This window comes from Papio anubis, chromosome 15 (genome assembly GCF_008728515.1).
Source record: "Papio anubis isolate 15944 chromosome 15, Panubis1.0, whole genome shotgun sequence".
NCBI lineage: Eukaryota > Metazoa > Chordata > Mammalia > Primates > Cercopithecidae > Papio > Papio anubis.
Window position 1 is genome coordinate 2,114,488 of NC_044990.1, and position 72,089 is coordinate 2,186,576.

The following is a 72,089-nucleotide window of genomic DNA, read 5'->3' on the forward strand; positions in this document are numbered from 1 at the left end:
GCTGGTGGGTGATCCCCACCCCAGGGGCCTGAGCCCGGCCTGGGCGGTGATGCTGGTTGTCCCCACAGCCCCGTGACCCCATTCCTGAGCTAGGTTTTTCCAGCCTTATGACTTTGCCTATAGCAGAAAGGGCTAAGAATTAGCAGAAGCGTTCCGGTTTCCTTTTTATCACAGTCTGCAAGGGGTGTAGGGAGTGGGTGGTGGCACTGGTAGCAGATGGTGAGACGAAGAGGGAAAGAGTGGCCAGAGTCCAGTAACATGCGTGACCCCCCTGTGCCTGACATGCAGTGGGTTTTGGACAGATGTGAAGACAGGGTATCTGCCTCTATGTTCAACAGCATTAATGCCAGCCTGCACAGGACACCTGGCAAATCTATATCGAGATTCACACTCAGGTTGAGAAGTCAAATGTAAATGACTTACAAGATGTCTGAAGTTTTAAGTGCGCCACTCACACCAGGCTCCACACCGGGACAAACGTGAGTCCTGCCCAGGCCATTTTCTGCTTCTCCCAAGCTGATTCCCCTAACAGCTCAGTAAAGTTTGGTGGCTGCATGTGACCTACACAAATAGAGTCATCATTTAAGGTCTCTGTTAGAATGTTATCTCCTGCTGCCTCCACACTTGGTTGCTTTTTACTTCTTCTTTAAAACTCATGACTGGGCGATGTCTGCAGCCCTGGAGCTTGGTTTCCTCCTGTAAGCGCTTGTCTTTGTCCACACCATGGCCAGGCTTTCCCACTCACCTGCACTTTCTGCAGCCTGAGCACGCTAGGCCAGCATAGCTGTTAGGACTCAATTAATGGGAATAAATGGGTATTTAAAAAACTAATGTCGTTGCTCTTTGCATCTGAACCATCTGCTTAACATTCAATTGTACAGTTGACTCTTGAATAACACGGGTGTTAGGGGTGCTGACCTCTGTGCCGTCAAAAATCTACGTATGTTTTGACTCCTCCCTGCAAACTTAACTAACAGCCACTGTTGTCTGGAAGCCTTACAGATAACATACACAGCCCACTCACGCGTGTTGTGTGTGTTGTATGTATCTTATGCTGTATTCTTACAATGCATCAAGCTAGAGAAAAGAAAGTGTTATTAGGAAGATCATAAGGAAGAGAAAATACATTTTTAGTGCTGTGCTGCAGTGATCTAAACTGAACGTTTGTGGTGTCTGTTTACAAGATGAGTCGCCTGCCTGACATAGCAGCACCCAGACTGCAGCCCTTGGTCTACTACAGCACACGCCAAGCAATTCAGCTTTTTCTTGGACTGTCACAACTTTCCTCTGCTTCTTGGGCGCACTTCCAGCATCACTAGTGGCACTTCGCATGGGTCCCGTGGTGTTATTCAAGGTTTACAGTATTGCACTCAGCATGATGAAAAATACATGAGAACCTCAAGAGATCACTTTTTACTAGGAAATGCAATTTACTGGTGAGATGAACGGCTCACGTGGAGGTGATGAGCATCACGCGGTGTTTTCAGCCGATACCCACAACACTTGAGCTCACTGCAATAGCAACAGGAGGTGGCTGTGAGAAGATTCCGGCGCGACGGTAAGTCCTACAGTGAATTGCATGCAGTTATGATTTGATGCTGCGTCTTTACATTTGTTTACATTTCTCTTGACTGCCAATGACACCCTGGACATACGGTCTGTGTGTAGGTAAGTTTTGATAAATTTTAACATTTTATAATAGATTTGTGTCTATTTTATGGTAGCAAATAATAAAATAGGCTAGTATCTACATATATATTATGCTTTCATAGCATACCTTTTCTGATTTTCTTTTTTTTTTCTTTTCTTTTTTTTTTTTTTTTTTTTTTTGCTATTCCTAGGCTATATGGTTTATCTGCGATTTTTTTCAAATTGTTGCAAATCTCCAAAAAATTTTTCAATATATTTATTGAAAAAAAATGTGTGTAGGTGGACTTGCACACTTCAAACCCTTCTTGTTCAAGAGTTGATTGTATTGTCTTGTATTACACTACAGTATTCCTTCTGCTTGGCTGTGTCATCCACCTAGATTATCAATGTCTGATGCTGCTTTCATGGCTGGTACTCAGTGGTACGGATCAGTATTTGACTGACTACCTCTCATCTGGGTTTGTAATGCAATAACTGACGTCTGTTTATTGACATAAGCTTCTTTCAGGCACGGGACTGCATTTGAACCTGTAGGTAGGAGCAGCATTTTATGTATTTTGTGGGTGTGGAAAACTGAGACGCAGAGAAGAGAGGACTTGAATTAGAGCTTGTATTTGGATAGAGGAAACAAAATAGAACTGTTCTCAACTAACTCTTCGGTTCACCTCTGCTGCTTATTCGGAAAGCTGTGACTGGCAGGAAAGCAGTCCCCTGTTGAGTGGCTTGGCTGGGGAGTTGTAAGACTCCCTGGAACTGGGGCTGGAGCAGCCACCCAGGGCACCCTGAGGTCATCACACTTCCTGGTGGGTAATTAGTTGGAACTGTTGTTAACCCTTTAATAGATGCAGTTCCCGACTACAGCAGCAAGCCCCCTTTCATCTCCCTGCTCCTTCCTCATCTATTACAAATGTCTCCAGGGAAGACCTTCGAGTAGATGGCACCGTGATTTTAATGGCTAATTGAAAAGTCATGGACTTTTAAAGCTCAGAAAGACTTTCAGAAAGATTGATGATGGCGCATGGATGTGGAGTGCAGCTTCTGCGGCTGTGCGGCACTCTGTTTCTTTCCTGAGGATCTATGTGGACCCGTCATCCCAGCTGGCTGTCTCCATGTCTCTCTCTCTCTCTCTCTCTCTATCTCTCTCTGTCTCTCTCTCTCTCTCTCTCTCACTATCTCTCAGTCTCTCTCTCTCTCTCTCTCTCTGTGTGTGTGTCTTTCTTGTTCTGTTTCTCTCTCTCATTCACCCTTAAATGGCTGAAAGTCATTGCCTGTTGGTATGTGAGCATGTGTTTGGTAATTCTCCCTTCTCTTTTCACTTGTAAACTTTGGAGATAAGAAGGCCTGCGACATTTTGAGCTTTCCTGCCTCCCTTAGGTGGAACTGTGGCTGTAATGTAGCCCACATCTTGGGAAATATGCCTTATTTCCCTGACGTGGTAGAAGAGGCCCTTTTAAACAATAACGTGTCGTGGCGTACACATAGATGGGGATATTATCAACACCTTGTAAGTAACATAATTATATTTTACATGTTGCAGTGTCTCCACTTCCCCAAATCCTTGCAGCCGTAGCCAAAGATAGAGCATCTGAAGGAGAAACGGTTTGGATGTGGGTGTGCATCCGCTAATGAGCGGGAATTCAGAGCTTTCTTCCTAATTGTCACACTGGTATGGAAAACTCCCCAGGGTAGACTCAATTTCCATATAGACGAGGTTAGTAGTTCTCACACCTTGGAATTTCATGTAGCAGTAAAATTTCTAAGAATATTAAAGGTACTAGTAGGTTTGTCAATTTTTAATTTTGCTAACAAAAAGGAACATCAGAAATATTAAAACAAACACACAAGAAAAAAACTAAACCTAAACCAAAATCAGATTAAAAAACTGCCCTCTGACCTATAATCATTGCATCTTTCACAAAACAAATGACATTTCAACACTAAAATATGTAAAAAGCTTAGATCCCTAAATTGTAAACAAATAGGTCTTTCAAATATAGTAAAGTTTGCATAACAAACCACTTACATTTTTGATTATATCATAAGCTCATCTTATTTTTGAAACCTCTGACAAAGGAGGGACTAAAATACAACAGAGATTAAATACACCTACGTAAGTATAGAGACCATTTCTGCCAAAATGATGCCATTTCTCTCTTCAGCTACTGGAACCAAAGGGATCATTAAATGTGTTTTCCTTTTTGCTTATGTGTGTATTCTGAAATTTATAAAAAATATTTAATACTGGGAATAATAATGGAGTTACATAAACTATGTTAGATCTTCAAGTCAGGCTTTCATAGTTATAAAGAGCATGTTTTGGAATATTAATACAAGGGTCAGACATTGTGCACCTTGAGTGTCTTTTTGTGCTTACAGCAGGTGGGGGTGGGTCCCCTGCCACCCCTGGACTGTATCTACCTCTGTTGTCCCTCTCCTGCCTCCACCAGCCCCCACCCCACTGCCCCCGCTGGTCTTGCCCTCTTCTACCTGAGGGCTTCCTCTTGACACCTCCTGGCGCTGTCATCTCATGGCCTTTGTCTATGTGGATTTCAGCTTCTCTGCCTCCTGCTCACTGGCCTGCATTCTCCACTTCCATTTTCCATTCTCACTCCTGATGAAGGAAGGCTTTGCTTGGGCCTGCAGTGGTGAGGCCCTATATGAACAGGGTCCCCTGGAGGATGATTGGTGGTCAGCTGCCATTGGGGCTGGAGCCGACCCTGGGCCAGTAAGGGGCGACTTGGGGCATACTCAGTACTGGGCATTTCTCTTGAGTTAAAAAGACCTGAGTAAGTTAAAGAGATTCATTGCACAGCATGGTGACTACAGTTAATGACACTGTATTGTATTCTTGAAAATCACTATGAGAATAGATTCTAGGTCTTCACACACACACACACACACACACACACACACACACAATATGTGAGGTAATGCATAGAATCTTTATTGGCTTGATTTAGCCATCCCACAATGTATACATATTTCAAAACATCATTTTGTCTACTGTAATTATATACGATGTTAATCTGTCAATTAAAAAATAAAAAGGCCTGGAGGAAGGTGACCATGTGAACTAGCCTGAGACCTGAGCTCCGGGAAACTCCGCCATGAGAAGTTCCCCACCCTCACGTGTTCCCGGCAATGGCTAATCACAAAGGACCACCCTCGTGTCCTCAGAATAAGACCCGCCTCCACCCACATAAGTGACTCCCGTAAGACTTGAAATGGGTCTTTTATTGACTCCCTTTATGAGCCCCAAGTTTCTTATCAGTGGAACTTCTTCCTCTTCTAAAACCTGAATCAAATCATCCCTTAATTATCTGGGGCATTTGGTCTTTCGTAAGAAATTTTCTCCATTAGTATTCAGGGGTAAACTAAAACTTGTCCCAAACCACACAGACAAAATGTCTCGTATTTGCTTTCAAAAGGAACCCTGGGCATTCTCCTCACAGACTCTGTGGTCCCGTGGGCGTCGCTGGAACCCCTGGCTGACTCTCCAGGGAGCAGCTGGGAATAGCACAATTTGAGTGAGCAAGGTCTCCAAGCCTCACGACCCGCAGCCTTTCGCATTTATCCCACGTTCTTTTCCTCTGCATCTCTAGAGACTTTCAGAAGCAAGCACTTGGGTTCTTCAGAAGCATCGATGCTCTTCAGTGTTCTTGGCATGAGCTTTGGAGTCTTGGCAGGCGGCTGGCAATAGTCAGGTGTGAAAACAGGCAGTGGGCTTGTTACTGAGAGTCAGCACTGCGTGTTTGACACTGTCTGGAGGGCTTACCACTGTGATGCCCGAATGCTCTGGTCACAGTGATGGGATCCAATAGAAGAAGCGTCTGCTTTTTATTCTTTTTTTTTTTTTTTTTTTTTTGCTGGTTTCTCATGCCACGGCCCTGGATTATCATGCTCAGATTTCATGTCCAGGACACAGTGCCCTAGAACTTGCGTGCACTGGATGGAACGAAGCGTGCACAGCACATCTCCGGGTGTGTCGCAAAGGCCGCCAACCCTGCTGGGAGGTGAGAGCTGGCACTGTGTGTCCTCCTCGGCCATGACTTCTGGCAGCACTAAAAATGGGGCCTTTTTCTGCTTCCAGGGACAAGTCAGGGAAGATGCTTTGATGTGACAAGAGTCTTATCAGAAAAGGTGTTTTGGGATTCTGAGTAGAATTTAAATAAATTTGTGATATATATATGTGTGTGTGTGTGTGTGTATATATATATATATATATATATATGGTGCATAATGAAATCCCCTAAATTTGTTTTCTTAAATGATTTTTTCTTTATTTTATTTGATTATTTATTTATTTATTTTTGAGACAGAGTCTTGCTGTGTTGCCCAGGCTGGAGTGCAGTGGCGCGACCTTGGCTCGCTGCAACCTCCACCTCCCAGGTTCAAACGATTCTCTTGCCTCAGCTTCCCGAGTAGCTGGGATTACAGGCGCCAGCTACTTTTTGCATTTTTAGTAGAGATGGAGTTTCACCATGTTGGCTAGGCTGGTCTCGAACTCCTGACCTCAAGCGATTTACCCACCTCGGCCTCCCAAATGACAAAGAATCCCTATGTCTATTAAGAACCACTTAAGACTTTCATGAATTAAGTTTTACTGACCTCAATGTGCAGCCTGAGGGCTGCCCACCCTCCATGGAGACTCAAGTTGCTCTTACCTCTGGAGAGGGAGGGACGGAGGCCCCGTGCCTGCCCTGGCCTCCGGGGCCAGCACTGCTGCACGGAACCTTGAGCATTAGACTGTACTCACTCCCTGTTTAGAAACATGCATGCACTTATCTTGGAATAGATGATAATTCTGGAAAATGCTTAGCTCTTTTCTGTCTGTGATGTGTTTTGAATTATTATTTCCATCTAAGGCCAATAGCCTTCTTATTTTTATAGAGCATAATGCTTTTATTTAATGTGCAAGTATAGTGCACTATTTTAAGTCTACTTGAACCTTACACACAAGTAGAAATAAAAGATGTTTCCAGAGTCTGAGTGTATTAAAACCAAAATTGATTCTCGACTCCTTTTTTTTTCCCAAGGCCTGCGGCTTTACCTTCAAAACTACCTCCTTTCATCAACTGTGTTTAGGAAAAACAAAAATAATAAGCCACATCCTTTATTTCAAACACCCTGAGACTTTCAAAAAATGTATTTACAGCAATAAATTCTTATTAAATGAGAAAATGATACCAATGATATTGAAATGGCTTATTAAAGGATACGGTGACAAAAGACCATATAGCCATCTGTCCTGCAGCTATCTATTCCTTCTGCTTGGTCACATTTTTTAGAAAATACCAAGCCTCTGGAACTCAGCTGCCTGGAATCAAATCCCCGTACTGGCATGTATAAAACGTGTGGTGCGGGTTTTGTTACCAACCAACACGAACTGGCTCCTTTGCTTGAAAGTGGGGATATCTACCATGTAGACTTTTTTGTTGGGGGAATAGGTGTGGGAGTGAAATTTTAATGAGAAAGTATGTGCACATTGCTCAGGGCAGCCTTGGATTTACTAAGGTTTGTGCTACTTAGAGTAGAAATGAGCAATCCCTATTCACAGTGACCAAGTCCATTTGGTTTACTCTTCTTTTCTTTATTCCCTTCCCTCCCCTCCCCTCCCCTCCCCTCCTCTTCTCTTTTCTCTTCTCTTCTCTTCGATAGTGTCTTACTCTGTCGCCCAGGCTGGAGTGCAGTGGCGCAATCTGGGCTCACCGAAACCTCTGCCTCCCGAGTCCAAGCGATTCTCCTGCCCCAGTCTCCTGACTAGCTGGGATTACAGGTGTGCGCCACCATACCCAGCTAATTTTTGTATTTTTTAGTAGAGGGGGGGTTTCGCCATGTTGGCCAGGCTGGTCTTGAACTCCTAGCCTCAAGAAATAAACCCACCTCAGCCTCCCAAAGTGCTGGAATTACAGGTATAAGCCACCTTGCCTGGCCTGGTCTGTACAATTTTTTTTTTTTTTTTGAGACGGAGTCTTGCTCTGTCACCCAGGTTGGAGTGCAATGGTGCAATCTCGGCTCACCACAACCTCCGCCTCCTGGGTTCAAGCGATTCTCCTGCCTCTGCCTCCCGAGTAGCTGGGATTACAGGCGCCCGCCACCACACCCGGCTAATTTTTGCATTTTTAGTAGAGACGGGGTTTCACCATGTTGACCAGGCTGGTCTTGAACTCCTGATCTCGGGTGATCCACCCACCTCGGCCTCCCAAAGTGCTGGGATTACAGGTGTAAGTCACCGCCTCCCGCCACCACTTCCCTTTCTTATGATGAGCACAGATGGCGGCCAGCCTCTCTTTCCTATCGTGGTTGTGGCTGTGGCTTCCCACACTGGCCATCCTGCCCCAGCGCTTCCCACTCCAGACTGTCTGGCACATGGACTGTGATGATGTTTTTCCTTCCTGGATATCAGCAGAATCCCGTCTTTCTATGCCGAGCCTGGGGAGCAGGGAGTGAGGAGTCTACATTCCAGAGTACGTCCTGGACCTCACTTTCATTTCTAATTCTGGTTCTGGGTAGTCTAGATCCTGTGGTCAAGTGTCATGAGAATAACCTTCTTTCCCAACGATGGCATCTCTTCAATAAATAAGAAAACACTGGAAGATTAAAAGTAAAATTCAACTTTCTGGTAGCATTATCATTTGTGTTTGGTTTCCTGAGTTTGTGATAAGCTCCTTGAGGCCAGGGCTGCCTTTAGGCGGGTTAATGCCCCCGGGGCTGAGAGTGGCAGGCCTTTAAATGAAGAATGCTTAGGGGCTGAGTCCAGGGAAGACAACACTGAGCTCCAGCATCCTCTGACAGCGATGTCTGGGCCCACACAGAGGCGGCCAAGGCGAGGAGAGGAAAAGCTGTTCTCTGAGAGTGTGAACAAGAGCCTCCAACTTAACTTCAACCATAAGAAAGCTGTTTATCGAGGCTCAAATATCTGACAGGCATCAGAGAACACCCAGAAAAGCTCCCTGGAGGCATGGTTTGAAGGCAGCTACAGCTGCATGCTGTCAGAGACAAACCACATTTTGCACGTGGATCAGATCCCAGGGCCTCAGCGCTAGCATCCAGCCACAGTGCTGGCCGGTCTTAGAAGGACACAGTGAATTTCTGAGGCATTTCCAGAAGCCCCGTGATGGATAGGAGATGAGCAATTGCTCCGCAAAGGAAGGCAGGCTGAACATTTTGTGCCCTCCCCGATGGGAGAGATGGCTTTTCAGTGCCTGGGATGCTTCAGTATCTGATTTAATTGGCAAACGCACAGGCAACAGTTAGACCTTGACCACCCAGCCGTTGCGGGTAGGTGTAAGGATACCTGAGATCCTTGTAGCTCATCTACATGTTCTTTTACATCCCATAACTTTCTTAACCCTTTTGTCAGACACACCAATTACACTTTGTTACTATTTTCAGTGAAAACATGTACAGTCTGATAAAGCTCATCAAAATGGCCCCCACTGTGGATCTTCATGGAGCTGGCAGAGCTACCTTTCAGCAGGGCAGATATCTGCATTTCACAGGAGGGTTAACTAAGACCTAAAGAGATCAAATCACTTCAGTTCTGTGTAATAAATATGTACTGATCAGCTGTTGCATGACGCCCAAAATCTAAAGCCATCACCTTTTAAGTAATGGGATGTGCTGACTTCTTGCTGTATTTGCACAAGGACAACATATCAAAGTAAAATAGAAATACATAGATCCTGCTTTATGCTACACTTGTACAGACCCATGCCCACACGCCGTAACACACACACTCAATACACACACGAGAAAGTCCTACAGAGAAGCTGTTGAAAGATTTGAGGGAGTAGGTTGTTTGAAATTTCAAAATTGCTGTAGGAATTTTTACGTCATATGATGTAGCTACTTCTATGCCCATAGGCCTCCAAAATTTCTAGACTGCCCTGCTGGTGACATGACCTTTTGCAGATAAAGTTAGGCGTATAAAAAAAAAAAGTTTCTAAAACTAACTTTTGTTAGAGTATTGGCCCAAATCTTTTTTTCCAGGCATTGTCCTCTGGCAGCTAATCCCGTTGTGAGCTCTTTATTGCCGTCTTGTGACTCACCTAGAAGCAAGTTTCTCTGAGGAAGGACAAATCCTTGTAGCTTTTCAAAGCACATCTATTAAACTCTCTTGGTAGATATCATGTCAGGATGCATGTGGTCAGGGGAAATTTTATCTATGATTGTCAGACACACTGAGAATTTCCTTTTTGTGATGGGTGCCTGCAGTCAATCCCAGATCCTCCAGAAAGGCTGTAAATTCAGTCTAATCTCTGTCATGCTGCTTGGCAATTGATTTGAGTCACTTTGACATTTCTGAGACTGCAGATTTCCCAGAAGGAGAGCAAGAAAGTTTCATAAATACTGCGACCTTGAAGTAAAAAAGAGACTTTATTTTCCTGCTCTAGATCTTACCATATGCTCTCCTGAAATTCAAGTAAGAAAAGGTAATGAAGTTAGAAGATGCGAATTTATCCTTGTAAACCCTCATTGGGCGACTCAGACTTACCAATGAGATTTTGCTTCACGTCTATGGTAATTCGCGAGATGTTTGGACTTAGTTGTTAATGAGGGCCTGAGGTGTTATAATGTATGGGTTTGTTTTTTGTTTTTTTTTTTTTTTTTGGTGGATTTCAAGCAAAAATGTGGACCCCAGGGTGACATGTGAGACTTAAGCATAGGTAACTTGAAGGCGCTTGGGGGACTGCATCTGCATAGTGGGAGACAGGGAAGGTGGGAGCATCTTGGAGCTAAGGTAGAAAGCTAATTGCAGGTAGAAATTAAGGTAGAAAGCTAATTACAATTCTCTCTGTTGCCCAGGCTGGAATGCAGTGGTGCGATCTTGGCTCACTCACATAGTTTTACATAGTTTTATGGGGGAAAAAAAAAAAACTGTGAAAAAAACCCCCACAGGCAACACAAGATGGTAAAGAGGTTCTGTAATCAGGCAGCAAGAAAAACCCAGTGCTGATGTGGACATTGTGATGAGCTGGGTGTTGGACTAGGGGGCCTGGGACAGGAGCCAACACAGAAGACCAGAAGACTGTGTGTGCTGAGAGTGCCAGGAGGGTCTGCATGTACTTCCAGGGGCCCTGCCTTGGGGGCAGACGACATAACCCTGGATAAGTAGCCAGAACCAAGTGGTCCATAGCAGGATCTCTTCCATTCATCCGTACCCAAAACATCACATCAAATCAGCATCAGCACCCAGGGATGTGTGCCATTCCTGGCTCTTCTCAGTTTCTAGACAGCTCTGTAGTCCGGGGACTTAGCAGGAGTGTGTAGGAGGCCCTGGGGTGAGCGTTGTGGTGGTGGTAATGGTGGTGGTGGGAGTAGTGGTGGTGGTGGCAGTGGTTATGAATCTAAATGAAAATGAAAAATTTCAAAGATTTAAGTGGTAACTTGACACGGTTTTGTTATGAGCACTATCACCTTTAATTTTACGTTTTGAAAATAATTTTCCCTTTTAGTATAATAGTGACATGATTCATTGACAATCTTGCCTCAAGAAATAAAATTAAAATGATGTGTAATTGCATTAACCAGAAATAGATAACATTTTGGTACAAATTTTCTTGCCTTTTCTCTGTTTGTACACACACAGAGAAACAAACTTTTTCCCAACTGGACATCCAGTATACATCCTATTTAATAAGCTAAAATCTTCACTTAAAATTAGTGTGGATTTTTTTAGTGTGATCAAATATTTTCATAACATCTTTTGTAATAGGTGTGTATTTTTTTAATGGATGCTACATTTGGTTTAAATGATCCCTTATTCTTGGGCAGTTTGGTTGCTTTCTTGAGTATGATTTATAGATGGATATTTCTATGGAAAGTTGACTTGAGGGAAACATATGCTTTTTCTTCTTTTAAAGACAAATTTCTTCTAAAATTGTTCGATATAATTTTAATGAATTCTTTAATTGAGGTGTACTTTACAAAGAGTGAAGCGCACGTATCTTAAATGTGCGGTTTGATGAGTTTGGCAAACGTGTTTTCTCCGATCAAGTCAGATATCATTTCTGTTGCCACAGGAAGTTCTCACGTGCCTGTCCAAGTCAAACTTGAAACTCTCTACACTTGCGACTACAGGTCTGATTCTGTCAACATAGCTTAGTTTTGCCTTTTCTAGAGCTTTTTGTAAATTGAACCATACAATATACACTTTCTTGTATCTTGGTTTTTTTTTTTCCAACATCATGTTTTTGAGATTCATCCATATCACTTCAGGTCTCAGTAGTTTATTCTTTTCTTTTTTATTGTGGAATAGTTTTCTATTATATATATAAATACACCATAATTTGTTCATTCATTTCCTTGTTGATGGGCATTTCGGTTGCTTCCAATTTTTGGATATAAAGACACTATAAATGTCCTTATATAGGCTTGTGTTTGATCGCTTGCTTATTTTTGTTTTATTTTTTCAAACGTATGTTTTACTGGGTAAATACCTAGGATTAGAAATGCTGGGTCCTAGGGTGAACATATGTTTAGCTTCATAAGAAACTTCCAAACAGTTTTCCAGAGTGGTTGTACCATTTTACGTTGTTCTCCCACCATCAATGTAGGAGAGTGCTGTTTTTGTCCAATTTATAAAAACATTGGTACTGTCAGCTTTTAAAATTTTAGCCATTTTAGAAGACAAAGTAACATTTCATTGTGTTCTCTCTGCATTTTTCTGATAACCATGCTGAACACTTTTTCACATGCATATTGGCTATTCATATATCATCTTTTGTGAGATGGCTGTTCAAGTTTTTAGCCCATTTTAAATTGGGGCAGTTGTCTTTTTTTCAAAAAAATTAAATGTTTTATATTTGAGGTATATAATAGGATGTTTTGATATGCATATACATATATATCTTCAAATGATTACTATAGACAAATTTACATATTTATCACCTTCCATAGATACCTTTTTCATATGTTAAGGTAACCTAGAATCTACTCTTTTAGCAAGTTTTCAGTATACAATATTAACTATAGTCCTCATGCTGTATGCTACATCTCTAGACTTATTCATCCCGCATAACTGCAACTTTGTACCCTTTGAACTATATGTCCTCATTTGCCCTCCAGGTCCCTGGTAAACACCCTTCTGTTTATTCAACTTTTTTTTTTTAAACAGAATCTCTGTCTGTTGCCCAGGCTGGAGTGCAGTGATGCAATCTCCACTCACTGCAACCTCCACCTCCTGGTTCAAACGATTCTTGTGCCTCAGCCTTCTGAGTAGCTGGGAATACAGGCATGTACCACCATGCCCAGCTAATTTTTGTATTTTTAGTAGAGACAAGGTTTCATCATGTTGGCCAGGCTGGTCTTGAACTCCTGGCCTCAAGTGATCCACCCACTTCGGCCTCCCAAAGTGCTGGGATTACAGGCATGAACCACCGCACCCGGCCAGGACCATATAGTATTCTATTTTCAATATTTTGAGCAACCTTCATACTGTTTTCCGAAATGGCTGTATCAATTTACATTTCCACCAGCATCGTACATGGTTTCCATTCGTTCCACATCCTCACCAACACTTGCAATTTTTTAGTAGCCCCCCAAACTGGTGTGAGGTGATATCTCATTGGGGTTTTGATCTGCATTTCCCTAATGATTAGCACTTTTTCATGTGTCTGGTGTCTATTTTTTTCCTTTTATTTATAGTTGGCATGTAATAATTGTACATGTTAATGGGATACAGAGTGATATTTCAACACATGCCTACAATATGTAAAGATTGCCCCAATTGGGGCAATTAGCATATCCATCCCCTCAAACGGTTATCATTTTTTGGTATTGTGAACACTCAAAATCCTCTCTCTAGCTTTTTGAAAACATGCAATGTTATTATTAACATATTTTATAGTACCAGACCCATTGCTCCCATCTAACTGTAATTTTGTATCCTTCTATTAATTTTTCCCTATCCTCCCCTCCCCACGACCCTCCTCAGCCTCTAATAACCACAATTCTACTCACTTTCTTTTTTTCTTTCTTTGTTTTTGTGAGACAGGGTCTTGCTCTGTCGCCCAGGCTGGAGTGCAGTGGCACGATCTTGGCTCACTGCAACCTCCGCCTGCTGGGTTCAAGTGATTCTCGTGCCTCAGCCTCCCCAGTAGCTGGGATTACAGGCACCTGCCACTATGCCTGGCTTATTTTTTTATTGTTAGTGGATACAGTATTTCGTCACGTTGGCCAGGCTGGTCTCGAACTCCTGACCTCAGGTGATCTGCCCGCCTCTTCCTCTCTAAGTGCTGGGTTTACAGGTGTGAGCCGTGGCACCTGTCCAATTCTACTCTATTTCTATGAACTCATGTCTTTTAAGCTCCCAAATATGAATGAGAATGTGTGGCATTTATCTTTCTGTACCTGACTTATTTCATTTAACATGATGTCCTCCAGACTCATCCATATTTTGTTGGCTATTTTTATATCTTCCTTGGAAAAGGATTATTCAGGTCTTTTGCCCATTTGAAAACTTTTTTTTTTTTTTTGCTGCTGAGTTATGTGAGTTTCTCATATATTCTGGATATTAACATCTTATGAGATATATGGTTTGCTAATATAGTCTCCCAGTCCATTTGTGCCTGTTCATTTTGTTGATTGTGCCTTTTTCTGTGCAGAAGCTTTTTAGTTTGATGTAGGCCCACGTGCTCACTTTTGCTTTTGTTGTCTGAACTCTTTGATGGCATCCAAAAAGTTATTGGTAAATTATCAAGGGGCTTTCCCCTTATGTTTTCTTTTCGGAATTTTATGGTTTCAGGTTTATATTTAGATCTTTAATCCCTTTTAGTTTATTTTTGTGTATGGTGTAAGGTAAAGATCCAGTTTTTTCCTCAGGGTCTTATTGACTTGTTACCAATGCTTTATAATAAATCTTATAATCAGAAAATGTAATTCTTCCAACTTGTTTCTTTCCCCAAGTATGTTCTAGTTATTCTAATTGTTTTTTGGCAATATATATATATTTTAAAGAACCTGTCAATAATTTCTGCAAGAAAAAAAAAGCTTGCTGGGGTTTTAAAGGAGATTGTATCAAATCTGCAGATAAAGATAATTGGCATCGTAGCAATTTTGGGTGGGTGTGCAGCCTAGAAATATGGTATATGTCTCTCTTTAAATCACTTAGGTCTTTCTTTTTATATTTCTCTAAGATGCATTTTACAGTTTTCCGTGTGCAGGTCTCGTGCTTATTTTGTTAAATTTATCCCTGGAATTTTTGGTTATGAATGTGATTTTAACTGCTATTGTATTTTAACTATATTTTCAAATTTTCATTGTTAGTATATAGAATTACCATTACTATTTTTTTTTTTTTTAGAATTTAATTATTTTATTTTATTTTTTTATTATTATTATACTTTAAGTTGTAGGGTACATGTGCATAACATGCAGGTTTGTTACATATGTATACTTGTGCCATGTTGGTCTGCTGCACCCATCAACTCGTCATTTACATCAGGTATAACTCCCAATGCAATCCCTCCCCCCTCCCCCCCCCACCATTACTATTTTTTATAGTGACCTTGTATCTTGTGATATTACACTTATTCACTCTAGTAGTTTTTTTAAAACAAGGTTTTATGAATTTTCTACATAGATATTCATGTTGTTTTTGAATAAAGACATTTCTATTATTATTATTTAATCTTTATGTGTTTTACTCCTGTCTTGCTGTATGCAGTGACTAAGCCTCCAGCACAGTCATGAACAGAAGAGATGAGAGAGGATATTCTTGCCTTGTTCTTAGTCTTACAGACACAGAGTTCAGTGTTTTACTGTGAACTATGATATTAGCAGTTGGTTTTTGGTAGATGTTGTTTATCAGATTGAGGGGAATTCCTTCTATTCCTAGTTTGTTGAGAGTTGTTTGTTTTTTGTGTTGAAAATGTGTTGAATTTTGTCAAACGCTTCTCCTGCACACTCAGATCATCTGATGGCTTTTTGTTTTCAGTGGGTTGAATGTCCAACAAATGCCATGTTCCTGACCTGAGTTTAACTGATATATTCATATTAAGTCATGATGTATTATCATTTATATATACATACTTCTTGGTTTGATTTGTTTTACCAATGGTTTGTTAGGGATTTTTGAACCTATGTTTTTTAACTGTACTGTGTCTTTGGTCATCTTTTTGTTTGACTTCGATATCAGGATGATGTCGGTTTCATAAACCAAACCCGGACGTGTTCCCTTCTCCCCAGTTTTCTGAAAGAGTTTGTGAATCATTGACATGATCTATTCTTTAATTATTTGGTAGAATTTACCAACAATTAAATCAGTGAATCCTCTTTTGTCTTCTGTTTTCTCCCTGCTTGAACCAGAATGTGTACGACCCTTATCCTATGCCCTTTCCGTCATCATACTTTGGAAGAAGATAACTGGCTTATTAAATTTTATAGGTTCACAGATGGAGAAAAATCATGCCTCAGATGGATTATACATAATGCCTTGCATATACCTTATTTAGATCATGAGATTTAGGACTTTTGGACAGATGAGGTTTGAATGAGATTTTGGATTTTCATTTGATGCTGTAATTGGTTGAGTCTTTGAGGGAACTCTAAGTGGGATAGATACATTTTACATTGGGACAGACACGTATCATTGGGAACCAGAAGAAGATGGACTGTGGTAGGCAGAATAATGAACTCCTTGGAGATATCTATGTCCTAATTCCTGGAGTCTGATTATGTTGGTTTACTTAGCAAAGGGAGATTAAGATTGTCATTGGAATTTAGATTCCTAATCAGCTGATCTTAAGATAGGGATATTATCCTGCATTATCTGAGTGGTTCGATTTAATCACAAAAGTCCTTAAAAGTGGAAAAGGGAGGCAGAAGAATGGGTGAGAAGGATGTGATGTGAGAAGAACTTCACCTACCCTGCAACCTTTCCACATATTCTTCCCTCAACCTGGAAGACTCTTCCTATTCTTTACCTGGATAATTCTTACTTAGCCTTCCGTTCTGAACTCAAACGGCATTACTTCAAAGATGCCTTTGCTCATTACCAAATGTACATTAGGCCCCTCTCTTATTTATTCATGCTTCCTTTGTAAGCAGGAACATGGCTCTTTTGCTCACTCTGGTAAGCCTAGTGCCCAGTATATCATCTGACACATAACTGTTGGTCAACTGTTGATTCATGAGTGAATTTTATTGGTTACTGTTGATCACCAGTGAAATAAGTGCTTAGAAACACTTATAGGCTGAATAGGAATAACTAAACAAATGAATGACTAGATAATAGGGAGTCGCAGGGATTGACATCTTATTTTATTCAGTTTTGCCTACATTGGCTCCTTTCTTACAAATGTCTTGATGCCTGTTGAGTATATATCCATAAAGTTGCTTTGAGTTTTCTGGAAGAAACGGCCATTGTTGTTGTTGTTGTTTTCAGCCGCTCTTTGGACTCGACCATCCTCACACCAGCAGTAGGTAATTTAGACAGATTAGAACATCAGCTTCTTCTCAGGAACCCACAGAAGCCTTGGAATGGAGACAGTCCGGAAATATACCCATGTCCACATTACTCAATGCCTAGAAATGGCTATTTTTAAGCAGAGCGAGCTTGTTTTTCTAAGTGCACTTTCCACCTTGTTAGTAGAGAGTTGGATTTATGTAGGTTGCCATCTCCTATACCAAGATACCCTCAGGGAAAGGAAAGTACAGGAGGTGTTTGAAGTGCAATAGGAATTGTGAGATAGGAAACATGCCTAACATGTATGCGTTTCAAACAAAATTTGATTATTAATTTGATCCACATCTTACTTTTCAGCAAGGAGAAATATTTTAAAGACAGGTTAAGGAGATTCCTCCAAAATGTCCAAAGTAGACTTAAGCAAATACAAAATTTATCACATCTACATACCAAATTTTATAATTAATTCACCAGTTCAACAAAATTGCTAATCATCTCCTATAAACCACCCATTGTGCTAAGAGATGTGAGGCCAGCAAGACCGATATCATCAGAATGCAGCTCGCACCTCCTGGGAGAAGACACGCATCCCCATAGCTGAAGTCAAAGTGGGAAGGGTTCCCTGGCTGGTGGACCAGAGCCCCGTGGGACCCAAAAGAGGGAGGGTGCAGGCCTGCCTGGGAGGAAATCTGGTAGCAACGGTTTTCTGTTTCTCCTTGGATAAATCAAGAAGACTTTTCCTTCAAGGACGTAGTAAGTTCAGTTTTACAAAAAATTTTATTTTTTTCTTGATACATAATAGATATATACATTTTTGTTCAGTTTTGACATGGGAAAGCACACAACTTCCTTTTTCTTTTTTTCTTTTTTTTTTTTTTTTTTTTGAGATGGAGTCTCACACTGTCACCCAGGCTGGAGTGCAGTGGCGCGATCTCAGCTCACTGCAAGCTTCGCCTCCCGGGTTCCCGCCATTCTCCTGCCTCAGCCTCCCGAGTAGCTGGGACTACAGGTGCCACCACCACGCCCGGCTAATTTTTTGTATTTTCAGTAGAGATGGGGTTTCACCGTGTTACCCAGGATGGTCTCGATCTCCTCACCTCGTGATCTGCCCGCCTCGGCCTCCCAAAGTGCTGGGATTACAGGCATGAGCCACCCCGCCCGGCCAGCAACTTCCTTTTTCTTTTTCACTCTTGTGATTCTGCAGCTAGAGAGAAAAAGGAGAAAGTTCAGTTAGAGAAGGATGTGGCTCGAGGTTGCCTCATGAGTGTGATTTTGAGTGGTGGGCACTTCCTCCTACCTTCCCTTTCTCCCCGTAGCCTGAATACAGTGAGCCACAGTGCCGAGGCCTCAGGCCTCTTAATCCTCAGCTCTGTAGAGGAGGCATGGCCCATTGTTTCCATGGCAGTGCCCTGTGGGACAATGAGCTGCTGAAGTCTCGCCCACCAGGGACAACTTCCTGTGAACTGATTTTTGTTGTCACTTCCTGGGAATAAAATTGGGATCCACAGAAATGATGAGAGTCCTGGGATCCTGGCTTGTAGTGTGTGTATGTGTAGGGGGAGGCGAGGGTCGGGGGAGGTGGGGACTGGGGAGGTGGAGGTTGTGGGAGACAGGGGTCTGGGAAGGTGGAGCGGGGCCTTTGAGATGGCAGTGGTGGAGCTTGTTAGGGAGGGCCTAACAAGTGGCAGGAAGCAAAGTCCGGGAGCACCAAAAATCTGCTGCTGAATATCTTAGTGTGGTCTTGCCCATAGGATGTTACAGAATCATTATTCGATAAGTTCTTACGCAGGACTCTCCCACCTGCCCCCCACCCCAAACCCATACATAGTTTGCTTAGTTACATAAGGGTTACATAAATGTTCATTTAGATGAAGGTTGTTTAAAATTATTCATTTATTTATTTATTGTTTGAGACGGAGTCTCACTCTTGTCACTCAGGCTGGAGTGCACTGGCGCGATCTTGGCTCACTGCAACCTCCGCCCCCCAGGTTCAAGGGATTCGCCTGCCTCGGCCTCCTCAGTAGCTGGGATTACAGGTGCCTGCCACCATGTCTGGCTAATTTTTTAATAATTTTAGTAGAGACGGGGTTTCATCATGTTGACCAGGCTGGCCTTGAACTCCCGACCTCAGGTGATCCATTTGCCTCGGCCTCCCAAAGTGCTGGGATTACAGGAGTGAGTCACTGCACCTGGCCTTTTTTTAATTTTTAATTTTTTTTTTTGAGTTTTGTAACATAGTAGGTGTATATATTTGTGGAGTACATGAAATATTTTGATACAGGCATGCAATGTGTAAGTGAGGTATCAATCACCTGAAGCATTCATCATTCATTTGTGTTACCAACATTCCACTTGTACTCCCTCAGTTATTCTAGACTGGACAATAAATTATTGCTGACTGTGGTCCCCCTGTCATGCTATCGGATACTAAATCTTAGTCACTGTATCTAACCATATATTTGTACCATTATCCATCCCCATTTCCCCACTCTCCTTCTCAGCCTTTGGTAACCATCATTCGACTCTCTGTCTTCATGAGTTCAATTGTTTTAATTTTTACCTCTCACAAATGAGTGGGAACATGCAAAGCTTTTCTTTCTGTATCTGTCTTATTTCACGTAATATAACGTCCTCCAATTCCATCCATGTTGTTGCACATGGCGGGATCTCATTCTTTTCCACAGCTGGATAGTGCTGCACGGTGTGTATGTACCACATTTTCCTTATTCATTCATCCGCCTGTTGATGGACACTTGGATTGCTTCCAAATCTCGACTGCCATGAATAGTGCTGCAATAAACATGGGAGTGTCGAAATCTCTTAGACAACCTGATTTCCTTTTGGATGAAGTTTCAAAGCTCAGTGCAGTTTTGAGATTCTGGAAGTAAATGTCCCAACCCACACTAACAGCCCTGGTTGATAGGGAGGTGGGCAGTCGGCCCCTCTTCTCAGTGCCTCTGTGTTTTCTGTAATGAGCATGCACTATGAGTAAAACCTCAGCAGACTTGGTGGGACCTCAGAAGTCGTCTTAGGCAGCATTTTCATTTTTCAAAAAGAAAAATGAAGGTGGGTTTCCCGCGGTGTCTTTCCCAAGGGTCCCTGACTGGCTTGTTCTCTGCCCATTCAGCCCTTCCGGGAGTACCTCCGCAGGCCTGAGTTAGGCTGCAGGAGCCCTGAGAAGTGAGGGGCGGCATCTGGGCCTACTGGGAGCTGTCCAGTAGGGGTCCAGACACCCAGTCCATGAAGTGCAACTTGATGTGGAGCCTTCTGGAGCAGAGACTTGTGTGAAGGGCCTGCAGTGAGCTGGAAGGAATGGGGATTCAGCCCCAGGCAGGAGGGACCCTCCCTCTGCTCGCTTCTGCCTAATTTGCTGTCTTTATGCCCAGCCTTCGATGGCTTCAGACCTCCTTCCTCCTGCCCTTTTCCTGCCAACCCCATTCCTTTTCAGAAGCAGGTAGTGAGAGATGAAAAGGGCTGTAAACAGCATTCTACAGTAACGGGCGGGCAGGGAGCTCAGAGGGTGGAGGGACTGGGATGGGCAGAGGCTGTTTCGTTTGATCTGCCTTTTATAGCTTCCCCCAGGATCCCACAAAGTCACTAACTTTGAAATAGTTAATGAGGGGAAAAAAAGGCATGTTATTAAGGCAGTTCCGTAAGCCTGAGTATTGAGAGGGCTGTGTTTCTAGCACTAGGAGGGCCCACATTATCTTGGATTTTGTGTGCACTGCTCTGAGAGCTAAGCGTCATTCCTGAAATGAATGCTTTTGAAAGGGAAAAAGTGCGCAAGGGAAAATACACCGTTGGGTTGCAGTGTTCTCCTGTTTCAAGTGAACTGTGCCCTCCCTCCGCAGTGCCAGTCCCTTGCAGCAGACAAACCCTTCTCACGCCACTCTCGGAGAGAATGCCAGGGCATATCAGAAACTTAATGCTCCTCTCATCTGCCTGACAGCCGGTTCGAGTGCTCGGCTAAACCTCAAGCACGCTTCTGTGCTGGCCAGCACACAGGAGGGGCTGGCGGCTGGGAGGATATGCTCTGTGCTGTGTCTGGAGCCTGGACACCAAGACATGTCAAGAGAGAGCCCAACATGTGCCCTGAGGCCTCAGGGGTTTCTGATCAACAGAACCATTTGCTATTTGGGAGCAGGCAGGTTGGACCACCATTCTCCTGCCTCTCCTGCCTCCCGTGTGATCTGAGACACCTGCGTTCACCTGACCAGTCGGTCCCAAAGCCTGAGCAACAATCCAGCTCCTCCCTGGCGTTCTTGGCTACACAGTGTCTTTTTTTTTGTTGTTTTGTTTTTGAGACGGAGTCTCGCTCTGTGGCGCAGGCTGGAGTGAGCGGCGCCATCTTGGCTCCCTGCAAGCTCCGCCCCCCGGGTTCCCGCCATTCTCCCGCCTCAGCCTCCCGAGTAGCTGGGACCACAGGCGCCGCCACCACGCCCGGCTGATTTTTTGTAGTTTTTAGTAGAGACGGGGTTTCACCGTGTTAGCCAGGATGGTCTCGATCTCCTGACCTCGTGATCCGCCCACCTCGGCCTCCCAAAGTGCTGGGATTACAGGCGTGAGCCACCGCGCCCGGCCACGGTGTCTTTTATGATTGCCTGTTCCTTGAATTTTCTGTTGAAAGTATTCGTGCATTTTCTTCTTGTTAGTCGTTGAAAAAAACATCTTTCAAACGGTCATAATGCTTGAGCCCTTCAGTCAGGGCCAGCAGATGAGAAGATGGAAGAGTGTGTCTTGTTCTGAAGTGGTTTGTGGAGGAGAGATTTCGGGGAAAGAAGAGAGGTGAGGAGGGAGCATCCAAGGGCGGGCTGGAGACAGAAGCCATGGCTGGAACGTGGACCACTCTAGAATCTGGGTGCAGGAAGGCAAGAGGGCTTCTTCAGCTGTCACCTCGCGGAGGCCAAGCCAACTCTGGCCCTCACACGCACCCTTCACGCCCGGCTGGGATTCCAGGCCTGCTCCCAGCCCTTCTCAACTTTCTTCTCTGCCCCAGGGGAAGGCACAGTGATGTCTCCGTGCCTCTGGGCTGGCCCCGTTTCCGGTACCGCCACGCTGAATGCTTGCTGTGGTCGCACATGTCTTCTCCGAACGGGAGAGGACCTTCTCCAGGGTTATTCTGACTTGGGCCTCTTTTTGCACCCCCTCTCCTACTAATGACATGGAAGGGAAGTGCTGGGAAGGGAAGGGCGTGGTCCCTTTAAATAATACAGAAGGGGAAAGTGCTGGGTAGAGGAGGGCATGGTCCCTGGCTAGGGCTCCACCCCCGTGGACCTAGGTGAGGACAGGCATTTCCTGCCCAAATGTTGCATTTCCCAAGACCACCCTGGCCTGCCACGTCCGCATCCTGTGCCCATAAAAACCCCAGAGAGCAGGGAGACACACAGATGGCTGGACGTGGAGAGGAGCACATCAACAGAGGAACACTGGATGGAACCGGCATGCTGGCAGGCCTCTGACCAGCAGAGCGACGTGGAGTTTGACCGGGGCAGTCGGAGGTGAACTCGGACCACCGAGCAGCCTGACTCCAAGGGAAAATCTTCCCACTCCATCCCCTCTGGCTTCCCCCATCTGCTGAGAGCTACATCCACTCAATAAAACCTTGCACTCATTCTCCCAGCCCAGGTGTGATCCAATTCTTCCCATACACCAAGGCAGGGATACAGAAAGCCCTCTGTCCGTGCCACAAGGTAGAGGGTCTAATCGAGCTGGTTAACACAAGCGGCCTATAGATAGCAAAACTAAACGAGCACCCTGTAACACACACCCACTGGGGCTTCAGCTGTAAACATTCACCCCTAGACACCCGTGGGGTGGGAGCCCCACAGCCTGCCCGTCTGTATGCTCCCCTAGAGGTCTGAGCAGTGGGGCACTGAGGAAGCGAGCCACACCCCATCGCATGCCCTGCAAGGGGGACAAGGGAACCTTTCCTGTTTCAGTGATTGTGGTGATGGTCGTAGTAATGGTAATAAGAACGGAATAGGCATGGGTTCCATGCGCTGGCAGCTTCTAGGCACCAGTGTGGAGTGCTGGAATGCTTATGGACTCGTTTAATCCTTACAAACACTGCTGTGAGATGGCCGTGGAGCGGGCTCAGGATGGCACACCTAACCAGGGCCACACCAGGCTGCCTCACTTCAAAGCTCTTGTGTTGATTCAGGAGGAAATGAGCGGAACCAAACGCTCAAAGTGCCGGACCTGAGACAGAAGATGGATTTTGTGAATGAGAAAGCGAGCGATGGTCTCATTCTGGCTTCATCACTGTGATCATGATAGGATGTGGGCATTTTTAAAGACCCGACACCCCTGGACCTGCCATTCTGCCCAGATGCGTTGGAGGGACTGATCTGTTGGAGGACCGAGTCCCCGCATGGCTGGCAGAAGTCTCCTGCCCCTTGTCCTGACGAGGCCGAGCCTCACAGCTGCAGTGGGTGACATCGGGAGCTAAGGAACTCAAAGCAAATAACACAAAACGTGCCAGCAATCGAATTCTAGCCTCAACCACTGCCAGCTGTTTAAGGGCAAGACGGATGAGCTAAGAATGCTCCGAGTCACTGCCCGGCAGTGGGAGCCTGCCTGCTGCGGCCCACGACACCTCAAAGCTCTGGTAGAATAACTGCCACAGGGATGCGTTCCTCTCTCTCTTGCACTAACCCCTCCCCAGGTCCTTTCTTTTCACACCATGCTAGCGCACAGCCACAGCTATTTGGAGGCACAGAGACTGAGTGCCCACTGCATACGTTTCTCACAGACGTAGCATCCAGAGATGTCATTCACAGACCCTGACAGGGGTTGCCTCTCCGTGGAGGAGACGCCCCAATGGGCTGCCTCAGGTGGTCCCACCGTGCACTGTCTGGTCACTGTGGAGTGGCCAGTGCTGGGTGTCCTTCCTGTCGACATAATGAATTGTAGGTTTTGTGTTCAGAGACCTGGTCTGAAATAACTATATCTGGCTCATTTCAAGTCACATGGCTTCCTTCTTGAAGCAGGAAATATAACATTGACTATGTGGGTGGTAGTTTCACTAAATTAATACGGGATTAGTTTAATAGTTACGTAGCAACACTACCAGGTCTCATCTGTGATGTGCCAGCCTGTGGGAGCTCATCATGTAGTTTGAGAGTGAAAAGCATTTTTCTATTATAATCACATACACAATATTCAAAAGCAACAGTAATATTCAAGATGTCCTATCTGCTCATCTCACCAGGTCTACAGAAAGTTGCTCCCATCTGCAGGGAGGTGCCTTTGATGGTATTGATCGGCTGTACTTCTGCTATTGATCTGCCTTGCTTCCTGCCTTTAGCCCACACAGTTTGCGACTATGTCCACTTCGCTCCCCATCACTAGGGGAGGGCCATGGTTTATTTCGTGAGCAATTCTAGCACACAGTAGGTGAAGATTAGAAGGTATCCCTGCATCCCTGCATTTTATTAGACATTATTGGTTTCAGAATCGCCATCATTGTTACATCATCTGAGAGCTGGAAGAGACCCTGGGAACCACTGTGAGACTGGTTCTATCCCAACAAATTTGACATTGTTATTTTTAGTCATTGCGGTGCAATGCAGGGACACTGAAGCTGGTATTAAGGGTGGGGCACGGACAGCCAGGAGTCATACTAGAGGCAGCAGTGTGGCCAGGGCCTGCTCCCTGGCCAGAAGTTCGCACATCTGCTGTGATCCCCACCACAAAGCCTGCCTTCGGGAGGCTGCTGAGCCTGCTGAAGGTGGAGCTGAGGTTGGGTCTAATCCGGCCAACAAGGCAGCCACCAAGCCCACGTGCACTAAAATGCGGCTGGTCCAAATCAGGATGGGCTATAAAATGACAAATACACACGGATATCAAAGCATGGGCTTGAAAAAAGAGTGTAGAATATCCCATCAATGTCGTGTGTTGCTTACACCTTGAAATAATGATATTTGGGATATTTGGAATTAGATAAAATATATTACTAACGTTCATTTTATCTGTTTCTTTTTACTTTTTAAAATGTGATTCCTCAAAAATTTAAAATTACGTTTGTCCCACTTTACTTCTAACCTGCAGTCCTGACCCACAGTCCAGGAAGATGGCCTTGAATCATATCCAGAAGTCCAGGGTGTGTCGGGGTCAGAGGCAGCCCAGAGACAGCCAGGCTGGGCACCAGGGTTCTCTGTCTAATCAGGCTTGCCCTCTGAAGAGCATGGCTTGTTTATCAGCTGCCTTGACATCAGCTTCTGCCTCTGTCCCATGAAAGATTTAGTCTAGAACTGGTTTCTGTGCATCGTCCAGCTCTAAAGGAATAGTGACAAGTCATTTCAGCACCAGGGGCCAAGCTCTGTGCTGGGAATCTGCTGCCTTCAGTTCTGGTTTCTCTCCAAGCATTGACCTGTCGTGTGGCTTGGAGCAAGTGACTGTATCAGTGGCATCTGCTCACCTCCAGTTCTATCATCTTGTTTTTCTAGAAGGGTGAGGGAAAATGGGTAGCAGAAATGTCACTGTGTGAACTGGGGATCGAATGGGAGACCGGTTCCACACGACCAGAGTCTTGGATGATTCACGTTGGCTCTGCTTTGAGTGGACTTTCTGTATTTGGTGGAAAAAGATAGCTGATGTGAGCAGCTGTGCAAAGATAAGTGGGACTCTACGCTAGGAGAGCTTCTAGAACCACAAATGCTCAGTGGAGACAGTCCTCCATTCTACACGCAGTCTCTACGACTGTTTGTTGGACCCCATAACTGTGAGTGAGAGTTCAAAGCCCCGTCTGGTCATGGTTGGTGAGAGCCTGGAGACAGTGGAAAGAGAGGGCGTGGAGGTCCCTGGTGTGGCAGCGAGGGAAGCACACAGCTTTCTCTCGCTGGCAGCACCAGCCAACTTATTTTGATTGTGCATCAGGGCTGTTTGTGGTGGCACAGCTCAGTACAGTGTTGGCCATAAAAGGGAAACTAGACCAGAAAAGCAAAACAAAGCAAAACAAAAAACAAAAGAGAGATAAAGGTATTGGGAAACTAGAGGAAGAACAGCTCTCTAAAATATGATCAGGGAAGGAAAATCCAGTGAAATGTGGCATTTGAAGATGGAATGCACGACCTGCTAATTGAAAGCTGCATACTAGGAACGTTTGATATCAATACGATTTACTTAACCAAATTACTGTTATTAGTGAGTAACAATGACAAATAATTATCCAACATCCACACATTTAATTTTGGTGATTATTATTTACACATGATTTATTACCCCTAGTGCAAAGCACAGCTGGAAGGATCACAGAGATGACTCACAAGTTCCTAAGGCCAAATTTTTATTTTGTTTTGTTTTGCCAAAATGATGGTTTTATCGAATCCCCAGGATGACAGCCTGCACCTGATAGATCTGTCCCTACCACCAAATGCATTGGAGGAAATGCAGGAGCATTGAATTATAACTTTGTTTCTAATGAGATGTTCAACCTTCCCTTTGTTCTTAAATAAGAAGCCCTAACCAGAGATCTTGAGAAGGATACAAGCCTAATACTTTCTTTAAGACAGTAGTTGCAGACTACAAAGAGGGCACAGTAACACCATGTTACATTCAAATCACTTGAAATGATTTAATTGCAGTATTTCTACCGTTTTTAGGAAGGCTGCCTTTCCAGGCCCACCGAAAACACTCACAGTGCATTCTTAAGCCTGCACAAACATAATTTGCATAATTGTTATATTTAGGGAACAGTGGGACAGAGGGGAATCCCATTCTTGTCCCTGCATCTAATTCTGTATCAGGTAACACTGTTCCCACTGCCAGAGCCCATCCCTTTCCTATTCCAGTTGGAGCTGGATAGCAGCAGGCAATGTACATTGCAACATATGCGTTTAAATCAAATTATCTCTTATTAGAAAACTTTCGGCCAGGCGCGATGGCTCACACCTGTAATCCCAGCACTTTGGGAGGCCAAGGCTGGCGGATCACTTGAGACCAGGAGTTCGAGACCAGCCTGGGCAACATGGTGAAACCCTGTCTCTACTAAAAATACAAAAATTAGCTGGGAGTCATGGCACATGTCTGTAATCCCAGCTACTTAGGAGGCTGAGGCATGAGAGTCACTTGAACTTGGGAGGCGGATGTTGCAATGAGTCCTGACCACACCGCTGCACTCCAGCCTGGGTGATAGAGCAAGACTCTGTCTCAAAAAACAAACAAACAAACAAACAAACAAAAAACTTTCGGAAAGGTTAATCCTACAGCATATCAGTCCATAAACCACCGCACCAACAACTAGCAATGAAGATGGAATAGTTCAGTTAAAGTGAATTAAAGGCAGTAGCTAGTCCTCCAAAGGGTCATGTTCTCAGATTTTCTAAAATTTTCATTGACTGTGAGTGACTGCCTCACCTGTGTACTCTGGTGTTAGGAGGGGAGGTAGGGCTCTGGGTGGAGATAGCTTTGCACATCTCTCTGTTGGATAGGCCTCTGGCCAAACCACTGTGTCTGGTGATTGGGTTTTGAACACAAAACCTATGGAGCTTTATAACTAGAGTGAAAGCCACAGGCCGTGGAGAGCCTTCTCAATCCACAGCAGGCCTGGGTACTAATCCACTGCCAATGTTTTCATTTGGGAACCTATAAATTCATGAGAATTCCCTCTCTCCTCTATCGACTGTGTTTTTGTTGTTGTTGTTTGTTTGTTTGTTTTTGTTTTATAACTGATTTCTGTTCCCAGGCTGTCTCTGACATTCAGCATGAATGCTACCTTTGACTAATTCCTTCTTTTTTGGGGATGGAGTCTCGTTGTGTCGTCCAGGCTGGAGTGCAGTGGCGCGATCTTGGCTTACTGCAAGCTCCGCCGCCCAGGTTCATGCCATTCTCCTGCCTCAGTTTCCCGAGTAGCTGGGACTACAGGCACCGCCACCACACCCAGCTCGTTTTTTGTATTTTTAGTAGAGACGGGCTTCACTGTGTTAGCCAGAATGGTCTCGATCTCCTGACCTCGTGATCCGCCCGTCTCGGCCTCCCAAAGTGCTGGGATTACAGGCTTGAGCCACCGCGCCCAGCCTGCCTAATTCTTAAACAGATAGATTTTGCCACCAGTCAAATGATTAAGGTGAAGACTCCTATCATACAGTGCTGGCCATGGGATGGATGGAGGGGTTGGGCGTTTTAGTGCTTCCTCCCCATAATCCCCATCTATTTTACCTTCAAATCACCCCAAATAAACACTAATTCTAAGTAAATGCTGTATACTTGCACACATGATGTAAAATAATTCCTGCCATGTTCTTGTCACCCCAATCAAATTGCCACCAGCTTCTTTCATTAGCAAGCCCCTCCCTGTGGGAAGTCCCAAGAGCTGGCAGTGCTTCAACAGCGGGCCCCTTCCTACCTGCAACCTTCTCTGTACTCTCATTTAGTTTCAGGGGAAGCTTGATGCTATGGCTGTCCTTAGACTTCCTACCCCCTTCATAACCTGGGAGATTCTTATTTGTTCTAATTCCTGAATTTTCCCAATGGGTCTTTAAAAAAGTACATTACAAATATTTGAAAAGTGAAGTATTTTTTATCCGAAAGTTAGACAGCCTTGCCCTTTAGATGTTCCAGTGTGGCGTGTCAAATCCTTAGCTTAGTTGGTTTGTCTCTGCTCCAGCTAACTGGAACACAGATTCTCCTGGTTTTCATCACTAGTTTCTATTGAAAGTAGCAATTTCCTGGCTGAGGTGCTATCACAGGAACCAGCAGGCTTGGGGCCTAATCTGAGTGCCATGATAGAGTGTCTGTTGTACGGGATGGGATATTTCTGAAGGTATCTAGGCTTCCATTTCTCCATGGACAAAGTGAGAAGACATTGTCTCCACCCTCAACATAAGTGGGGTGTAGAGATAAATTATGTTTTTGGAAGAATTTTGAGCTCTTAGGATGAATGTGATTTTAAAATCTGCCGAAACCCTTATTGCTGCCATTCTATGGACCCTCAATCTTTAGTGTCCTGGATCTTTGCTTTTTGCTAATACTCCAGCATTGGTTGTTTACGATGATATCTTTGAAATGCTGCAAGATTCCAAAATGTCTTCTGAATCCCCAAAGAGACCTTCAGAATGCATCCAGTAGATTTTTACTATTTAGTAGATAGTAAAGGGCATTCTAGATATTTGGACAAACAAGGGTGATATTAATTCTGTCAATCACATATTCAATGATTAAAAACATGGTAAGAGAGTCTATTCTCTTTAACAGTGTCTTTCTACCCCTCTCTCACATAGACACATATACATAGAGAGAAACAAAGAAGCCCAACACAGCATGGGCTAGAACGGGAGATAACCCTTGCTTCCTTCTTCTCTGCTCTTATCCTAAGAGACAGATCCTCCTTGTTCCTTTTAGGATGGAACTCATTTAACAAAATCTTTATCATATGAACATCAAAGACCTAATTAACACAGATTGTGTGTATATGTGTGTGTGTGTATGTATATAGAATGTGTATATGTGTGTATGTATATAGAATGTATGTATATAGAATATATACAGAATGTGTGTGTGTGTGTGTGTGTATATATATATGAAAATAGAATTCTTATAGTTTATAGAATAGGACTTCCTGGTCTTGACCTGGTCTGTTGTAGCACTCAGAGGCCTTTGCTGAGTGTGTGAGAGGTGTGTGTGTTTGTGTGTGTGTTTGTGTGTGAGGTGTGTGTGTGAGGTGTGTGTGTGTGTGAGGTGTGTGTGTGTGTGTGAGGTGTGTGTGTGAGGTGTGTGTGTGTGTGTGAGGTGTGTGTGTGTGTGTGTGTGTGAGGTGTGTGTGTGAGGTGTGTGTGTGAGGTGCCACATGCCAGCAAGCTGACTGTAGATTATGACTCTTGAATGGGTCATGGCTCTTAGTTTATGCATTTCTCTTACAGGAATGCAATTTTTCTTCACTAAGAAACTAAGTTTTGAAAATAAGTAACTTTAAGGTAGTTCATAAGTTTTACACCTAAATATTAGGTAGACTATGAATATATTCTGTAAATAAACAAACAGAAAATAGTGGGACATGAGAATGGGAAATATTACTGGTACTGGCAGAATCTACCAGAGCCCTAGACAGATACTATGCAATGGTCATGTCCCAAGGCCCTCCTAGCTTCACAGTACTTGGTAGTCCAAGGGACATCAGCACTGTGTCGGTGCAAGAAGAGGCAGCTGCAAGAGGATAATTCAGGCCTCCTAACAAGTCCGTGAATTGTTTCATATCCATTGTTTATGTGGTGAGGTCTCACAGGACCCACAGATTAGCACTGGGTGAAGGATTGTGTATGGGTATGATATGGTTTGGATGTTTGTCCCTCCAAATTTTTTGTTGACCTATGAACTCCAGTGTTGGGGGTGGGTCTTGGCAGGGGGTGTTTGGATCATGAGGGTGGGTACCTGACAAATGGCTTGGTGTCCTCCTCACAGTAATAAATGAGTTCTCACTTGATGAGTCCTCTCAGAGAGCTGGTTGTTAAAAAGAGCCTGGCACCTTCCCTCTCTTGTCATGTGGCACATCTGCCCCCCCTTCAGCTTCTATTATGATTGGAAGCTCCCTGAGGCCTCACCAGAAGCAGATGCTGGCGCCATGCTTCTTGTACAGTCTGCAGAACCATGAGCCAAATAAACCTCTTTTCTCTATAAATTACTCAGAACCGAGTGATTCTTCACAGCAACACAAAACAAACACAAGGTACCATTGGGCACTCTGACTAGAGACTTCCACACTCCTTCCTCTCCCTGACCTTGTGTTTCCTCATCATCCACCCTGCTGCTTTGTCAAGCCCCACGCCACACAGAAACAGTCATATTCCAGGCCCAGTTCACAACCATTACAGTGTTGTCACACATAGGGTCTGCCCTTCCCTCCTCACCTCAGGGTCCTCAGTGAGCTCACACCCTTGAATTTTTGTGTACATATGTGTGTCTCTCTGCTTAGGAGGCTCCTTTGACACACAGCATTTCTCATGATAATGATTATCTTCACATCCCTGCCATCACACTTAAGACACCACTTTGTACACAGTAGGTACTTAATGAAGTTTAATTGTTTTTAAATAATCACAAGTATTTGTAAGGCCATGGTTAGTTGTCTTATGACTTTAAGGGTGAGAGTAATTATTATGAGGGTGAGAGTAATTATTAAATCTTAAGACTTTAAGGGTGAGAGTAATTATTATGAGAGTAATTATTAAATCTTATGACTTTAAGGGTGAGAGTAATTATAATAATATTATTTTTTGCTTTCCAGCATCCTTGATTTCTCTTTGAATGTTGGCAGTCCCCACTCTTCTGGCCTAGACCTCAGTGTGTTCTTGTTCTCTCTCCACACCTGTCTTTTGTGGTGGGGGGTGCTATTGCACTTTTGACCACTATCTATTTTCTAATGATCCCCAAGTCTGAGCTTTCGTGCTCACCTCTGTCCCAAGCACTTGTCCTGTATCATCCCTTCACCAGACACCACCACCCACATCAGCACAGGTCCCTCATCATCCGCTCATCAGCCCCTACCCACTGAACTCCAGATTTCGCTCAGAGATGTTACCAAGTGCCCAATAACCTGAGCTGGAAACCCTATCTCTTTCGAATCTGCCTCTTCTTATTCGCAGTGATTCTTCACATGCAGAATGAGTCGTCTGATTTTCTGTGTGAGACTCCTTTGCGTCTTGAAGCTGCTGTTCATGTCTCTTCAGCAGGATGTTTGAGGCCCCTTGTAATTGACTCACCCGGGTCTCTGCAGGAGCCCTCGGGCCCAGCACAGTCATCTTTCTTTTCTCTTTGAGAACACCTCACTGTCTCCTGTCTCCCTGTCTTTCACTGTGTGCAATGCCATTTCTGCAAACATCTATCCAGCACTGGTCTACTCATACTTAAGACATCTGGCCCAAGGACTGTTGTACCTGTTCCCCATTCGATTTTCTCTGGATCTTAAAGCTCTTACACACCAGCAGTAGCCAGGGGCTTCTTGTAGCATAATTACCTGCTTATGCTTCATCCCTTTGCTAGACTTAGTTCTCCTACAGGAAGGACTGTGCTTAATCATCCTTATGTCTATAGCATAGTTATCAGTTAGAAATAGAAACTTTTTTCATTGAATATATTTGGTAATCAGGTCTCTGCACCTAAAGTCATTGGTAGCACGTCACTCTCCTCATCGCACCGGGGACAGAGAAGGAAATGTGTCTAGCTCAGGCTGCCGTGACAAATTACCGTAGATTGGGTGGCTTGAACATTTATTTCTCGCGGTTCTGGAGGCTGCAGGTCTGAGGTCGGAGAGCCCGCACGTCGGGTCCTGCTGACAGCGCTCTTCCGGGTGATGTCCTCAGATGACCTTTCCTTGGTGCCTACGTGCAGGGAGAGGGTTCTCGTGTCTCTTCCTCTTTTTATAAGGACACCAATCTCATCAGGGAGGCTCCACCCTCATGACCTAATCTAACCCCCATTACCTCCCAAGGGCCCCACCTCCAAATGCCATCACACTGGAGATTAGGCTGTCAGCACAGGCATGTTCGGGGGGCACACACGCTCAGTCTACAGCAAACTGGAAGCGCTGGGCGTGTGCCCTCTGTGAGCTCCATGCTCTGTGGTTCGGATAAGACTTTCCTCTACTCGACTCTCCTTCCACTTTGGGCCACTGAGTTCTGCATTATGCTTGTGAGCAAGAGATGTCTTGCCTCCCGCCTTTCAGCTTCCCACACCAGGTGACTTGTGCCTCAGGTATTTCCCTGCTTGGTCCTGTCAGAAAGGAAGCAAGATGACATAGGTTAGACAAAGTAGCATTTGAGATGGTAATTGAACAAGGATATCCTTGTTTTTAGAGGCAGAGTTCTCTCCCTGTCTCCCAGGCTGAAGTGCAATGGTGCAATCACAGCTCACTGCAGCCTTGACCTCCTGGCACAAGCTCTCCTCTCTCCTCAGCCTCCCGAGCAGCTGGGACTACAGGTACGTGCCACCATGCGCATTGTTTTCGACCGGTAGAATGTGGCTAAAGGACCTTTAGCCATGGAGAAAATCGTATGTGAAAACATGAGGTCCAGGAGCGAGGACAGCAGATTAAACCAGTAGCAGATCACTAGGAGGAGAGAATGAAAGATGAGGCTGGCAGGACAGTGTGGCTTTCTACAGAAAGGCACCCTGGCCGGCTCACAGATGGCTCGACTCTGAGGAAAGCGGAGGCCTCGGAAGGATGAATCCACTGCTGATACTGAGGTGCAGTTTCCCCAAGCTTTGTCAGATGGTGCACGCCACGAGCCCCGTTCAGCTGCAGCTGGAGAAGCCCCTGCTTCGCTCTCTGGAATGAAAATGCTTAATCACGATTTCAGCTACAGAGTTTTGATCAACAGTGCAGTCTCGTTTGTATATTTGTGGATTATCAGATACCTGAAGTAAATGATTACTTCTGGGCTGCATTTTATTTAGTGCCTAATTACAATGTCTAATGTCCTGAGTGGGCTCTGGTGAGGGCTGCGAGAGGCACTGACTGCCCAAGCCCAGGTGGCCGATCCGTGGGTTCTCTGCCCGTTTCAGCTGCTTTCGCTCACCCCCTGTGCCCGACTTCATACCGAGCTCAGTGTAGTGTTTAGCATGAAGAGAATGATGACATTTTGTAATGGGGCGTTGTGGCCTGCGGTTAGTGGTGGAAAGGAATGATGAACTCTCTGAACAATGAGACATGATGTCAGATGTTCTCTGTCAATTTCAAATCTCCACAGTGCTGATGGTGTGTGCTGTGTGTTTGTACATGTGCATATGTGCACGTGTGTTTGTGTGTGCACATTCCGTCCTGTATACTCACTTTGAGGCTTTGTAGGGCAGGGTATTCATGAAGCATACAACTCATAACATCAATGTTAAGCCCTCAATGCCAAGTCCATGCCAACCTAGATCTTGGCCTGCTACCGAAATGGAGAAATGAGTACCTCTTGGTGGGCTTACACCATGAAAGACCACGTAATATGCTACACGTGTGTGATTCTTCCTCTGGGACGTGGTCTGGGGCATAGCAGTTACTGGCTCTGTAGAAAAGAGTTTCACTTGGACAAGATAGTATCAAGTAAGTTTTACCTGAATGAGCAGAGTTCTCTCCTTGGGCTAAACCCAAAGTGCCGAGACATTCCCTCTCATAAGTCTGGCTACCCTGCCACGTCTTGTTTTTCTTGTGGTGGCCTTCATTTCTGTGTGCAGGGTGACCTGTTGCATGAACCTGTTTCATGATGGAACATGTCCTTGCAGCTTCAGCATGACGCAGTCACGGTGCACTGGACCAGGGAACACCGGGACGGAAGAAGTGAACCTTGCTGTCTCCCATTCTCTGCCAGACTCTGGTCCAGAAGTGCACAGCGTTTGCAGCCACAGCCAGTGCCAGAGCCAGGTGTGACCCTTCATCCCCACTTCCCCGGTGAGAAAACTGAGGCCCAAAGTGGACCAACACCTAGTTATTATGTATCGTGGAGGTGTCAGGAAAGGAGTGTGTGTGTGTCTGTGTCTGTGTATATGTGTGTGTGTGTGTGTGTCTCTGTGTGGGTGTCCATGTCTGTGTATGTCTCTGTATGTCTCTGTGTTTGTCTTTGTGTGTGTCTGTGTGTAAGTCCCTGTTGTCTTTCATGGATCTGTGTCTGTCTCTGTGTGTATCTGTATCTGTGTGTCTGTGTGTATGTGCACAGACACACGTGTGCTCAGGGTAGTGCAGGAATAAGGACCTGCAGGAAAACGTTCTTTTTACCCGAAGTCTGTGGCAAACATCCTTCCTTGGCTTCAAGGGCAGGCGACTGTTGGCTATCATGCGGCGGGGACAGCCTCGGACGGAGCATGCCGTGTGCAGCTCAGCGCGACGATGAGTGCTCGCTCAGACTTTGGACATCTTATGTCTAATGTATTTGGACCTGCTTGTTTCTGTAATGAAAAAAACATGCTGCTTCTCATGGATAATAACTTTTGACTTCCTGGACAGCTCTTTTGTTTTATTTACTTTAGCAGAAAGTATTCCACCCTTTAAAAATATTACTCTCTCTTTTATCTGTTTTACAGTATTAAAAATACATCAGTGTGTTTATTTAAAAATGGGAAAAGTCAAAAACATTTTTATAGCATCTTTCTTTTAATCTTTGTTTAAAGGACTGTGGGAGTGGGGAATAGCTTCTAGGTTATGTTCAATTTTGTTCATTTCTGAAAGGACTTATTTCTCTCTTAAGGATTCCACACCTTTTGTGTTGGACAGATGTTCAGGAGTTTTAAAAAGGCATCACATTTCTTTGATCCTAGCAGTTTGAAGTATATGTTAATATAATATTAGACTCATTAGGATTAAAATTTGTTTGCTCATGATATTTAAATTTGTAATAAGCATTAAACTGTTTGAATGACGCCACATTCTACTGCATATTTTAGTTTTGTTTTTAGCTATTTGGAACATAACTTGCCAGGCTCCATTATAGCACCCTGGGACGATTATGCATCTTTATCCCTGGCTGAGTCAGAGGCACCCAGAGCATGCTCCAGAGGTGCTGAAAAGAGCCTGAGTAACTAAATCCCCTCCTTCTGTGCCAAATGGTGAGAATGCTCCAGTGTGTCCTACTTCTTGGTGACATGGAAGAGAAATGGCCTTTGCTGTTGGTACTTTCAGGCTGCTGCTAACAGGAGCAATGACCCCATAAAAGGTTTTCAGCTGTTGACAATGTAAACAGACAGAATTACTGGAAAGAAAAAAAAATTCTACCTTTGAAACAGTCAAGAGCTTTTTCTCTTTCATTTGGAAGTGATGGTTCGAGCACTTCGAGGAGCCACAAATGTACACAAATTAGGGATGCTTTGTAGTTTTTGTGTGTGTGTGTGTGTGTGTGTGGGAAAGCACTGATGAGATTTTTTCTCTCTTTTCATCTTATAGTTTTATTCTCTCACAAAAGCATATTAAGTAAGATAAAGACCTGTGATACTATGCAATGAACACAAAATTGACTAAAATGAAATGAAAAGATATCATTAATTTGTAAAAGTTCTACATTCAATCAAACAGAATCGCAGAGACATATCTGCAAAATAGTCACGTTAACATAGTGGAAAGATCTAATTTTCTGCAGCTAAAGTTACCTCATCAATGTTTAATGCCAATCATAAACTTGTGCTTTTAGTAGAAATAAAAGAAAGAAATGGAAATAACCATGGGGCTTTTGGCCATTGTGCTGACTGTTGCTCGAGACTGAGAAACTGTTCAAGGGTGGAGGTTATTTCTTCTTTATTCTGACCTCCCCATCTCCTTCCAGACTGTCAGGGCCATGGGACAGACGGTAAGTGTTCTTCGAGTGGATGCGTTGGAATTCAATGGGTTTTCTTGTTCAAATCGTTTTCTGCTACACAGGAAAAGTCCTCCAAGGGTCAAAAGGATGCTCAACTATAGTCACCCCCTGTCATTTCCGCTTGCAAACCCATTTCTCCTGTGGGGCTTCCCAGGGCAGTTTCTCTCACCTGTGACGCTTGTTATACTGAGGATGATGGAGAAAGGGCTCCTGGAACCACCCATCAAATATGTCTCCTTTCACATTTGGACTTTCTGTCTTTAAATCTGGGTTGCCTTTACAGCTGAGAGGTTGCGGTCCCTCTGGTTTTCTTGAACCAGATGAATAATTCCAAAGACATTATTTGCATTTACTCATTAATTGTTCCCTGAGACCAGTTGCACATAATACAATGCATTGCCCATCTCTGTAAACGATTCCCAAAGTAAATCAGAAGTCCAGAAATGGAGGACGTTACTCTAGCACTCACTGTTCTAACCCCAGATGGTCTTGTTAATCCTCAGAACCTTCTGCCATTGCTGCCATGGAGCTGGGCGGGTGTTCACCTAGACCTCTCTTGCTGTGGGCAATCTTTGTGATGTCTGTGGTTTTGACATTGTGGGCTATCACTGATGTGTCATGTAAGACAGGATCCCCTTTAAGCCTTCCCTCACCCCAGGTAGGTCATGCTGATGGGATATTTTATATCCCATCCATTTGCACTGCAGTTGATTAACGTATCTTCAGCCTGCAGAATCCTACCCAAATTCACACTGTTAAGCAAGTTCCCATGGCCGCTCTTATGAGATGATTATTTGCTAATCTGAGAACTGAAAAGTAAGTAAAAGGAATTTCCCTTAGGATTCAAACCAAATGCTGCCATACCAGCCAGATATCTGCACTGACATTCTCTTAAGATGTCAAAAATTGTGGAATGTTTTGAAACTATTTCAAAAGGTCTACCTTTTAAGTCTATGGCTTGCCGTGTTGAATAACCTCACAAATGCACAACAGTGAAACATCAAAGCAAATGCTGCCCATTTATCACTATAGTTTAGGCGGTCAGCACACAAACCATGCTCCTCCTTGGTGCCCGGGTATGTGATGGATGAATCACTGGAAAGGATGTCAGAACAGCCACCACTTAGCCAGAGGCAAGAACTTCGCAGACTAAGAATCAGATCTGGCAAACCTAGATTCTGGAACGGCCTGTTCAATTCCCATTCCCCATAACTTAGACTCAGACTTGTGACAGGAAAATTTAGCACCAGCAGGCCTACAGAGTGCTTTAATGCTGGAGGTGTATTTAATGTTTATGAGTCCTATATAATCCAGAGACCTTGTTTGTTCCTTTGCAAGGTGGTACTGCTCATCTACTTCAAAGGCTGACTAAATTTAAAACAATGACTAGAATTGCTAACCACCCTTCATTACCACACACTTTACGGAGGCATGCGGAGTAATTTCATTTGCTTTTATTTCAGGGACTGTTACGTACCTATGTCCCATTTCATCTTCATTCTTTCAAGTTGATGCCCAGATCTCCAGAATAGCTCTTATGAGAGTGATACAGGTTTCTTTCTTCTTAACCCATGCCCTAACTTTGGGCATGGAGCTGTAATTACAATTACTATGCACACATATGTGAATATCTCACACACACACACACACACACAGACACACGCAAATCATACGTACGTCAAAAAGATTGAAGGGAAATTGATGAAAATGTTAAGAATAGCATATTGTGTGATAAGGATATGGTAATTTTCTTTTTCTTTCTTTCTTTCTTTTTTTTTTTTTTTTTTGAGATGGAGTCTTGCTCTGTCACCCAGGCTGGAGTGCAGTGGCGCGATCTCGGCTCACTGCAAGTTCCGCCTCCTGCGTTCACGCCATTCTCCTGCCTCAGCCTCCCAAGTAGCTGGGACTACAGGCGGCCGCCACCACACCTGGCTCATTTTTTGTATTCTTAGTAGAGACGGGGTTTCACCGTGTTAGCCAGGATGGTCTCAGTCTGCTGACCTCATGATCTGCCCGCCTCAGCTTCCTAAGGTGCTGGGATTACAGGCATGAGCCACTGCGCCTGGATGGTAATTTTCATTTTTTATGTTTTCTCATTTTTAAAATCCTATAATAAATGTAAACCAATTTATTATCAGAAAGATACTATTAAAATGTTTCTGAGGAAGTTCAAATTTATAAATTACTAAACAAGACCTGTATGTATGTATGCACACACATCCCGCCAGGTGTATGTGTACATCTTATTTTTTGGCTGTCTACTGCCAAACTTGAAGGATAAAAATATCTGCTAAGAGGAGTTTTACTTCAATGGATAGATGTTCTAATTTAATACTATAGTTTCCTGCCATTAAGGTACCATTAGTTTTTATGGCATAATAGCATTTGGGGTATGACTAAGAAAAATGCTTTATGACACTCTATGGTCATAAGAATCATTCTAATTGCAGAGATGCCAAAATGTACATTTTAGAACTTGTAAAATATGAACTAATCCCTGTCTTACAGAACTTCAGAAAGCAAATTATTAGGGAGCACCAGCCAGGTTATTTAGTAAGGTTAGGACAACCCCAATATCAAACCCTGATAGATACTGCAAGATAAAGAAATTATAGATCAATATTTGTCATGAATGTAGGCAGATCATTCATTAAGCATCACCAAACTGAAGATAGTAATATTTTAACAAGAGAATGATACATAATGAGCAAGTGGCATTTATCTCAGCCCTGTAAGGTTGGTGTCACTTCTGAAAATTAATCAATATAATTTGCCACAGAAAACTATGATCACCTCAATAGATAAAGAAAAAGTACATGACAAGATTTTTTATGAGTAAAAAACACACTTTTTAGCAAACTAGGGAAAAGACAACTTTCTTAATTTGATAAAGAGTATCTACAAAAATCCCACAGCAAACATGTACTTGATGGTGAAATGTGGAGTGCTTTTTCCCTAGGATTTGGAACAAGACAAGGATGATTGATTTTATCACTCCTGCTTAACATCGTACTAGAAGTTCTAGCCAGCACAAAAAAGTGATAAAAACAGATAAAAAGTATAAAGTTTGTTATTTGCAGATGACATGATTATGGGTTAGAAAACTCTGAGGAATTTACCAAAAACAAATCTACTGAACGTAATAAATTTTAAATTATCGCATTATACAAGGTCAACATACAAAAATCAACTACATTTCTATATACCAGCAATGAACAATTAGATAATGAAATTTAAATATGCCTTTTATGATAGCATCCAAATAATTAAATTATTTGGAATCCGAGTAATAAAAAGTTAAGACCTCTACACTCAAAACTATAAAATACAGGCTGAGGATCCCTAATCTGAAAATTTAAAACCCAAAATGCTGCAAAATCCAAGACTTTTTGAATGCTGGCATGACAAGTGGAAAATTCCACATCTGACCTTATGGGTCACAATCGAAAAGCAGATGCAGTTTATTCAGCATCTCCAAGGGAGACAAAGACACCTCCAGGCCTGTTTAGCTGCAACGTATCTCTTCTGCACATGCTCATATTCCCCCAGACACGCGTGCCCACGGGGGTGACAAGACTGCGCATGTGCGGGCTGGATGCGCAAACGGCAGGTCCCTCACAAGGCCCTCTATGGGCCCAAGACCTTTGTGCATCTCTCACTGTTTCTTTTTTTCTTTTTTTTTTTTTTTTTTTTTTGCTTCTTCTCTGCTCTGTGGTATAAAGATATTGTTGAAAATGTCAAAAAGGACTGCAGATACCCCTGCTGGTAACAGTGCTAAGAAAAAGAGGAAGCGTTTTCATTTCTCTGTAATGCGGAAAGTCAAGCCGTCAGAGAAACAGGATGGCAGTGTCACTGTGAAACATCTTACAGAAGAGTGAGGTGTTGGAGTGACCACCACACAGGACCTGAACCGTCAAAGTTCTATGTTGGAAAGGATGAACAGAAGTTAACGAAAAATGGAAAAACACTACACAAAACAAAAAGAGAAGAACTTGATTATGTATTAGAAGAGTGGATGTGCCAGTGTTTGCAGTGAACACATGCTGTTTAATGGTGTGCTGATTATAAAACAAGTAAAAATCTATTGTGATGAACTGGAAGTTGAAGAGAATGGAGACTGTGCAATAGGCTGGTGGCAGAAATTTGAGAAAAAACACAGCATTAAATTTTTAAAGGTTTTTGGTGGTAAAACATCTGCTGATCATAAAGCAGTGGAGAAATTCATTGATGAGTTTGCCAAAGTAGTGGCTGATGAAAATCTGACCGCAGAACACATTTATGATGCTGATGAAAAATCCCTGCTTTGGTGTTATTGCCCCAGAAAGACACTGACTACAACAGATGAGACAGAACCTAAAGAAATTAAGGATCTCAAGGACAGAATAACTGTGCTGAGAAGTGCTAATGCAGCAGGCACACGGAAGTGTAAACTCATTAAGACAGACAAAAGCTTGTGTTCGGTCTATGTTCAAGGAGTGACTTTCTAACCAATCTCTTACTATGCTAATAAAAAGGCATGGATCACGAGGGCTATCTTTTCTGACTGGTTTCACAAACACCTTCTACCCGTGGCTCCTGCTCACTGCAAGAAAATTGGGTTGGATGATGACAGCAAGCTCTGTTATTCCTTGACCGTTGTTCTGCTGATCCTCCAGCTCAAACTGTCATCAAAAAACGTTTATAGCATGTGCCTTTCCCCACATGTGACTTAATTAATTCAGTCATATGACCAGGATATCCTTAGATCAATGAAGAGTCAATGTAAACACACTTTCTGGAACGGCATCCTAGCAGCAGTGAACAGAGTGTGGGTGTGGAAGGAGTTCGGCATGAGGATTCTGTATATGCCATTGCCAGTGCTTGGAACACAGTGACTAAAGACACAGCCGTGCATGCCTAGCACAACCGCCAGCCTGTGACTAGGCTCAGGGTTGATGAGTAACAAAACAGTGACTTTGGATTCCATATATCAAGTGAGAAAAAACGATGTCTGACCTTGCCACATATGCGAAAAAATGTGCCTTCCGAGTCCATCAGCAAACTGGAAGCAGCGGATGTCAAAGAACATTGGTAACAGGCTCCAGTTGTTCACTCGTTGATTGATGGCAAAATAGCTGACGTGATTCTGAATCAAGGTGATCATAACAACAGTGACGATGAAGATGACATTGTCAAAAGTGCAGAAGACATGCTTACAGATGACATGGTGAAAATGTGTGATGAGCTCATCAAAGGCCTAGCACAGTGTGTGTCCATAGCAGAACAAAAACATCCAGTCAGGGCCGGGCGCGGTGGCTCACGCCTGTAATCCCAGCACTTTGGGAGGCTGAGGTGGGTGGATCACGAGGTCAGGAGATCAAGACCATCCTGGCCAACACGGTGAAACCCCGTCTCTACTAAAAATACAAAAAAAATTAGCTGGGCTTGGTGGTGGGCACCAGTAGTCCCAGCTATTCAGGAAACTGAGGCAGGAGGATGGCGTGAACCCGGGAGGCGGAGGTTGCAGTGAGTTGAGATTACACCACTGTACTCTATCCTGGGCAAGAGCCAGACTTCGTCTCAAAAAAAAAAAAAAAAAAAAAATCCAGTCAGTTTATAAAATCAAAGAGAGATTTCTAAGACAAAAAACGTTGTTAATGAGGCAGATGACTCTGGAGAAAACATTTTTAAAAAGGCACCCAGCAGAGTGCCTACTCATCCCTAGAGGACCCCCTTCTTGGTCCCTCAACTGCTTCTCATGTTTCTTCTCAACTATAAAAATAAAACACAGTGCATAATAACTGCTTAATCAAAACACAGCACTGTAGGTGGACACTTGGGGCCTGCCGTTGTTTGTGGTTGCTGTTGTTTAACAGCTGACACAGGCATTCTGATGATGCCACTGTGCTACTTCATTGTCCTGAACATAGTATTTTTCCACTGTATTAATGACTTGTCATGTATTTTACTGTTAAGTACTTAGGTGTGAAGAAGTGTAAGACACTGATGGCTTTTGGTAGCGTCTAAATTCAGAGTCAGGAGTGACGGTGATGTCAGACAACCACCAGTCATTCACATAGGTGGTGGAGGGAGCGGCATCTCTGCTTTCTGATGGTTCACTGTGCACAGACTTTGTTTCATGCACAATCTTCTTAAAATATGTAAAATTATCTTCAGGCTATGTGTATAGGGTGCATATACATAAATAAATTTTGTGTTTAGATTCAGGTCCCATGCCAAAGATATTTATATATATATATAAAATATAATATATAGTATAATATATAATATATAACGTTATATATTATATTATAATATATATAACCTATTATATATTATAATATATAACATGTTATATATTATAATATATAATATATAACATAATTATATATTATTTACATATATATTATATATAAGTATATAATATATAAACATATAATATGTTTTATATATATATATTCCAAAATCCAAAAGAATCTGAAATCCAAACACTTCTGGTCCCAAGCATTTTGGATAAGGGATACTCAATCTGTATTGCTGAGAGAAGTTCAGAAAGACACAAGTAAATGAAAAGATATACTATGTTTATGAATTGGAAGACTTAATATCATTAAGATGTACATATCCTTCAAATTATTTGTAGATTCAGTGCAATATTTATAAAATTCCCATAATTCTATTTAAAATTTCCATAAAATAAAAAATTCTATGCTGTAGAAAATTTTAATTTTTTCTATAAATATTTCTATTAAATGTTTTATAAAATTCCTATAATTAAAATTCCTACAGGCTTTAAATTTTTTGGTAAAAATTGATAAGTGTGATTCTAAAATTTAAATGGCAATACAAGTGGCAATTTAAATGGAAATACAAAGGATTTAGACTAACCAGAACACTCTTGAAAAGGAAGAGCCACGTTGGAAGAATTATACTTCCTGGTTTGAAGACATACTGTAAAGCCACAATTAGAAAATTAATATTGCATTCATATGTAAATAGATAAATACATGTATGAAACAGAATAGAGGCCGGGCGCGGTGGCTCAAGCCTGTAATCCCAGCACTTTGGGAGGCCGAGACTGGCGGATCACGAGGTCAGGAAATCGAGACCATCCTGGCTAACACAGTGAAACCCCGTCTCTACTAAAAAAAAAAAAATACAAAAAAACTAGCCGGGCGAGGTGGCGGGCGCCTGTAGTCCCAGCTACTTGGGAGGCTGAGGCAGGAGAATGGCGTAAACCCGGGAGGCGGAGCTTGCAGTGAGCTGAGATCCAGCCACTGCACTCCAGCCTGGGCGACAGAGCGAGACTCCATCTCAAAAAAAAAAAAAAAAAAAAAAAAAAAAGAAACAGAATAGAAAGACCAGAATTAAAATCAAATAGATATGGTAAATTAATTTTTGACAAAAATTTCAAAACATTTTAACGGAGAAAGGAAAGTCTTCAGCAAATGGTGCTGAAAGAAGTGAATAGTTGTATGGGAAGAACATTAACCTCTACTTCATACACAAAACTTCAGTCACAATGGATCATAGAACTAATCATAAAAGCTAGAATCATCCATCTTCTAAATGAAAACATAGTTGGGACTCCAGGGCGGGCAGATTGCTTGAGCCCAGGAGTTTGACACCAGCCTGGGCGGTATGGTGAAACCCCATCTCTACTATAAATACAAAAATTAGCTGGGCATGGTGGCATGCGTGGTGGTGTGCACCTGTAGTGCCACCTACTAGGGAGGCTGAGGGTAAGATTGCTTCAGCCTAGGAGGCGGAGGTTTCAGTGAGCTGAGTGCCACTGCACTCCAGCCTGGGGTACAGAGTGAAACCTTCTCTCAAAAACAAACAAACAAACAATAAAACAAAACAAAAATAAATGAAAACATAGGAGACTATCGTCATGACTTTGTGGCAGACAAAAATGTCTTATATAGGACACAGAAAGCACTGACTAGAAAAATAAACCCACTGGGCTTCATCAAAATTATACATGTTTGCTCATAAAGGCCCTGTTAAGAGTCACAGGCTAGGAGAAAATGTTTGCAATACATACGTCTAAAAGGCCACGTATCCAGAAGATGTAATGAATTCTTACAAATCAATGATAAAAAAGAAAAGCCAATAAAAACAAGCAAGCGATTTGAAGACAGTACATAAAAAAGAATGTCTGAATAATCATTAGGTACGTGAAAAGGTGCTCAATAATCATAGTCATCAAGAAAATGTAAATTAAATTACAGTGAGATACCACTTCACACACAACTGGAAGGGCTGAAATCAAGAAACTGTTAACACCAAAGCTGACAAAAATATGGGTCAGCCAGGACTGTCAGACATTGCCTGAGGGATTGTGAAATGGTACAAACACACTAGAAAACGAACACATTCTTACCAAGCTAAACATCCATCCCATGATCCAGCAATCCCACTCTTGGATACGGACCCAAGAAAAATAGAAACATGCCCATAAAAAGTCCTTATGAAAATGTTTACAAAAGCCTTATTCATAATGCCCTCAAACTGGACACAACCCAAACGCCCATCCCAACAGGAATGGATAATCAAATTGTGGTGTACCCACACCACAAGATGCGACTCTGCGAGAAAATGGAAGACTACTGATAACGTTCAACAAAGCGAATGAGTTTCAAAAATGTCACGTTCAGTAAAAGGTGTTGGAAACAAAGGAGAACATACTGTGTGATTCCATTTCTATGTCACACAAGAACAGGTAAAGCAGCTGTGGCGACAAACGGCAGAAAATTGTTCCTGGGGTCAGAGGGGCTAACGGAAGGGGCACAAGGGGCCTTCCTGGGGTGATGGAAGCATTCCACGTCTTGGTTTGGCTTGTAGTTACATGGGTGTATGCAACGCTCAAGGTTCATTGAAGTGGATGCCGAGGATATGTGCATTTTATTTCATGTAAATTTTACCTCACTATGCACATGATAAATATCTCCTTTTCCATCTATCATTACGTAACCCATTCATCTATAGGTTGTATGTATGTAAACCAGTTCTGATTAAAAAAAAAAAAAAAGGAATAAATACCACCAGTGTATTTTGAGAGATGTTTGAGTACTGCTGGTTTGTTCTCCATGGTGGTACCACACGGTGAAGAGTGGTGAGCATTTTGACAGGAAGCAGACTTTCGCATAAATTTCACTCTAACTCCTTGTTAGCTGTTGCCTTCTGCAGATTACATGCCACCTCTCAATACAGCTTTCTCACCTGTAAATGGGAGTATTCGTTTCTACTTTCCAGAGTTGCTATGAGGAGAAAGCAAGACAATGCACGTTAGAACAGTGAGAGGCACACAGCAGATGTTCAACCAGTGTGGTTGCGGTAGAGGTGGTGCTGACAGTGGGGTTTTTGGAGTTGCCCTTGCACATGTATTTCCACTGCCTGGAATATCCCTATCCTCATCCCTTCTTAATTTCCTAGTGAATTTTTATTCATTGAGTTGTAACTCAAATATTCTTTTCTCTACTCTGCCTTCTTCTTATTCCCAGGTAAAGGCTGGCCTGGGTTCACCTGCATTCTCAGATTTTGCATTTTTTTTTTCTTTTTTTTTTTGAGATGGCGTCTCACTCTGTCACCCAGGCTGGAGTCCAGTGGTGTGAGCCCAACTCACTGTAACTCTGCCTCCTGGGTTCACACCATTCTCCTGCCTCAGCCTCCTGAGTAGCTGGGATTACTGGCGCCCGCCACCACGCCTGGCTAATTTTTTTTTTGTATTTTTAGTAGGGATGGGGTTTCACCGTGTTAGCCAGGATTGTCTTGATCTCCTGATCTTGTGATCTGCCCTCCTTGGCCTCCCAAAGTGCTGGGATTACAGGCATGAGCCACCGTGCCTGGCCACATTTTGCAATTTTTTTAAAGAACCTGGATCACTTTGTCCATGATTATCTGTTTCAGCTGTGTTTTTCCATTAGATGTGCACATCTGCAGTTCAGATATTGTGACATCTCGCTGCACCAGTGCCCTGCTCATTTTGGTAGAAACACAACACACATTCGTGAAATTACACTGAATGAAGAATGCTTATACATGCTTCCTGGGATCAGCTGAGCCACGGATGGAAGTCTGGGGTTGTCTAATGTTGTCTGAGCTGCCTAATATTCTAAGTTCTGGTCCCTCTCTAACTATAACTCATCACATGTATGGGAATGAAGGCCCTGCTTAGTGAACAGAGGCAACTGTCTTCTCCAAGCGTTTGTATTGTTATGTTATTTAACATTACATTATTTCCTTAGTCATACTCTAATTTTTTTTTCTCAGTGAGAAATAGACAAATGCATATCAAGAATATCTTTTAATATATGTGGCAGGCAAGGGAAAGATTCAGGTAATTTTTGATACCTCCTACATTTATACTATAAAACCACAAGATCTACAAGAGCTCATGTTTCCTTTAAGAGACTGTGGGCATCTGTAATCCTAGCTACTCGGGAGGCTGAGACAGGAGAATCGCTTGAACCCACGAGGTGGAGGTTTCAGTGAGCCGGGATTGTGCCACTGCACTCCAGCCTGGGTGACAGAGTGAGACTCCATTTGAAAAAACAAATAAACAAACAAAAAACCCCAAAGTGTCATTGTTAACCTCCATGTAAAGCCCGTATTGTCTCTCTCCAGATTCATACTCATGGTTTGCCCGACGTGCTCCGAATAAGAAAGTCAATCAAGATGGGGAATGATGTGGTTGACACGAACATGACAAACATCCTGAGGTGGCTCCTCCATTTTGGGAGCACTGCTTCAAAGAGGGACTCCTACAATTCTTCTGACCCCTCACTTTTTCTCTGAGGAGATGAAATTTCCCTTTTGCTGGGAATGGCATAGGTTGAGATGACATGGTCTCCGCGTTTCCCAGTTGCGCTGCTCTGGGAATTCCTTTCTATTGACATCAGATGACTGGCATTTTCTTATTTTATTGGTTACCGTGTGGGTTGGGTTATGTGAAGACTGGCGTGTCAGGATCACCGTGAGAGGCAGCTGAGAGTCTTTAGAAATAGTGACTGTGACCTAATGTGGGAATTTAACAGAAGAGGATGAAAATTTAACTGTTATTTTATAGGCACAGAGGGCCCAGGGGATCAAGCTGCAGAGAACTTCCCATTCTGTGCCAAAGTCACTATGCCATATGGATTTCCTTTACACAGGGCATTTATTCCACACCTTCACTTGGTTTCCAGAAGAAGAAAAATGCTACTCCTCTGAACATGGAGAAAGCACATAGCTAAAAGTAGAGAATGATGAGTTCTTAGAAAAAAAAAAGAGGAAGTCAGAGTAAGTAGCCTTTACTATAAAGCTTATATTTTCTGATTAATTCCATTAGCCTCCTTGGTTCGAGCTTACCAAGAAGGCATTGTTTCCAAAATGAAGCAGCCACTTTCCTCCTGAGTAGGAAGATGTGCCTGCCTGCACCCAGCCTGGGGAACCAGGTGTTGCCCACCTTGATTGCTCTGCTGTTCCAATTAGATGCCAAGAGAGTTTTTATTCCCAGTCCAAAACTGGGAGAGAGCTTTCCTCCTCAGCTGTGAGGCAGCCGTCTTTCACATTAGGGCGATTGCCCTAGAATCTCTCGCTGCGTGCACAATTGCTGATCTTCATTGGTGAAACATCTTATGTAGTTACGTTGTTTAGGATGCTTGAGGGTGATCAAAGAAATGGTGGCAGCTCTGTTGCCCCCAAATCCTTACTAGTCACCTCTTAAGTGATGGCAGACCAGTCCCGGGTGGAGCAATGACCGTAAGCCCTGAGGGGGGCCTCTTCGTGTTTGCCAAGCACGTAAGTCCCCTCTCCCCATTCTGTCTTTCCTCGTCCCTCGGCCTGTTTTCTGTCTCCGCCTTATTTCTATTGGTTTAACAGCCATGAAAGAGTTGGAATGAAAGTCTTTGGGAGTCAAGAAAACTTCAGAAGATCTGGAAAGGAGTGATAAGAAGTCCTAACTAGAAGAGAATTCTGTTCTGAACTTTCTTCTGTGTTAATTAGTTTTCATTCTGAACGCTTGGGAGGAATGTGAGCAGAGAGGCTCTGGGACAGCAGGACTGTTGCTTTGCAGGAGGGAGGGTGTGATGCGGCAGCCCCTGAGACTCCTGTGCTGCAGCTGAGAAAGGATGCTCAATACTAAAGAGAACCCTGATATACCTGTTTTCCAGGGGGAACCATCTGAGTTCTCCACCCAGGTGGGTTTCCTGGGAGGAACGGGCTTCAGAGGAGGCAATGTGAGGAGGGAACACCGTCAGGGAAGTGGAGGTTTGGATCAGGCTGAAACCAAAGCTTGGGTATGGGAGCAGATTGGTCAGATAAAAGGGCAAGTGAGTCAAATTTTCTGCAAGGAGCAGAGGAGGCAAGGACACCAATGTACTTTGGACTGGGTGGCAAAGGAGCTAAAAGGAGGAGACGAAAATCTGGACGTAGGTCTATGGTGTAATGGAAAGGCAACTACAATACACCAAGAAAGGGGTGGCATTTTCAGGATGACGAAAGTCACTTGATTTTATGGTGATTTTGAAACAGGGCAAGTTTTAAATTAAAGAATATGTCAATCTGCAGAGCCATTTGATTTCCTTTTTGGCAGCTTATTCAGAGTTGGTCTGACCAAATATTATAGCAGCTTCTCTGTTTCGTGCCAGGGCATGATTAAACGACTTCTTAAGATGGGTTTTAGCTGTGTAAGTTGCCAACCTATCTCAGGTGAGTTTATTAAACCCTTGCTGCACTGGACTTTCCTCCCTTCATCCCCAGCAGGGCACATGTGGGCAACTGTGGTCACAGGATAGCCGTCATCGGTCAGGGGACTGCGGCTGTCTGCTATAAAAATGGCATAGGTTCTTGTGTCTCTGATAAGAACCCACAGAAGAAATAAGAACTTGGCACTGGAGTAGTTCACAATTTGATATTTTTGGCTTAAGGAAATTTTTGGCAGACCTTTTGAGATCTGTGTACCTGAGTAGTTCACCTTCCTAGGACAATTTGAAAATTTCTCCTTTGATGCTGCCACCCAAGATATGCTCAGCTTTTTCATCAGAAGCAGCCAGGCAAGCCTGCTTCCCAGCTCCTTCTGGAAATTCACATTCACAGGGTCTCCCCAGCAGGTCTCTGTTGCTGCAGGCCAGCTGGTGTCTGAGCAGGTAGGGGAGGTCACACTGAAAACTGGAGTCAGCTTGGTACCCCCATGGCTGCAGTCACATGCAATCATTAAGTCAATTCCTGCTAAGTGTAGGTCTGTGTGTAGGATGCAAAGATGTATACAACATGGTCCCTGTACTTGATTTCCTTACAACCTCATTGGAAAGGCAGGCCACTGATACTGAGAAGGGCCGCCAGACCAAGCAGGTATGCTGTGTACCCCATGAGTGGTACCAATCAAAGCAGCTATTTAGTGTTTCGGAGGAGAGAGCAGGCACCGTGGCTGAAACGCTTAGAGAAAGACACAGGGAAGAGACAGGACGGGACCTGGTTTTAAAGAACAGGCTCTGCTGGAACAAGTAGAGAAGGGAGAGGGAGATGCTCCCTGTCAGGGCTGGGATGGAAATGTCATGGCCCACTGTGTGGGTCTTGGATAAGAAGTCAAGTGCCATGAGAAAGGAGGGAATGGTTCTTGAAGCCCTGGGAATCCATGACTCCTTCTAAGACCAAACCATGTTGGGGAATCCACAGGGCTGCAGTTGTGAGCTGGACTGTTTGTCCTGGAGTTTGTGAGCCCTGGGGAGCCCGTGAAGGATCTTGGGCAAGTGAGTGATTTGAGTACGGTGCCAGTCGGGACAATTTGGAGTCAGGATGCCAGGAGGTTGCTGTCTAGGAGACCTGCTAAAAGACCTGTAGGGCCATAATTTCAATATCAGCCACAGTGTCACAGCCTGACTGGTCACTGTGAACTTGATGATCAGAGTCTCTCAAGCCGTTTCCGGTAAACATTTGCGATTTTCAGGTCTGAGCTCCTTCCTCCCAGTTTCTGCTCTTTCCCCTACAACTCCCTTCTAATCTCTCCCTGCCCCGCATATTAACTTCCCTGTGGGCTCCTCAGCAGCCCGCTGGGGTCTCAGTTTTCTCTTTTCAGGCCTGGGAGGTCTAGAGGCTGTGCCAGTCAGTAATTTCTGGGGCTCTAACATCTTTTTCTTCTTTTGAACCCACTATAAATCAGAAGTTAAAAAGACATTTAAAAGTTTACCAAGGTGAATAATGCAATAGAAATGTGAGTACTAGTGGCAACTGGGAAAAAGAAACAAGCTTGCCGATTATAAATGATTTTATCCTTCACATTGAGCAATTTATTTATGCTATGTATTCTTCCAAAATGACCGGATTTATTATTATGTGTACTCATTTTTAAATTTTAATTTTTAAATAAAATATATTTTTGGCTTCCATTGTATTTGTTTTTATAATGAGGCTCCATTTATGGCAGAAGGTTCTGTTTCCCATTTTTTGTAATGATAAAAAGTTTCCTTTCGAAATATTAATTTAAACCAAAATTTTGTCAATTTAGAATAAATTGTTAAGTAATAGTACACGATACATGGCATATGGGTTTGCCAAAATTGTGACACACTTAAAGTACCGAAGTTTATACAACGGTGCTCTAGAGAAAGTAGACTGTGCTGTCCCTGACGTCTGCTACTGAAGGGGATGGAAACTGACTTGGCTTGCATTCCACCAATAAGACTATACCAAGATCCAAGAAGATGATGGATAAGGATCTGATACCTCTCGTTGGAACCCTGTGTCTCATCATCTGTACACTCTGTAAGAAGCTTCAGGATAGGGACCAGATCTTACTGAGTTTGTGTCTAACATACAGCCCTCTAACATGAGGCCTGCGTATACTAAGTACTAAATACATTTTTGCTAGAGGAATGAATCTGTAGATTTGCATTGCAGTAAGAGCACCTCTAGACAGTTTAATTTTGTGTTTGTTTATTCTAGAACTATCAGGCTAGCATTAAATAAATGTTGCCAATGAGTCTAGCTTGTCACAAGTTTCAAAAGAATAAGACAACACAGGTGCATTCAGGTGATTGGTGGGATTTGGATCCCCACAGATTAGCTTGCTGCAGCAGGTGTGAGGAACTGTGAATAAAGGGCACAATTAGAGCTACCTTGAGGATTGAGCCTGGCCAATTCCTACGTATCTAACATTTTCTTTCTTCTTGTAGAAGAAAAAGATTCTTGGAAGAGAGACATAGCTGGTTCTTAGTAACTACTGGGAAAAACATCACACAGAGCCCTGGACGAAAGCCATTATTTCCAGTGGAAATATTGACTCGTAGCACCATGGCCTATTGTAAAATCTAGTGAAACGTGCATAAAAATCTTGCATCTGGTTTGAGATTTATCTTTGCTACCAACTCTGTCTGCATTTTTGACTGTATTCTGGGATGGCTGTTCATGCAGGAGTGAGGGGCTACGTTAAGGGAGACTCAAAGGAAACAATATGTAGAAGAAACGTACAGAATGAGTTTCTTTTGCTATCACAATGGCATATGAAAAAAATTCTTTACCCAACACTTGGCAAAGGATAAGGTAAATATGAGCTTATTGCAGTGACGTTCAGGGACGTTTTATTGGACAACAGTGCCTTGCCCTTCTCACAGTGAAATTCATTAAAATTGGGCTTTGGTATCATGTGTGTGACTTGTAAATAAACAATGCTTTAAGAAACAGCTTTGCAAAGCCCATGGCGTTTGGGTGGCAACACTATTTAAGGCATGGTTTACTCTTTCTCAGTATCTCCTATGTGAAGCTCATTTACTTTAAAGTAAATCCTGGGAACTGCTTTGTTCTTTTTGAGATACTGATTCAGTTTTGCTATATTGAAAAATTCTTTCACAATTATGTTCTCTACATTTGCTCATGGCCCCAGTCACCCAAGTCACCCATCTACATTGGCTCGTAGCTCAATCAGTATAGGAGATTACAGTCTGCATATAAACAGTTTACTGTCCCACCTGGTATTGTCACTCTATTCTAATTGAATTCCCTAGTCCTGATTTTTAATTTTCTATTGTTACTTTACCACTTTGTGGTGTATATTTCTAGTTCACTGCTATTTACAATCTGTGGAATGAGGAAAGACATCTGAGGTGCTCGGGTGCAGCATCCAAATGCAAGAGCATCTCCTTGTTCTTAAAATGAATATGGAGTCAGTTATGAAAATGGATGTAGTTCTCTGATTCAAATAATGGTTGAGGATGTGTATTAATGGCTTGGCTCAATTGCGATGCTGATAAAGAGTGTGTTTGGAATAACCAGTCTCAATGCCAAGAAAAATGCCACATAATCTCAGCTTCATCTAGCAAGTGAACTTGGTGTTGGTGTGGGGTGATCTAGCATTGGTTGAGAATGTCAGGTTTGGAAATACTTCCTGGTGGTATCAGCTATAGAAAGAGATACTTGATGAGGCTATGCAGCTCGTTAGCTATTCCCTGCAAGCAGAAAATCTAGGGGTTCAGAATTCAGGGCCTCCTGGGAGAGAACGCAGTGTGAATATTCAGGAATACTCACCCCGTTGTCAAAAAGTCTTGCATCTTTTCTTCCCTTCTCCCTTTTTCTCTTTGTACTCATCCTTCTTCTCTTTTTCTTCCTCGTCTTTCTTCTAATATATGTTGAATTTCTTTATTTTATACCTCAAATATTCATTTCCTGCCTTCCTTTTCTATAGCTGCTGTAGCGGTTCCCATAAACTCAAGAGCTCAACACAACCTTTATTTCATCGCACCTGCCATGGTTGACATTTAAACATCAGCTGTATAATTTACATACACCATAATGTACCCACTTTATTGTACAATTAGATGAGTTTTGACCCGTGTGTACACCCATGTAACCACCATCATGATCGAGATTCAGAGCTTTTCCTTCATTTTCCTTGTGCCCCTTTGCCTTCATGTCCCTCCCACCCTGCCGCCCCTGCTCCTGGAAAGTGACTGACCTTCTTTCTGTGATTGTAGATCCGTTTTCATGGTTAAAGAATTCCATGTCAATGGAATTGCATTGTGCCTACTCCTTTGTTTCTGGCTTATTTTGCTCAGCACTTTATTTCTGGGGCTCGTCCATCTCGCGGTGTGCATCAGAAATTCATTTCTTGATGCCGCCAAGTAGTGCATCGTGTGGATATGCTAGAGTTGGTCCATTCACCTGTTTTGGACACATGGATTGTTTTCTGTTTGGGGCTAATGTGAATAAAGCTGCTAGGAACATCTGTGCACAAGTCTTTGTGTAGGAAAATGTACTTTTTTGGAGAAAATACTCAGGAGTAGAATTATTTCACTTTAAGAGATTGGAAAGCTATTTTCCGAAGTTGCTATACCACTTACCTTCCCACCAGCAAGGTATGGTATTTCCAGTTGGTTCATATCCTCACCAATACTTGGAATAAGTATTTTTTAAAGTTTGGCCATTCTAGTGGATGTGTTGCAGTATCTCGTGATTTAGTTTACATATCCCTGATGACTAATGAAGTTGAAAAGTTTTTGATAAGCTTATTGCTCAGTGTGTACGTCTTGTGAGCATGTGGTAGGACCTTTGCTCATTCTGAAAACTGAATTGTCTTTGTCTTATTAAGTTAAAAATTCTCTTCCTTATATTTTGGAAACAAGCTTTTGCGTTTGCATCATTTGTTGAACAGACTCTCCTTTATCTACTGAATTTCACTGGCACCAAAAATCAAATTCCTTATATATATGTGGGTTGTTTCTTGACTCTCTATCTTGCTTATTGTTGAATGTGTCTATTTTTAGACCACTACCACTCTTTCCATGTATACAAAATCCATATATATGTGTGATGTATGTATGTGCGTAATTCCTCTTTGTTCTTCTCCACAGTTGTTTTGGCTCATCTTGGATTTTTGTACTTCCAAGATCCTGCTAGGATCCTGTCTGTGATGACTTGATTGTACGTGTCATTTTGGGGTGAATGGACATCTTGACTCTAGTATGCACCTCAGCTGAGGTGTCAGTCGCAGTGGGGAGTGGGATACAGGTGAGTGAATGTGCCAGGGGTGACAACTGGAGCCAGCTGATGGGCCATTGTGCATCTCCCGGGTACTTGGAAGACTCTAAGTAGGAGCAGAGGTGCACACTAGAGTAAAATCGCAGGAAAAATGGCTGCTTTTTAAAATTAGCATTTAAAAATTCGTAGTAGTGATCTTATTAGTAGCCATCCAACTACTAAACTGATTTTCTAATTATATATACATTTAAAATGTAGATTATTGTTGGATTTTTAAGTGGCATAAATGTATGCCTTAGATGTGTTGTTGACAGACTCTAGGTCTGAGCCCTCACATACTTGGTGTCTATCACTGCCAACAAGTTATTAATTCCAGGCTTTAGGATCCTTGTGCTGGAACTGGTGGGCCCTATGAGTGGGAGGAAATCAGAAGTGTAGCAGTGGGTCCCTGCCACCTGGCCAAAGGGACCAGACACTCGGCTGGTCACTTGGCAGAAATATGATTGAATGTGATCATTTTTGATGAGCTAAAATGCTAAACCTGTACTTGAGGAGGACTATTGTATAATTTATGAGTAGCACTGTGTCTTTTCTCTGTCCTACTTTTCTGAAGCAATGCATTTTCTTTGATTCATTTACTATTTAGGTCTCAGTTGATGGGCCACAATATAAGGTCTTTATTCTTAATGGTTTTTCACCCTTCCTTTCTTGCATCCACGTGCCACTCCACCTGCCTGCCTTATTTCCACATCAGAAAATGATCAGGATCCACTAGTCTTCTTCACTCTGACTTCCCAGCATTGGTGGAGGATTTTTCTAATTCTTCAGCATCTAGAATGTGTAAGCTTCAGTTTGTATTTGACTTCTACCAGCTTCCTTCCCACCCAGTATTTTTCAGTGATTCATCAATTATTTATTAAATACCCACTATATTAGATATTTGTTTTCTTTTGTAGTGCCCTATGCTTACCTTTTTTACTGCATCTATCACATTAAATTATGTCTTTCCCATTACTTTAGGCCCTGAGGGCAAGAGCAATGCTGGGTGTATCACTGTATTATGGTGCTTTGCAAATTCATGACATATACTAGGTACTCAATACAATTTTTTTTTCCTTTCTCTGAACTTAGTAATCACACTAAACCATTTTTGTAAATTTACGTTCTTCTGATATTGTTTATTTAGTTGGTTACTTTTTTCCACTATAAAAATTTTAACCATGCAGAAAAGTACAGATAAATAATACAACACTTCAGTATTAATAAACACAAGGCATCTTCCAACAAACTTTGTTTAGTCTGAATACTCTTAGTTATTGTAAAAATAACTAAAAATTAGTCTGAAGTGTTTTGCTATTTTTCCTATAGAGTTTTTCTTGTATTTTATAATTCCTACCATTTTAGTAAGAGAAAATCTTATAGATATAGTTGAAGGCCCCGTGTATTCTTCCCTAATCCCATATCTCCTCCTCACTCTCCCAAAGAAATAACCATCTGAACTTGTTCCTAGTATTTTAAAGTGGATTTTTAGGCTTCTTGTTCCTGTGTTTTTAAATGATACCCACTATTGTTTTATCTTTTTGTAAATGATGCGTTATTCTGTATACTTCTGCCACTTGATTTTCCCAACTGATGTGATGTTTTCTGAAATCAGTCCATGTCGATAGATGTTGCTCTAGCTAGGTCATTTATTTTAATTGCAGAATGGCATTCCATTGTGTGAACAAACCCGCCATGTATTAATCAGGGCTTCTGGTGGTCAGCATTTAGATGGTCTCCACTACGTCTGTGCTTACACACAATGTGGCAATTGACATTCTTGTACATGCCCCACGCGCACATGTATAAGTGCAATTACTCGGTCAAAAGAGTATATGCAAAAGACTATTACTTATTCCAAAAGTATTGTTTTTAAAAAATCAAATCTGATAATGTTTGTCTTTTAAGTGCCAAGTCCATTTGTCTTTATTAAATTCCTCCTGTATTTGGTTTCATCTCTGCCATTTTACATTGCACTTTCTATTTAGCCTGGTTTTTCTATGTTTCCCATCCTTTTTTTTCTGCTTCTGTCATTTTTATCATCACCTCTGCCTTCTTTCTATTGGTTTGGAGATTATATAAACACTATATTCTATTCTTCTAGTAGTTAAACTTTATAAATTTAAGACGTGCCCTTGAAATAATAAAGTTTAAGCTTAGTCAATTGCTTTGGTGTCTTACTAAATAATGAAGGATGGTACCACACATTAACTCTTAGGAACCATTTCTGGCTTTCACATCATTTTCCCTTCAATATTTTAATTCTCTACTTGATTTTTTTTTGACTCTATACCAAATGTTGATAAATTAGATTTAATCACAAGTTTGACAATTTTTTCCTCACCATTTCTTCTTAAATATTAGTGCTTCCTGGCCGGGTGTGGTGTCTCACGCCTGTAATACCAGCACTTTGGGAGGCTGAGGTGGGTGGATCACAGGGCCAGGAGTTTGAGAACAGCCTGGCCAACATGGGAAAACCCTGTCTCTACTAAAGATACAAAAAAAAATATTAGTTGGGGGTGGTGGTGCACACCTGTAATCCCAGCTACTCAGGAGGCTGAGGCAGGAGAACTGCTTGAACCTGGGAGGTGGAGGTTGCAGTGAGCTGAGATCACGACATCATACCCCAGCCTGGGCAACAGAGTGAGATTCCATCTCAAAAAAAAAAAAAAAAAAAAAAAAATTGGTGCATCCTTCTGGTTTCACCTTTTTCATAAATACCTTCTCAAGTAGGTCTTTCTGTGGAGGTCAGCTAATGATCTGGTTTTGGTTTTTGTCAAAGACTGTCTCATTTAGCCCTTATTCTTGAATACTTGCTTAACTGGGTATAGAATTCTATGTTTTAGTTACTTTTCTGAGACATCAAAGACACTTTTACTGTCTTTTCCTTCTTTTGTTTTAAGGCTGGCTGTCAGCATACTTGTATTTATTGGTGAATAGTCTGCTTTCTCTTTCATTACTTTTAAGATCATTGTCTTTGATGCCCTATATGTGCATTGTGACAGGTCTAGGAGTGCCTTTATTTATTCTACTTTGGATCTTCTATGATTCCTCAAACCGAGGATTCATGATTTTCTTCAATTCTGGAAACACTTTGGTCATACATATCCTCTTTGAATTTTGCCATTCTTGTTCTGTTCTCTACTTTGGGAAGTCTTATAAGCAAATGTTAGACTTTATGCTTCCAACCAACCTTGTGTCTCTTTCAGGTTGTTCTTACTAAATATTGACAGATGCAAAAAGATAAACACAGTAAGATATGAAGAATAGATGCAGTGCACACCCAGGCACCAGCAGTGTCCTTGCAAGGCTTCCTGAGCCTGTCTCCATCCTGCCCCTCTGCCAGGTAACTGCTGCCCTGCAATGTGTGCAAAGCATCCTCATACTTTTCTTTTTAGTATCACCACAAATGTTTGTAACCCTAAACAGAGTATTGCTTAGTTTTTCAAGGTTTTGAATGTCTTGTAGATGGAATCATACTCTAGGTATTTTATGGCTTGCTTGTAATGCTTGACATTAACTGTTACCCATAATGTTAATTATTTAATTGTACATTTTTTTGGTATATTTTCTAAATGGTAATCATTTCATAGATAAATTTGTGTTGTTTTGTTGTCTCCAATCCTCTTACCTTTTGTTTCTTTTTCTCTTTCCACTGACTGGGAAATCCAGTACAACAGAAGTAGCAATAACCAATGTTTCTGCCTTGTCCCTCATTCTAAATGGTACATGTGCAATGTTTCTCCATTATCTATGATGTGTTCTGTAATTTTATAAAAAGCATGTAGACTTTGTCAGTGTATCCTTTCTACTCCTAGTTTGCTGTGTGGCTTTAAAAATTGTGTATAAAGATGTTGTATTTTATCAAATGCTATTTTAAAAAAGTCTATCAATTGATTCTATGAAATTTCTTTAATCTGTTAATAATTGGTAAATTGTCTGAATTGATTTTCTGATGTTAAAAACAACCTTTGCCTCCTGGAATAACTCAATTTAGCCATGAATTATTTTGACATAAATTATTTTAATTATTAATGTTTCTTAATTTCCAAACACATGCGCTATACCTAGTTGTCTTTTCTGTTATTGATTTTTACCCTAATTTCATTGTGGTCAGAGAAAATGCTCTGGATAATACCAACCCTCTGAAAGTTGTTGAGATTTGCTTTTTGGCCCAGTGTGCGATCAGAATTGGAAAGAACTCATGAGTGCTTGAGGAGAGAATGCATTCCCTTCTTGTTGGATCATGCTTGTTAATTGTGATGCTCAAGTCTACATACACTAACTGGTGGGTTTGTTTTTGTGTTTTGATTGCTTGATCTATTACTTTCTTGAGAGAAATGTGTTAAAATTTCTATATATCATGGTAGATTTGTTTTATTCTTTTTATATCTGTTAATTTTATGCTTAGTATATTTTGATGTTAAGTTTTAAGATTCATGCAAGGTTGATGCTATTATATATTTCTGATGACTTGTTTTTCATTGTATGTGACTATCTCTAGTAATGCTTTCACCTTAAAGTCTGATAGAGCTGAAGTTTGAAAAAAAATCCCATCTGGCAATCTTTATCTTTTAACTGAGTCATTTTTCTATTTGTATTTTGTAACTACTGATATGTTGGGGTATAAATTACCATCTTATGTTATGTTTTTTATTAGTCTTGACTTTTGCACTTAATTTTCCTTTTATCATTGTCTTCTCTGGATGGATTGAGCTTTTGTTCCATTTCATTTCCCCCTTTACTCAACAAGAAACAATATTTCAATTCGTATTGCATAATATCTTAAAAAGTTAATGTTACTCAGTAGTTTTATCCTTCTCGTGAATAGTAAAAGAACCACAGAAAATAACCTCAAACACCCTCTGAGAATATATGCTTTGAGGCTAAGAAAGGCCAAAGGAAAGAAAGGAAGAAAGGAAGGAAGGAAGGAAAGAAGGAAGGAAAGAAGAAAGAAAGAAGAATGAAAGAAGAAAGAAAAATAATTTTTTTTTTAAAACACAAAGCTTTAAAACTTTATTTACCACTTTCTTTGCTCAACACTTTTTTTTCCCCCCCATCTGGGATTACTTTTATTCTGCCCTTAAAATTTCCTTCAGTGAGTACACATTGAGAGCAAACTCTCAGTTTTTGTTTTCTGAAAATACTTCACCCCATTCTTAAAAGATATTTTTCCTGAGTATGCAATGCTAAGTTGACAATCATATTCTTTTATTTATTTATTTATTTTTCCCAGAGATGGAGTTTCGCTCTGACACCCAGGCTGGAGTGAGTGGTGCCATCTCGGCTCACTGCAACCTCTGCCCCCCAGGTTCAAGCGATTCTCCTGCCTCAGCCTCCCAAGTAGCTGGGACTACAGGCACCCGCCACCACTCCCGGTTAGTTTTTTTATTTTTATTAGAGACAGAGTTTTGCCATGTTGGCCAGGCTGGTGTCGAATTCCTGACCTGAGGTGATCCACCCGCCTCGGCCTCCCAAAGTGCTAGGATTACAGGCGTGAGCCACAGTGCCCGGCTGACAAATTCTTTAAGCACTTTTGATATGTAAGGGAAGTGCTGTGAGGAAAAGAGCGTGGCCCCTTTAAATGATACGGAAGAGGGAAGGGAAGTGCTGGCTAGAGTAGGGCGTGGTCCCCGCTAGGGTTCCAACCCCACGGACCTAGGTGAGGACAGGCTTGTCTTGTATTTCCCAGCAGCACCCTGGCCTGCCACGCCCCCATCCTGTGCCTATAAAAGGCGAAGATGTTCTGCTAGGCGGAGACGGAAGTGGTTGGATGTGGAGAGGAGCGTTTCCGGGAAGGAACAGACAAGTGGCCTGATCTCCAGAGGAACGCCAGCCAGGTACTAGCCATGCCGGCAGGTCAGCAGAACGCTGACCCCTGAGCAACGCCGAGGAGTTCGGCTGAGGCAGTCGGGAGGAGCTTCTGGGCTGCCAAGCGGCCAGGCTTCAGGGGAAAGCCGTCTGTCTTCTGGCCCCTTTATCGGCTGAGAGCTACTTGCACTCAAAACTTCGCACTGATTCACCAAGCCCAGGTGGATAAGATTCACCCACACTGCGGGGGCGTGGGAGCTCCACAGCCTGCCCGTCTGTATGCTCCCCTAGAGGTTTGAGCAGCGGGGCATTGAAGAAGCAAATCAGACCCTCGTTGCCCGCCACGCGAGGAGGACAAGGTAATTTTTCCTGTTTCACTTTGACGATACGATTCCCACCCCTTTTTCTTCCTAGCTCTGTAGTTACTGCTGAAAAGTCGAGTTAGGGTTGTTCTATTGTAAATGGTCTCTTTTCTCTCTGCCTGCTTTTTTTTAGAGATGTTCATTTAATCATTGATATTTGGTGGTTTTCTTATGTGTTTAGCCATTTATTTTCTAGGATGCTTGGGCTCCTTGAGCATAAGAATTAGGGTCCTTTAATAGTTTTGGTTGGAAAATTCTCAGCTGTTGTCTTTTCGTATTTGCTTTCTCTTATTTTCTCCTTATGAATTCCAAGTAGATAGATGTTGGAAACTCTCATATTGTATTTCATGTGTCTTAAACTCTTTGCCATATTTATCTTTTGGAATCTGTGCTTATGTTAAAATGTATCCACAGGATTTTAATGTGTAGAGGTGATAGAGTGAGGACATGGATCTGTCAGTGCCACTGAAAAGAAAAGTTTATTACTCACAGTTCCCTGGGAGTGAGAGGCATTGCTTGCCATGAATAAACACATGGGACAGCACCAGAGCTGGTCAGGAGGCAGGGTGGGAGTGAAAGAGAAGCACAGGCCATAGCCTTTATTGAAGTTACTGCGGGAAAGTCAAGGCAGGGCCGAGTCAACTTGGCTAGTTTGAATAATTCTGGCAGGATTTAGGGCATAGCAGCTGTTTGTAATTATCTGGTCATTGGCCGGGTTGATTTGGAGCAGGGAAATTACTGGCTTGGATTGTGAGAGTTAAAGGAGAAAGGTGGGGGTATGAACTTGGGGATTGGTTGGTTTGTAGAGAAAAGATATGTTCATAGGTGACTCGTTTATTAACTGTAGTAATTAGCCCTGGAAGTTGCAGTCTCTCCCAAGCTGGCAGGCTCCCACTCTAAGATGTCAAAACATCATAAAATTAAAAAAAAAAAAAAATTAATACTGTGCTGTATTCTAGAAATTTTTCTTCATCTCTTTTTCTAGTTCACTGATTTTTGTCTTCAGTGGAATCGAAGCCTCTATTAAATCCATTTATTGAGTTTCTAATTTTAATTAGATTATTATTTCTACAAGTTCTTTTTGTCTGACTAATAAAAATTTTTTGCTTTTTGCTTATTTTTCCATTTCTTATTTTACTTACTTGAGTATTAAATATGACTATCTTATACTTGTTTGTGTGTGGTGATTCTAATGATTCAAACCACTGTGGATCTGATTCTGCTATCTGTTTTTTCTGTTGGCACTCCCTTAAGTATTTTGTGATGCTTCACTGTGAGTTCATATTACTTGAAATTTAACTGGAAATTATTTGAAACTGGGACGACTGTATATTTTTCCAAAGAAAATTTGCATTTACTTTTGCTAGGTTTGTGGACACTACTGACCTAGAATTGCCATCTACATTTTTAAGTTTGAGGTGTTTTGACTCATTCAGTTAGGGCAACAGATTTGCATTATACTTAGCTTGTGATTACAAATTATAGGGGGAAATACTTTTTTCTCTCAATTCGGTGCCATTTTGCTACAGGTATTTTTTAAAGAGGGGGTGGGGTGGGGGTGTGCAACATTTATGGTTGATCTATAATCTGAGAATTTAACTGTTTAGAGTTCTGTTTTTATATAGGTGGTCTTTGATCAGGTTCCACCTCTATTGTGCCCCTGTGATTTTTCTTCTGGCCCCTAAACCCATAATGAAATTGTATTTTGTAGTTGCATTAGGTTTAACTCAGCCTCCATTATTTCTCTGTATCTCTACTATTGCTTCAAATTTTTTGGGCTTTCTTAAGCAGGCTTACATTTTTCCATCTCCAAATTAATTAAATGTTATGTACTTTAAAATTATTTTATGCAGCATTTTCCTTTATGTTCAGTGGGAGATCCTATCAAAAACTGAAATCTCTCAGTTTTCTATGTTTACTTCTCTAATATGTGTTTTGGAATGTCATTTATCTATTTTTTCAGTTAAGTTTCATTTCTATTGTGTCTAATCTACTGTATCAGACTTTCTTTGAATTTTTAATTTTAGTGATTATATATTTAATTTTTAGAAGTTACTTTTGTTTCATTTTCAAACTTCTCTGAGATTTATTATTGTATTTTAATCTTTATGTGTAAATTCTTTCTTTAATATTTAAAAATACACTCTGCTTCCAGCCTCTATCTGAATCTTCTGTTATATGAAGTTTTTGGAGTCTCATCACACTCTTAGATGTCTGTTGATTATGGCAGATTATTTTTATCCACCTTTGCTATTTCTGATTTTGAACTTATGTTCAGAGGGAATGTGCCTGGATGCCTTCTGAAAGGTTTCTTTTTTTCCATTTGTTTCTGCCAAATCATTCAAGAATATCACTGAATCACAATTTATGTTAATTTCTTGGTCTGGAATTTCTTACTATGCAACTGTTATAAATTCCAACCTCAAAGTCAAGTGAAGTGTGAGCCCATCATACAAATTCTCAAAGGACACATTTTTTTTTTCCTGTACCAGGAGATGAGCATTCTTGTTTTCTTCTTATGATCGTGCATGCATTTTTCTAGTCTGTCTTTTTGTTCCCTTCCTGAGAATTCTCCTTTATGAACCTTTTTCAGTTTCAATATCTTGCCTCCCTTAGGTTCAAGAACTCTTCTGTACCCATGTGGGCATTAAATCTTCAGCCCCAACCTCCCTTATTACCAAGAATGGTAGCCCAACCATATCTGCTGCTATGTCCATCAGCTCACGTGTCTATCTCTTTCTAGTGTCTACTTATTATTTGTTGCCTAAACATTTATCATTTTTTGTGATCTCACTATATGTTTTAAAAGAAGGTTGATTTTATCTAACATTTCTGGGTGTTTTATAGTGAAGATGTTTTAGGTTAGCTATCCATGTTACAAGCTGTGGAAAGGCTTTGTTTACTATTTTAGTATAAAATGCTTTATGATTTCTGTGCCATCATTTGGTGGGGACCATATTAATCTTTATTATTTCAGTTTTTGTATTAATGCTAATGAACTGGATTGTCCTTGTGAGATCTTGAATATTTCATGGAAATGCCTTTCTGTTATGGAAAACGACTGAGTAACAGTCTCTGAAAGTCCTTTGCTCACGACTGGCTGGTGTTGCTTTGTAGTTGGAATATTTTCAGAGACAGAATGAAGAACTTCAGGAGTATAATAATGGCCAGATGGAACTTTTGTGTAATACTGTGTTGATTTGAAACATGTATATTTCCATGTTTGGTGATTCTTAAGAAAACATGCCTTGGCTATAAGTCTATAATGCATAGGGATATTTCTGAGTTTGATTCTATATCATCAATATTTTCTGGTTTTAAATCCTGTATTTCAGATATGATCAAAACCCATTCATTGTTCAGAGTGACTTTGCCCACTATAGAGGTAATACAGGTTCTAGGAAACAGATTTTTTCTACCCGTGTCGTCTAATATGTTCTTTGCTTCAACACGTGTGAAAGTACCAAAATTACTGTGAATGTTTTTTCTTTTTCGTTTTTTTTTTTCTTGGAGGATGGGATGGGGATGGTGGTTGCCTGTGTAGCCTGTGTAGTGACTTCTTGTCTTATCTCACTGACTCTCCTGACTGACCCTGTCCTGAAGCTCTGCTTTCTCACCAAATCCTTGACATTACAATGGGCATGTGACCTTTGGTGTGGGCAATATGATAAAGCATCAAGATTCTCTTGACACTTTGGAGAATATCATGCTACATTGTACAGAAAAGGTATGAGAGGGAAACACAGAAAAAGAAATGACAATCTTACTGGGAACAAGGGGAAAGAAGAGAGTCTGTTATCTGTTGTGTTTCTAAATAGACATGTGTCTCAATATATATATCAGCTTAACTTCAAGTACTAGACTTACTTGATTATTGAGTGACTGACTATTGGAGGAATCAGTGAAGATCAAGGATGATCATTCCATCAAAAGCAGGAGCTTGAGTGAAATGACTTCTATAGAGACTTTGGAGGGAGGGCACAGACCAGTAGGATTCCAGTGGAAGATTAGAATATGTAGAATAAGGTGAGATCATGGAGCCCTTGAATACCAGGCAGGTGAATGTAAACTTTATTCAGGAACCAATGGGGACCAATGAGTGGAGAAAGATGGGCTGAAATTAGAGGTTTACATGACATAGATAAGAGATCCTAATTCTGGGAAGCTTGATAGGGAGGTAAGTATGTTGGGTGATTTTGAATGAATAAGGGGACGTCAGTAAAAAGGAGAAAAAACCCAAGTGTTTCCATTTTTAAGGGAGAATAAAAATACTAACAGTATGGTTAAGAAAAAGAATGAGCACAATTACTCACAAATTGGAATTGGATGTAAGGAGATTAACCCTTGGAGGGAAAAAAAAATGCAGGCCTTAGATGTTCAAAAACAAATTCTTAAATAAGTTTGCTCTTGTTCAAGGCATGATGATACCTGGGGAGTCACCCTGGTTCTTGATTTGTGGAGGTCAGTCAAGAGCTAAGCAGAAAGCTCTCCTGATTATTTAAAAAAATCAGTAGGCAGAGGCAGAGAAGCCAGGGAGGCCAGAACATGGCAGAGGAACCCCAAGGCAGGTGTCCTGCTGGGGAGCTCGGAAGCAGCCAGGGGTCCTGGTAGGAGCTGGCAGAGGTTTGTATCCTAGTAATTTTGTTACAAAAAGGTGAAACCCAGCTTTGGTAACCAGCTTGTGACAAAGAAATTGCGTTTCATGTTACTGTAAGTCTTTTAATAGTAGAAATGACCCTTGAGCAATGCGGGTTTAAACTTTGCGGGTCACTTATACACGGATTTTCTTCCACCTCTGCCACCCCGATACAGCAAGGCCAACCCCTCCTCCTCCCCGTCAGCCCACTCAACACAAAGATCGCAAGGATGAAGATCTTTACGATGATCCACTTCCCCTCAATGAATAGAAAATGTATTTTCTCTCCCTCATGATTTTCTTAACGTTTTCTTTGCTCTAGCTTACTTTATTGTAAGAATACAACATATAATACCTAAAACATGGAAAATATGTCTTCATCCACTGTTTATGTTACTAGTAAGGCTTCCGGTCAACAGTAGGCTATGAGTAATTACATTTTTGGAATCAAAAGTTAAACGTGGATATTCAACTGCATTGTGGTTGGTGCCTCTGTCTCCCAGCATGTTCGAGGATTGACGATATACTAAAACATTAAGATAAAACAGCTGTCCTTTCTGTCCTCGCTCACATCTGCGCTGGTATTGCTGCCTCTTCTACATGTGCTTTCTTTGGCAGTCTCTCTGACCTCCAAGCCAAGCCCCAGTCATCTGACCAGCCTCTCCCAGCCCCGGGCCTACTCAGCCTCAGTCTCCTTCTGCATCCTCCTCCCTCCTGCAGCATCCATTGTTACTGATTCCTCTGCACAGCTCTCCTGTCTGTCTTTTCTTCTGCCACACCCAAAATAAAGGGCTGCCAAAGGCCTGCCTCATACACCTTATGCCCATCCCTGAACTTTCGTCCTTAGGGTCTTCCTTCTCCCCTTGGCTTCAGATGTCATGACCATGAAGGCAAATCTCAAATTTGGGTGTATATCTATTCTTGACCTCTTAGTGAAGTTCCAGTGCCACCTCATTACAATTAGAAGGTGCTCCAATTCGGCCATCTTAGCTGTTTTAGATTCATACTCAGCACATCGTATTTTCAGTCTACACCTTCCAGAGAAACAGATCAATACTATCAATGTATCTATCTATGACACATAGAGAGAGGGACAGAGAGAAGGGGAGAGGGATACTTATTTTAAAGAATTGGCTTGTGTGATCACGGGGGCCTGCAAGTCTGAAATCCACAGGGGCGGTTCAGCAGACTGGAAGCTCCCATAAGAACTGATGTTGCAATCTTGAATCTGAAATCTGCGCGGTTACAGGCAGGCTGTCCCCTCAGGCGTGGTTTCTAGTTGTAGTTTTGAGGAAGAACTCCTTCTTGCTCTGGAAACCTCAGTCTTTAATTCTTAAGATTTTCAGTTGATTAGATGAAGCCCACTCACGTTATGAAGGGTCATCTGCTTTTCTCAAAGTTGACTTTCAGTACATTTATGGTATTTTTGTTTGTTTGTTTTTAAGAGACAGGGTCTTGCTCTGTCACCCAGGCTGGAGTTCAGCGGCCTGATCACAGCTCACTGCAGCCTTGACCTCCTGAGCTCGAGTGATCCTCCCACCTCTTTCTCCTCAGTAGCTGGGATTACAGGAGTGTCACTGCTCCTGGCAATAGTATTTTGTAAATGTTAATCACATCTAAGAAATACCTTCACAGTAATATCTAAACTAATGCTTGACCAAACAGTTGGGAGGTGTAGCCTAGCTAGGTTGACACACAAAATTAGCTATCACATTCTGTGTTTAGGCCTGCTTTTAATGGTATCAACCGCAAATTCCAGAGATACGGTTGAGTTCTTCTACTCCCTGTCTTTGAAGTCAGCCGAGCTCAGTTCCGCCATCACTATCTATTTGATCTTAGGTGACTTGTCTGATCTTGTCAAGATTTAGTTTTCTGTCACACATGGTGGTTCATGCCTGTAATCCCAGTACTTTGGGAGGCCAAGGCGGGTGGAACCCTTGAGCCCAGGAGTTTGAGACCAGCCCGGACAACACACAAAACCCTGTCTCTACAAAAAGTACAAAAATTAGCTGGGTATGGTGGTGCCTGCATGTAGTTACAGCTACTCAGGAAGCTGAGGTGAGAGGATTACTTAAACCCGGGAATTCAAGGCTACAGTGAGCTATGACTGTGCCACTGCACTCCAGCCTGGGTGACAGAGTGAGATCCTGTCTCAAAAACAAGGATTGAGTTTTCTTATACATAGATGGGAAAAAGAGCAGTACCTGTGCATCTCACAGACCTGAAATGGGGGGAGGCATACACATTCCCGAACTCCCTAAGTTTGGCTCTCAAAGTTTTGGCTCCCTAAGTCTGACGGTGCCTTGGGAATGGCGGCCAGGTCACCTTACTTAGCCACTGCACCTGCACTACAGCGTGGCCTCACCATGTCCATTTGGCAGATCAGGAATTGAAAGGTTAGAGTTTGCCAGTAGTAATAGTGATTGCAAATGCCAGAGCTGGAATTTGAGGTGAGAGTGTTCTGAAACCAAAGCCAAGACATCCTTTTCACTGCACCAAACTGGGGGTGTTCCCAAGTGCTGGAGAAGCTGAATAGGGTGGACCTGAGGTGTGGACGCACCTGTCTGCTCTCATCCACGCACCATCCCCACGGAGCCTGGAGCACATGGTGTATGTGTCCCTGGGTTGGGGCCACTTAAAATCTAGCTCACCAAACTTCTCACCTCACTCAAATTGCCCCTCCCTTAATGCTTAGAAGAAACAGACAAATCACACAAAACATGATGAATAACATAAATTTCTTTATTAACAATCAAGATAGACAGTCTTCCCAAACATCTGCCTTTGTTTTGCTATAAAATACGATTTTCTTTGTGCTGTACGAGTTTCAAGCAGCCCATTAAGACTCACTTGCATTATGTTTGTTTTACTTTAGGGAAAATTAAGTCAGGAGAGAAATCCAGTATATAGTTTTAAAACTCGCATCCAGTAAAGACGGAAAGAATGCCTTTCCTGGAAAACCGAGCTTTGCTCTTGTGTCTCCTGCACTGTAAACTTCTCATATCCAGAGAGTGGAGTCCCACGTTGTCTGTCTTTAGTGCTGCACTTCTCTGTGGTTTTGTGATTTTTCTCTGGAAGTGTCTATCACTGCAGTGTGACCTTCCTGAAGGCAAAGCCTGGGACCCTTTCACCTTTGAAACTTCCATACTTAGGCAGGTGGTAGACACTCAAAAAATATTGAAAGAATATAGGGAAAAAGCAAGGCCAAGAAGGAGGGTATAAGGAAGAAAGACTGCCACAGGGGGCAGAAAATGGAAATAAACTAAGCCACTTACCCGGTTCCTAGGCATTAACGCTGATTGAGTTTCACTACATTTTCTTTAACCCGATTGTGCCCGTCAAACAGAGACACTCCATCACTAGGTCATTTTCTTCCTGAAAGGCCACTTCTCTTTCCAGTAAGACATGAGCATCGCATGTTAAGGAGAGAGAGTACCTCGACTTGCTTATTAGTTACAGCTTCTCTTCAGCTCACAGAGCTGGTTTGTGGCCCATCAGGCATGAAGAAATGGAGCTTGAAAGTTTGCCAGCAGACAACTTAGCTTTCTAAATAAAAGCTGAGGCCCCGAGAGCACTGAGGCCCAGGAGTCTATTCACAGTGTAGAGGGGGAAAGCTCTGTGCTGTTTCCATATGCATAATATGAAAACAAGCTATATGACATTATCTGCCTTTGCTTGCTTAGTAGTGAAAAGTACCTTGAGTAGAAGGATCCACCCTCCTCATCTGTTGATCTAATCTACAGGCATTGGCTATAGTGAAAGCTATATCCGTGGGTGGGTATTATGTTAATTGCTTTACTTCACTGAATCACTGGGAGAGTCTCACAATATAGGTGATGTTGTCATCTCCTTTTTAGTCATGAGGAGTCTTGAGACTGAGAGCAGTTTCCTAACTTGCCCAGGACCTTACCTCATGGGGGAAGATCCAGAACTGGGATCCTTGGTGGTCTGGCTCCAAAGAGCATGTCTGACCACCGAGCCACATACCCTTGTTTTTTGTAAGGAGAAAGTATTTCAAACAAGAACACTTGGATTTCCCTAGAGACGGGGAAAAAAGTCATGAAAATGAGCTTTGGAGCTAGAGGCCATTATCCTTAGCAAACGAATGCAGGGACAGAAAACCGAATAGCGCATGTACTCACTTGTAAGTGGGAGCTAAATGATGCGAACACATAGACATGTAGCGGGGAACAGCAGACCCTGGGGTCTACCTGGGGGTGGAGGCTGGGAGGAGGGAGAGGAGCAGAAAAAATAACTGTTGGGTAGTAGGCTTAGTACCTGGGTGACAAAATAATCTGTACAACGAACCCCCGTGGCACAAGTTTACCTGTATAACAAATGTGCACATGTATCCTTGAAGCTAAAATGAAAGCTTAAAATCAAACGATCTTTGTGTGTTTAGAGTACAATACGCATTTATTTTAGGAGAGCTTTTATATATATTTTTCTTAGCTTGTAAAAACTGAGCATGCACTTGATATCACCATCAGCCACTGAGATGTAGACCGAGGCCTACTTACAGCGGGGGCATGTGTCTGAAGCGGTTGCCCTCTGAACTGTGGCTCTCCTGCTGGTGTTTCTGATGAGAGCCTCTTCTGGGTTCTCTCGAGGGAGGTTCCTCATGTAGGTCGTCCCATGTGGTGACCGTTCCTAGAGTCTATCACTTGTTCTTCCACTTGTTGGACCAGGTTTTAACTAACTGCTTTCACCTCTTTGTCAAAAACTTCTGTCGCACACCGCGGAATCACAGATCTCAGGATGATGTGTCTGGTGCTTGCCTTCCCTGAAATTCAGTCAAGAAATAAAGATCTCAAGAAACAATGTTTTTAGGTATCTCAACCATTTCTCAGTGGGTGTGACTAATTCAGTTCAACTAGCTTTTGTTGAGTGTCCCTTATTGTGTCCAGTAATCACAGTGCCTGCATTTTTGTTCAGGCTTTCCTCATTTTAAAGCACTTTCGTAAACAGTCCAGGCAAGGCCGTATTGGAGGGGGCAAGGCTGTGTGTTGTAAAGATCAGGGATGAGAGGATGCGGCATGAGTCCACTAAAGGGGCCACCACAGGAAAGGGCTGGTTACCTCTTCTGGCTGGGAGGCTTTGTCAAGGGTATCCTCAGAGCCTTCAGGTCATTTGATGGGCTGCTTCAGGAGGAAGATGTACTCTGCATTGGCTCAAAGGAGTAGAAGCACCGGATTTTGCACCATGGAGAAGATCTTTCTTACAACTCTTGTGTCCAACAACAGAGTGGGCTGCATGTGACGCTGGCAGCTCCCCAGCTAAGAAGCTGGCCAGGCTGAGTAACCAGTGTGACTGGGGAGAGGATACCAGCAGGATTCACTGTCCCCTCATTTAGCTAGGATCATGTCATCTGGGGCCAGATGACCTGAATTCTCATCTTGGCTGCGCCACTGGCTCGTGGTATGAACTTGGGAACTCACAGTCTCTCCCTCATTTGGCTACTGAGAGGACTAAGTGGGTTAAGGTGAAGTGCTTAGAACAGTTTTTAGTAAGTCAACAATAAATGTTAGTGTCATTTTTGTTTTTTTGTTTTGTGTTGTTTTTGAGATGTAGTCTCACTCTGCAGCCAGGCTGGAGTACAGTGGCGCAATCTCAGCTCACTGCAACCTCCACCTCCTGGGTTCAAGCAATACTCCTGCCTCAGCCTCCCGAGTAGTTGGGATTACAGGCACACGCCACCACGCCCAGCTAGGTTTTGTATTTTTAGTAGAGATGGGATTTCACCACGTTGGCCGGGATGGTCTCGATCTCTTAACCTAGTGATCCGCCTGCCCCGCCTCGGCCTCCCAAAGTGCTGGGATTACAGGCGTGAGCCACCGCACCCCGCCCAAATGTTAGTAATTATAAAGGACATCTTCCAACTCCATTTGTGTGTGATTATATTGTAATATGCTACAGTGGCTAGTCATGAATAATCACTACAGAACATTGAAGAAATATTATGAGTTATTAATGACCACTTTTAAATTAACATATATTAGAGGTAATAAGGTGGGAAGAGTAGGAGATGCAAACAAGCAGAGGACACACTTCCTGGGTTTGGGGTTCCCAGTCCGGTTGGGAAGACATGATGCATAAGACGATAACTTATAATTGCAAACAGTGCATGATAGAATGCTTCATGAGTGGTCTGGCAGTCAGTTAAGAGAGGAAATCACCGAAGCAGGACTTGAGTTAAACACCCAGGTTTCTGTCAAATAATGGTATGTAACATAGAACCCAATGTCTCATTGGCTGAAAACAAGCATTGATTGCTCACGGTTGGGCCTGTGGGTCAGTGACAACTCAGCTGGGCAAGGCTGCAGGGTCCGGCTGTTGGTTCAGGGCTTCTCTGTGTGGGTTTTGTCTTGAAACTTGGGGTGAGGAAGCAGCCCTCAGATGAGGTGAATTCTCATGGTGGGGGTGGGTGTGGGGTAGGATCATTGGCAACAGGGGATCCTCCCATGGCTCTGGCTTGGAAGTGGCCCAGCCACTCCTTTCCATTGTCCAAAAAGTTCAACATCAGCAGAGCAGGGATACCTATTCTGGTGAAAGTGAAGCATGGCAGGGGTGAGAGGGAAGGGAATATTGTGAGGAAATAGTGTACAGCCTACCACAGATTGCTTTCAAATGTACACGTTAACGTTCAGTAGATGCCTTGAAAAGAATCACAGAGTTATTCTGTACACGATGGGCATGCAGTAGTCAGGCATGGTGGCTCACACTTGTAATCTCAGTTCTTTAGGAGGCTGAGGTTCGGAGGCTCACTTGAGGCCAGGAATTTGAGACCAACCTGGGCAACATAGCAAGACACCATTTCTACAAAATTTGAAAAATTATCTTGAGTATGGTGGCACGTGCCTGGAGTCCTACCTACTTGGAAGACTGAGGCAGGAGGGTCGCTTGAACGCAGCAGTGAGCTATGATTGCATCACTGCACTCCGGCTTAGGCGGCAGAATGAGATATCTCTAAAGATAGGTAGGTAGGTAGGTAG

The 72,089-nt window shown here is 42.6% G+C and overlaps 1 long non-coding RNA gene across 1 annotated transcript; it reads right to left on the reverse strand.

The window, feature by feature from the left end:
* Positions 1–32,031: 32,031 nt before the first annotated feature.
* Positions 32,032–37,092, reverse strand: LOC103879082. Its single transcript, XR_004178613.1, has 4 exons — positions 36,113–37,092; positions 34,749–34,918; positions 32,489–32,761; positions 32,032–32,370 (listed from the first exon to the last, which is right to left on the reverse strand). It is a non-coding gene; the product is annotated as an uncharacterized LOC103879082 (long non-coding RNA).
* Between the last annotated feature and the right edge of the window lie 34,997 nt (positions 37,093–72,089).